General features: G+C 37.5%; 4 protein-coding genes and 1 long non-coding RNA gene across 5 annotated transcripts; 3 read left to right on the plus strand and 2 right to left on the minus strand.

Annotated features, from left to right (window-relative positions):
- Positions 1-2,235: 2,235 nt before the first annotated feature.
- On the minus strand, positions 2,236-4,580 carry LOC116209788 (dynamin-related protein 4C-like). Its single transcript, XM_031543480.1, has one exon. It carries the CDS (start codon positions 4,458-4,460, stop codon positions 2,439-2,441), a length of 2,022 nt encoding a protein of 673 aa, XP_031399340.1. The 5' UTR covers positions 4,461-4,580; the 3' UTR covers positions 2,236-2,438.
- Positions 4,581-23,803: 19,223 nt separating this feature from the next.
- Positions 23,804-25,274, plus strand: LOC116210274 (paired amphipathic helix protein Sin3-like 5). Its single transcript, XM_031544124.1, has one exon. The coding sequence runs from the start codon at positions 23,917-23,919 to the stop codon at positions 24,943-24,945; it is 1,029 nt and encodes a 342-aa protein (XP_031399984.1). The 5' UTR covers positions 23,804-23,916; the 3' UTR covers positions 24,946-25,274.
- A 3,275-nt stretch (positions 25,275-28,549) lies between these two features.
- Positions 28,550-35,722, plus strand: LOC116211205 (ALBINO3-like protein 2, chloroplastic). The gene is made up of 14 exons (XM_031545474.1): positions 28,550-28,987; positions 29,161-29,267; positions 29,569-29,696; positions 30,492-30,563; positions 31,454-31,555; positions 31,635-31,688; positions 31,870-31,935; positions 33,432-33,479; positions 33,960-34,136; positions 34,226-34,281; positions 34,382-34,499; positions 34,741-34,836; positions 35,011-35,120; positions 35,215-35,722. The coding sequence occupies exons 1-14, from the start codon at positions 28,590-28,592 to the stop codon at positions 35,342-35,344; spliced, it is 1,662 nt and encodes a 553-aa protein (XP_031401334.1). The 5' UTR covers positions 28,550-28,589; the 3' UTR covers positions 35,345-35,722.
- Positions 35,723-41,417: 5,695 nt separating this feature from the next.
- Positions 41,418-42,761, minus strand: LOC116211918. Its single transcript, XR_004157778.1, has 3 exons — positions 42,423-42,761; positions 42,242-42,314; positions 41,418-42,155 (listed from the first exon to the last, which is right to left on the minus strand). It is a non-coding gene; the product is annotated as an uncharacterized LOC116211918 (long non-coding RNA).
- Positions 42,762-45,473: 2,712 nt separating this feature from the next.
- Positions 45,474-46,607, plus strand: LOC116212204. The gene is made up of 3 exons (XM_031546774.1): positions 45,474-45,486; positions 45,612-45,790; positions 45,903-46,607. The coding sequence occupies exons 1-3, from the start codon at positions 45,474-45,476 to the stop codon at positions 46,434-46,436; spliced, it is 726 nt and encodes a 241-aa protein (XP_031402634.1). The 3' UTR covers positions 46,437-46,607.
- Positions 46,608-61,323: the final 14,716 nt, after the last annotated feature.

Genomic DNA, 61,323 nt, shown 5'->3' on the forward strand with positions numbered 1-61,323 from the left:
AGTTTAAGATAAAAAAGGGTGGATGTAGAAATTTCCAATGATCAGTAAGATTTGGACAAGATGAAACGATATTATCTTCAGACTCATAAAAAGCGAGAAAATTTTAACCAGTGATCTGTGCATTCAAGTCCATCACGCCGAACCCACCTTGTCCCTGCATTAAATATAATATGGAGAGAAGAGGAGGAATGACAATTCCAGTTAAATAGTCAAACAGAATGCAATCCTATGTTGCACTACTTTGTTTCCAATCCTCAGTTAAATAGAAAGAAGAGGAGAGAAGATCATCCCTGCAGTTAAACCCTTTTGCTCGGATCATGCCTGTTGATGATCGAGCAGTCTACATGAGTGGTGCAGATGATTCTGCCCTGTCTCGTCATTTTCTGATGCTAATATATATTGAGTCTATGAAGAGTTTCCCGAACTTGCAGCATCAGTGCAGGAGGTTCTTTCTAGATTCTTTGATCAAGAGTGCGATGGAGCTCGAGACTAAGTTGAGTGATGCGAGATTTGGTACAGGCTTCTACTGGAGGCCAAGTTTGAGTCAAAACCAAGATCAGAGCTTACAGCTTGGGTCCTGAACCAACCATTTGCTGGTGTTGAAAAGCCGCTTTCCTTCGTCGCATTCTGGCAAAAATTCCGGCAAAAATTCCAGGGAGAATCAACACGCCGATGGGCTGTTCCGCTGTGACGATGATCACTACGAGCTGGACATGGTGATCGAGACCACAAGGTATCCCATCAGACACATCAAGAGTTTCCTCGAACAAGGTGATCCCTCTTGACCTGTGGCAGGCATTCGAGATCACTTGATCGAGAGGATGTATGGAGAGTACTGCCATGATGTGGTGAATGGAGTGCGCAAGAACCACACAAAAGTCCTGCTTCAACTGTTAATTAGGCTCGAGCAGAAGGACCTGATTGGTTATATATCAGTTCAAGATGAATAAGAGGTGGAAGCAGTTACTTCATTCCCGGTCACTTGGCGCTTCAGAGTTGAAACGGGCAAATAGGATCACAGAGAACATAGAAACCCTTAACATCAACTGAGGATTGTATGCGGAAAAACAGAATGAGAAAACAAGTTTTTGCCAGATTAGCATAGGATTTATGTGCTCATGGGCAATTTAACGCTCTTAGCTGGTTAGGTAGTGAATTATTGTGGTTCTTCACTATGCTCGTTGTTTAGTCATTATGACTGAATGCGCATTGGCAGTGAAAATCGCTTCATATCATGTTTGTCTAGCAACTGCAGAAATTGAACGAGTACCATGGCAATGTAGATTCATTCAGACCCAAATCAAGAGCTCGTGGTCGATGATCCTTCATACTTGCCTGGCTGATTTTGATGGGTTCAAAAGCGATCATAGAGAGGCATTCTCGTGAACTGTCTCTCTACATCTTTTGATGCCTTCCTAAGTAACAAATTTGTTTATTAAGCAATTCTGTTTTACGCTCCTTAATTTTACAATGTCATCCGGTCATGTGTAAAAAAACGCACTCATCTTTCTGCAGTACAATACGTAAATCCTTCATATTGCAATACGTTTTCCAATGATTCCTCTAATAACAAGCACTGTAAATTGACTTGTTCTTCTTAATTTGCTCGACATAAGCCACCAGTTCCAGAAGAGTCACACAGAATGCTTGAATGACCCGACCCAGCTGTGATTGCTAAGTGCTTCTATTTGGACTTGCAGGACTTGAATACAAGCAGGGCCACTCAGGCCATACTTCGAAAATGAGGAGTGGGATTGAGACAGAATGAGATTACCGAGTTTACTTTATCGCGTTTCAAAATTGTCACTCCAAATTTTCATATAGGTTTGCTCTTTTTATGGAACAGAACTAGCTCGGTTGACTGCAATTGCAGCAGTCCTCTGGCTCCCTCTGCCTGACCAGAAAGATATAGAAATGTGACTGAAAATTAGTGCTCGAAGATCACTTTTGCTCATTCATCCCGTACAATATTATAAAATCTAACTATTAATTTGGTGCATATTGAGATTAGATATGCAACTCGAAAATTTGTATCACCCTGCATTTGAAGTTCTATGGTTATTCGAATATAGAATTATGTTCCCCATCTCAATTAGTTACTCTGTATTTGCTGATCTTTGCAAGTGAATTTAGACTATTAAACATGTGAAGATGGAAGCACTGACAGAACAGAATAATTATAAGTTGCGGGCAAAGCTTTTCCAGATTAGTGCAGAGTATGTTAATTTTTAAAGATGCTCAAGAAAACACGGGAAATCATGTATTAGAGACGACACGAACATGCACTAGATGCAACATACGAACACAGAAAGATATGTCGAAACATACTGCTAGTCTGCCGACACAAGACAGGAACTAAGACTTGCAGACACATTGCAGGAATTAAAGAAAAGCACATAGAACAAACTTGGACACAACGATGATAAATTATTAAACAATTAATCAAGATCAGCGCTAGTAGCAGCCCTGTGAACAATTGTAGCAACAATTTCAGCTGACTCTCTTAAGAGCTTGATGCTCCCCTGCAGTTTCTCCCGCTTAATTGCCACCGATGGGGACTCCTCTAGCATCCTCTCGATCCCGCCCCCTTGAGGCCCAACAAGATCATTCACGATCTCCACCTCCATCTCCCTGTTCACCAGGACCTGGACGTTGAAAAGCATGAACATTGCCATCGTGTCCACGAGCCGCCTCTGTACAATCTTCCAGTAAGAAGTCATCCTCATTTTCAGATCGAAAGCTTGCTGCAGATGGTGCTTGAATCGCCTCAGGTGGTCAATTTCAACCTCTCCGATCCCTACTAGAGACACAGTGTAAGGCTTTCCGAAACTCTCATTGTTGATAGCTTCCAGGAGCTTCGGCTCCTCCCCCATCAGTTTGTTCCACTCGGAAATATACTCGGGGTCACATGTATAGTCGGTGAGCTTCTCCATCTCGATGATCTCCATCACCCGACTCATCGCCCTTTCCTTCATCTTTGTGATCAGATTTTGTGCAGCCCTCCTCATACTTGCTTGAAGAGGGGGATAATTCTTGGAGTGATCCATTAGGACTGTAATTACCACTCCTTGGATGTAATCCCACAGCTCGATCATTAACTTGGAAGGCTTACTGGAAATATCTTCCACCTTCCTATGGAGAATGGTAAGGAAAGCAGTTCGGGGAAGGAAGTTTTTGAGGCAGATCCCCTTGGCTTCCTCCAACACCGCAATCTCCTCCATCAAGAAGTTACTCTTCTGGTCGCTCTCAGGGTCCCCCTGAAGCTCATTGGCGAACCGGTCCAGCATCTCGATGAATCTTGCAGTGCCGTGCATTTGCTTTTCATGTGGGTACTCATCGTATTCACCTCTCAGCAGAATCTTACTTAGAGAATCCTTGGCCGATCCCATAATCTGCATAAAAGCAGTCATGGCCTCTGCAATAGTAGAAAGAATCTTTGGCATCTTGTTAAGCTCGGCGACATTGATGTTCAGCTTCTCGTTGATCTTTCCCACAATTTCTGGCAGGCACTTTGCTACTATTGTGGCTTGAATCTGTATCAGCTTCTCAGACAGAACAGGGATCCCCACGATCCTCTTATCAATCTTTGACAGCAGGGGATGAGTATCGAACAGCTTCGCCTCCTCCATCCTCGCCTCCTCGTAAGTCTCTTCCCCGATACGGTTCCTCACACAGACGTAACCGAGCCCAATATTCACATCATCGGCAGTGACCTTCTCGAACAGCCCTTCAGGAGCCTTGTCCGCCTTTGTCACAACTCCCAGGGTCCTGTGGCCTGTCTTGTCGACCATCTGAGACATCCTGATGGACTCGCAGGTGGAGAAATCCACCGTGGCTGAAAGCACGTTGAGGATGATGCTCTCCTCGGGCCTTATGTACTCCATGATCATCCCTGATATCTGCTCATAGATATCCTCGGGCTGCCCATGGACAGGGACCCGTGTGATCCCTGGCAAGTCCACCATGGTGAGGTCCGGGACGCCATCCTTCTTAACCACCAGAGTTAAAGGAGTATTCGATATGCCCTTCTGGCGACCAGCAATCTCCTCGGTGGCAGAACCGATGGCGCATGTAACATTCTCCTCATCAGTCTGCACAATCTTCCCATTGAACTCCAGGTAAAGTTCCGGTTCGGGGCTGAGGTAGTTCTGGAGCCGCATGATGAGCGGGACACGGGTGCAGATCCCTTGGCCCCGGGGAAGGCTGATCCCAGCAAGGGACTCGAGCACACTAGATTTTCCAGACGACTGGTCCCCGACGACCACAATTGTTGGGAGCTGGATGCCCTCCTTCATTACCTGTAGGTTCCGGAGTCGGTCCACGGCATCAAGGATAGGCCTGATGTGGTCATTGTAGGAGGAAACAATCGGTGGATGAGTTGCCAAGGGGCGAGGCTCGGGATGGGGAACTACAGCGAGGAAGCCGTTGGAAAGTTGGTTGTCCAGGGGGTTCGGTTCCATCTCCTCCGAGCTCAATGGTTGCGAAAGAAGAGAGTGATGACTGCGACTAAGCTAACCTGCGTCGCCAATATCGTATACGTAAAAGAGGAGGTAGAGGGAAAAGACTGCTGATTGTTCAAAACCACTGACAATATAAATGAGTGAACAGTCATATTGGTCCATAAATTTTCATGCGGCCAACAAATTGGTCCACCAATTTTAAAAGCCAACAAATTGGTCCACAAACATTAATTACGTCATACAAGTTAGTCCAATCGTCAATCCTCAGTGACCGGCTAATGTGGACGCTGAGCTGGATTAATCCACGTAATGTTTTTTTTAAAAAACAAAAAAAGAAATCGTTTCCTTCAAATTAGTACATTAGTAAACAAGTTATAAAATAGACAGAAAATTGAAATACTCACATTAAAAATATTGAAGAGCTCATTTCCACCTTGACAAAATAATCCACATGTTTACCAATTTAAAAGGAGATTATGCATGTGGCTAGAAAGAAAAGTGACTATGCATAAAAAGTTTAATAGGAAACTTCCAACCGTGGTAGGCGGAGATTTTGGTCTTTAACATTAATTGTCAATATTAAAAATTAAAATTTCACCTATCAAAGAAGGAAAATCTAAAAAAATCATTCATCAGACAATATGAAAACGTTCATTCTCAGGACAACAAACGCTCTTTGCTAGAAAGATGGAAGTAGGATTGTGTTAAGGTGTTTGTATTGTTAAAAAAACAAAGACTGAAACATCTACAAATAAATATAGAAACATATTTATAAACGTATACAGAAACGAAGATATAGATGACTTCAAATATATATGGATATGTATATGATTGCGAAAATATATGCATGTGCGTGCAGAATTTTGATAGTCATACAGAATGAGGGAACGTAATAATTATATATAGATATAGAAATAATATAATACATAGATATTGTATTATAAAGATATTATATATATATAGATATATAGATACACAGATATTGTACAACATATTATATCTTTAACCATGATATCTTCTAAAATATCTTTAGAAGTAGAGGATACCGCAGGTAAAGATATATCTTCTAAATATATTTAATTTTAAATTTAATTATGATAATTCGTTAATTTTCTATTTTTTATTCACTAATGACTTAAAATAAAAACAGAAACTCAACAATTTGAGAAAATTCTATTTAGCAATCTGGTCCGGTCCACTGCAATTCCACTTTATATTACATATAGATATATTTTATTAAGGAAAACTAAAAATAAGAAAATAATGATCGGTCATGGAGAAAATCGAATTTGAAAATTGATTATATCATATATCACATATATACTTTTTTAAAGAAATTAAAAATAAGAAAATAATGACAGATCAAGGGGAAAATTTTTATCATATATATTTATAATAATACTATATTTATAATAAAATATTTTCATTTATTTCAAATACATTATGTTATATATGTAAATTATAAAAATTTTAAAAATAAAGAAATCAAATTTTATGATGAGATATCTTTAAAAAATGTTTTTAATTAAAAATAATTCCAAAAAATAAAAATAAATAAATACCTAGAAATTTTGTTTTAGAAAATTCATATTACCTTCAATTAAAGATCATTATAGTATCTAAAAGATTTTATGATATTTTCACCCTTTTTAAATGGAATATTATAATCGAAAATAATTTCGAAAGATTTGTTGCTAATTTTATAATAAAAGATAAATTAAAATTTTAAAAACTCAAAAAATCAAAAGATTTTTATTTAGAAACGGCGCATTCTGAAGTCATCTGACATGCCCACCTCTTACCTTACTTTCATATATATATATATATATATATATATAGACTAGACTCCTGCGAATGAGAGCCCTCCGTTCATTGACGAGAGCTTACTGTTGGCCTTCCCCTAACTCGTGATGTAACGTCCTTTCATGTCCCTTATTCACATATCATATTCTTGATAATGAGTACAATTAATTAAAGTAATGAAAGAAACAAGAAAAAAAGATTTATTGGTAAATTTAAAAAATTAAAAATAACTAATAAAATTTTTAAAAGTATCTCTTATATATAATCACATATTTTCAATGCTTCTAGATTAATCAGATTAAGAGAGGAGAGCTGATGAGGTACACTTACACATAAACTAAGATTAATAACACTGGTGATCCAAAAAATATTTTAATAATGTATCAGGTTGATCCAAAAAGTTTTTTTGATTCCTTAATGGTACAAAATGTTTCAAAATTGTAACATGATAATACAAACCGTCATCTTATCATTGCCACTGTCAAGCCGTCTTTTACAAGATTGTAAATTTTATACCATCATATAACTTACATAAAATATTTTGTACTATTAAGTTACAACTTCAAAACATTTTGCATCATCATGTAACGTCTCACAAAAATCGGTTTTGCACCATCAGCGTCGGCTTGACGGCGTCAATGGCGAGATGATGGTTTGTACTATCAAGTTGCAGTTTTGAAATATTTTGTACCATCAAGTAGCAAAAAAAACTTTTTAGGCCAACCTGATACATTATTAAAACTTTTTGGATCACAAATGTAATTTACCCCATAAATTAATATGTAAAATTCACATAATAATCATACACTCAAAAATTGATGAGATGTACATATATGTACTTACATATACATAATAAAATTCACATAAATATCGTACACACAAAATTCACTCAATACTCTATAATGATCTTCCACCATAAATAATTCACATAAACAATTCACAGAAAAATTCATATAAAAATTTCGAACGCCCACGCGTGTGCGGGCAACATGAATAATATATTTTTTTATATGAATCTTGATATCCGAAAGTTCAATTGAGTTCTGACTAATTTAATCGAGTCGGATTAGCCCATTAAGGAATAAAGCCTTCACAGTGTAAATTTTTCAACATTCACAATGACTGGAATTCGAAATTTTACTTAAACGGAATAATTGTTTACCATTTGAACCAACTCATATTAGTTCACATGACCAGTATATTAAATAATACAAGTCCTAACTTGAACATAAATTTCTAAAATTCTTCATTGTAACCGAAAATATCCCTGCATTTTCTAGAAGATCTGATTTCCATTTTGAAAAATGGGGCCCGGCCCAAGACCAAGACCAAATGGTGCATTAGCATTATTATTACGAGACAAGACAAGATTAGTTGACCTTGACTTGAGGCTGCTTTGAATGACAGCGACTTTCGAGTTTGTCGAAAGGCATATAAGTCTAAAACAGAATGTCTCGATTGTTGGTTTTTCAAATCAAAATTTTACTCCTACACTCTATTTTATTTTTTAAAATCAACAATATAATTATTATTATTTTATATTTTTTAAATTTGATAATAAATATTCTCATAACCATTGTTATAATTAATTTTTTAATATTAAATTCTCCTAACTTCTACTACTTTTTTGTTATTTTTTTAAATTTTATAATAAATTTTCTCACGTACTTTTTTTTAACAATTATTATATTCATTTTTAGTAATAAATTTCCTCATTTATTTTATATTTGTTTTCTTAAATTGAAGTAGAATTAAGTAGAATAACAACTCTACTCTGAAACCAAATTCAAAATATTCTTCCATGTTCAAAGCAATGGAGACATATTCTTACATGTTTTGATTTCAATAAATTAACGGCAAATTAGAAGTAAAAGATTGAATTTTATAATATTATACGACACGATCCATACATAATTTTAAAAAATAATATCATTTCATTACTGAATATTTAAAAGAAAAAATCATGACAAAAAAATTGTCCGATGCTGATGGCATTGGTGACATCTTGTTATTATGTAAATCCGTCTTCAGGACACAATGACTAGGGTGTGTTTCCTCACCCAGGGGACCTACCCTAATATGTTTTTCTACAAAAATATTATTTTTAATTTTTTATTTAAATTAAGTATATTATTTCTTTCGGAATGGACCGCTTTTTTTTCCTTGCTGAGTTAGTGCACCCTTATTATTCAAAAGTCGAACCGGCCCAACTAATCCAGATTCGAGCGATATTGACCTATAAAAGTGGATTTTTTCTGATCACAAGACTCGCACCTAAGATAAAATAGATTCAATTAATCTTGAATTGAGCGATCTAGGCCTACAATTTTCAATTTTCTCCAATTACAGAACTCGCATTTGAGACATTTCTTAAAGGAAATAAATGCTGAATCAACTTATAAGCTGACCCACATTGTAATAAAAGCCTATATCAATTAATCTATAACTAATTTAAATATTTTTTTTGTTCGTGATGTCACAAATGTTATCTTTTTAGTGAAACATACAAGATTAAGTCAGCCTCTTGATCAAAACTAATTTTCGCTTTCATGACCATGAGATGCCTTTAAGAATTTTGAATTCAGAGGGCAAGTAAAATGAACTTAAATTTAGTGGGCAACTTCAGCTATATTTATTATATTGTAATCATGGTTATTATATTAATTTCTTTGGAAAATCTATTATCATTTATTAACCATTGATCACTCATAATTTTTACAGCTAGAACATTTAGTTCTATATTTTTTTTTGGCGGATAAATTTAGTTCTATAATAAATTTCAATTATACTCTATATTAATTGATTATTAACCAACTATTATGATAATTTAAAAAATTGGTGAAATTTTTTGTTTTCAAAGCACCGGTTAATTATACCCCGGTATATGCATAAATGTGATACATCTATAATTGTTTTTTTAATATTTACTCATTGTACTGCCGAGAGTTTCTAATATGCATTATTATCATTAGACGCACGACCCGCACTACTCACAATTTCAGATCAATAAGATGCATGCATTATACTAATTGTATTTCATTAAAACTAATGAACATACATTTGTAAGTAAAATTTGTAGAAAAAATTGTCATGCACAAAATTAATGTATTTGAAAATAAATAGATTGGAAAAATTTGCTACAATTGAGAAAATTGATTGCGCGCGTCTTTACTTTGGGTGGTAGAGGTAAAGGAGAGAGCAGAGGAGAAGTGCAGAGAGGGAGAAAAATATAGGGAGTGAGTGAAAGAGTAAATATAGAAGAAATTGATATTAAAATTTAAATGAAATGTTTTGAGTTTGTATAATATATAAAACGTTGCTTGCTTACTCAGCAAACATCATTCAAGCTCGGTTTACATCTTTGCCCTTTTGCTCGAGTCTACCTCTTCCTAGAGAAGTTAAGTTGAGGGGAAAAGAGTATACTATTGATCATGATCGCCGCTGAAAGCGATTCCTTTGTCCTCGAGACTTGGCTTCATCTAGCGAGCCCCGTGTCGCATTAACACACGCAGCTCCCCCGTGGAGGATGCATGCGGGGCCCACGTTGGACGCATGCATCCTAATCGTAGGATACACGGAATTTCCTTTTTTTGTCCTCTTATAATTTTTTAATTCATTTAACATGATATCCTGTTATTGTAATACATTTATTACTTTTAGTTCAAGTGTTTAGTACTAAATTTTTACTATTTTTATTTCTCATTATTAGGACAATTATTTTTTAGTTCCACTTTTATGTCATAATCAATCATAAATAGCAAAAGCATTTGTAAAAATTTGAATTGAAATATTAAATTCTCTAACTGAAAGATCAAACGTGTCACTGTGATTTGATGTCTTGCTAGAATTTTTTCATATCTTTTAGCTAATTAACTGATTAGGAAGATGGCGCATTAACCTAGTAATCTAAAAATTTCATATTCGATACTCATTTTGAAACTATTCATGTATCATTATTAATTATTAAAATTTTTATTTCATAATATTAAATTTATAAGTCTCCTTAATAGGCGAAACTTAAGTAATCAAGGGTGGTCCCATCCATGTGAAAGGAAAAAAATGCACTCTTCCTTCTGTATGAAAGGATGACTGATATCAATACATTGTACGTAATTAATGCATGTTGGTAAATAGGACAAACAAGTGGTGGCAAACTCCAATGGCGAAGCGACTCCTCTCTAGTTGCTCGATCAAGAGGCGTGACCATCGTCAGGAACAGTACATATATAGTTCAACCGAGGTGAATATTGAGCCCATTATATCTTATCAATATTGAGATAAATATATGATGATAAAAGTAGACAAATAAGGTGAGGACCTATATATGTATGCCATCTGCTACCACAACAACAAAATATACCTTTAGCGACATTTTTTTTGTGACGCTTCAGAAAGCATCGCCAAAATCTATTCAAGAGGGGCATTTTCATGAGCTTTCAAAAGCATTGCCAAAGGTCGATCTACAGTGACGCTTTCCTAAGCTGCTTCTAATGGTCAGCAAAGGATCCCTTTTGGTGACGCTTATAAAAAATGTTTGCAAAGGGGGACCTTAGGCAACGCTTATTTAAGCGGTGGTCTAGGATAACATCAACCGACCATTTTCAAGCGTCGCCTAAGGCTATCTTTTGCCAACGCTACAAAAGCGTCACGAAGGAAACCTTAGGCGACGTTTTTTAGGCGTCGCCTAAGGTAAGGTTTTGTTGAAGCTTAAAAAGCTTCAGCAAAAGTAGGACCTTTGAGCCATATGTCAAAATTTAAAAAAAAAGAATTCGAATCCAAGCGGGAAAATTCTCACTCAACGTGATTTTGAGAGGAAGTTTTAGTTCAAAAGTTCAAACTTTCCCCCTTTCTCATTCTCTAACTCTATCTCACTTTCTCCACTCACTCTAAAACACTTTCTCTTTCCCGCTCTCTATAGACTCTCTCTCCTGAATGTTTGAAGAAAATGAACGTTGAAGAAGAGAACTCGCCACCACCCCGACCCTTGTCAGCCTTTAGAGTACTTGATCGCCGCACCTAAAACGCAATAGGGAGGTTGCTCGCACATACTCATATCCATCTCTTTCTTCTTTCTATTGTTCTTCTTCCTCAACTGAAGGCCTCGAATTTTTGCTATCAAGGTAAAAAAAAATTCTTTGTCCTTTTACTATTTGGCTATGTTATCTTTTTTTGCTTTTGGAATGATGAGATGAAGGTATTAGGGGTGTGTTGCGTCCCCATGCCTTTTCTTCTCTCTTTCTCTCTGACATTAATAGGGGTAGGAAGAGAAACAACAAACAAGAGAACACCGAGAAGCGCAGCAATAGCTGTAATGAGAAGTCAAAAAAGGAAGATGTCGAGGAGGCAAAGAAGGAGGAAAATTAGTAATACCAGTTCTCGATGCCGAGGAGGAGGCCGAGAAGGAAAGAGCAACGACAACAGCGGTTCTTGATTTCGAGAAGGAAGGAGCAACAAACATCACAAGAGAGAATTCAATGAGGTTGTTGATCCTCTTTAATGTTTTATTTGTTCTTGAGTTTTCCTTTTTCTTTATTTGAATGTTAATTAGTTGTCTCTTTGGATATGCTCGAGAATGATTGAGAGAACATTTTGTAAAGATTTTGTTGGTAATGATATAAGTTGTCCTATATTGGTTTGATTTCTTTGAATATTCATTGTTTCGTTTCTTCTTCGTTGTCATGGAGCTGGTTAAGCTAGCAATATGTTGTCAATTCTTGACAATATGATGTCGGCATTTTCCTAAGTAAAAATAAATAGGGCCTATTTTGACGTTTCTTTAGTGTTGGACGAGGCGTGGTTTCTCCCAACGCTTTCAGAGCGTCGGTGAAGGCAAGGCTTTGGCGACGCTTCTAAACATCGGCAAAGACTGGCCTTCTGATGACGCTTTTTTACATCGGCAAAGGCTGTCCCTTTGGTGACACTTGTTTATGTTGGCAAAGGCTGATTTTGGCGACGCAGACAAGGTGTCGCGAGTGATCAAAAATTTGCCGGCGCTTACTAAGCATCACATTATGTCGATCTATTGTGAGGCTTTTCATTAAGTGTCGCTGGACTTATCCCGACTGTACCTAGTGTGACACTTATGTAAGTGTCGTGAGACTTTTGGCGATGCTTGAAAATGTTGCCATAGGTCTAATAAAGCGTCGAAATACGCAGCTTTTCTTGTATTGTACAATAGTTGATGTCGTGAAGAACATGAGAGAATCCAAATTGCCATTCTGAATGTCGATGTTTATTCTTTCTCTCTTACTTTATGTTGTGTGATCAATTGTGTAATCAATTCATTCCTCGATATCCATCCGACCAAAATATATATATATATATATATATGATTTGATTCTATTGCATTATTGAAGAGTAGAGGAGGCCATCGATGCTAAGCATTGAAATAATACAAAAAAAGTTAAATGAACATTTGTAGACAAATTACCTTAGTAGATAAGAAAGTACCTGCAAAGAAAGAAAAACAAAATATTAAATGTGAATTCATAAAAAAACAAAAAAACAAAACAAAACAAAACACTATCGTCAAAATGACAGTTAGAATTTGTGAGGAATCTATCGTGAGAAAAGGGAGGAAGAGAGAATGATGGAGAAAAAATAGGGAAAAGAGAGTCAAAGGACAATAGAGTTAGTGGGTAGTTACATAATAAAATTACCAACATAATCCCAGTCTAATGATTATCATTAGTTAAATTATCTGTAGTAAGGGCAATTTTGGCAATAGAAAGAGATACGAAAGGGGAAGTTTTGGTTTTATAATAGTAATAGCTATTGGATACTCTATTTATAATAGATGAAGGAACGACGAAATTATATGCGATTTAATAAATGTCTTCTTATTCGAAGTTATGCACCGCTTGGTATATTTAGTATGCATCATTATCAACTAAACATTGCTTACTTACTCACCGAGCATCCGGTTTCACATGACCTATTTGTGCACTTTCCTACTAGCTGGGGCAAATAACATATAACATGTATGGGCTGCATGTGGTCGATTAATCCTTGGCCTTTGCTCGAGTCCACCCCTTCAAGCTTCATAGATAGTCGTCTTTGGTAATTCTTCCCAGAGAAGTTAACAGACTTCCATGGTGGAGAGGAAAAGAGTGTACTCTGTCGATCTTTCAGCTAATTAATTAATGAGAAAGATGGTGCATTCATTTATAATAACTTAGAAATTTCGTATTCGATAAATTTGTGGTTTGATCAGTAGCCACCATATAGTTTTGATCTATATATCTCTTCTATACATCATCATATTTTGAATTTTTCCATGGTATGAAAAGGACAATGGGACCTCTTGATGATAAGACGACGAAGAGGATGTTAACGGAATTATGAAGCCAAAAAGCCTCATGCCAATGTCTACCGGCCTCAAGCTGTTCTATGAGACTTCTGAAGGTAATTATTTCTTGACTTCTCAAATCAAGATGCTCAAGTTGATTATTTTGTGATGGTAACTGACCCATGTTAACTCATAGTCATTATCGTCAGGTCAAGAGTTGCTGCCATTGCAAATTTGATAGATGTTGGATTTTGTTTGTGCAAGATAAACATTCGCCACGCTGCATGCTCATCTTGAGGAGGAGCATTATGGTCAGTTAGTTAGTAAATAAAACATTTCGAAATAAAATCGTATCAATTTGTTAGGCATGTTGGAGTTTGTTTGTGCAAGATAAGCATTCGCCGGGGTGCATGTTCATCTTGAGGAGGAGCATTATGGTCAGTTAGGAAATAGATCATTCGAAATAAATCATATCGATCTATTGGGTTTGTTGATATCTTTCAGATTTTCAATAAATGATTATGCAAATATTTTGATGTTATTTGTTTCTAAGTTCGGTCGTTTCTTGAGCCAATAAATAGGCTAGTTATTCCATTTATTAGTTGAGTCGATCAAAAAAAAAAAAACTTCAGTGGCTTAAGCCTATGGCCACACTCTCCTTTACATCTTATAATTAATAATTTCTTCAACTTATCGTACGTGAAAATTCATGTCAATATATTAATTTCTTCAACTTATTGTATGTGACTATTCATGTCAATTATTGTTCTAAACTCATCCATCTCCCGAGTAGCTAAAACAAATCAGGGAGGTGGGTCCCATCTATATGAGAGGAAGTCGGTCCACTTTTCCAATGACAATATAGTCGTCTTCAATGGAAAGTACCTGGCACTGCTCAAAGATGGTGAAAACTCCTAGCCCAGACTTATTGGGGACGCTTTTTGGTGACCCAAATTCAGTTCTTAAACTGAGATCAATACCGATCTCCGAGTCCGAATACAACAGTGTATACTATGCGTGTCATTATATTTCATATCCTAGTCTTTCTACTGTGCTGGAAAAGCGAGTACTCTGGAGGCAAAGCATATCGTCGAGAAGCAAAGGATAAAATTCTTCTGGACCATAACTACCTAGATGACGCACATTCAGAAAATAAAGACTTCAAAATTTTCCAATGATAGAGAGCTTGGTATCAGGCTATGATGATTATGAGATCGGACGATTTAGGAACTCTAATGATGGATTTCAAAGCATAAGAGATAATGAATTATCACAACGAATGAAATCATCATTCATTTTTCATTTATGAGCCCTCTTATGTAGGTCACATACGAGGCTCCACCTCATAAGATATACGCACTTTTACAATTCTTGACTTAGATTATCAGCTTGGCTCGGCACACTTGCCATGACAATACTTACATACAAATGATCTTATGTAAGCCAATTATTATACTTGGGCATTTTGTTTTTGTCTTCCTCCTTCATAGAGAAGTTTGAACAATTCCATGGTGGAATCTGTTGCCATGACCCACAAGCTGAAAGCATTAACTTTGTGTTCTGTAACCTTTAGAACCTAAATGCATTGTAGAATCAATTTCGTACCCCAGTGTCTGCTATGAAATGAAACTACAAGGAATTGCTCCTCTGTAAACCAAACTCTCGTCACAGTAGGGTCATTGACTTTTCCGGTAGGTTTCTCCATCGAAGTCGTTAAGTTTGGAAAACTTCGCTGATCCAACTTCGATTCTTAAACTTCGAATCTTAGAACTCGATCATTTTAATTTAGCGCAACCATGTTGTATGAACCACTTGGTGCCTTCACTTCTAAAACGTGCAGGTTTACCAAGGGAAATTACTGAGCGAAAAAGTCCCTCTAGCAGATCTCTAGCCAAAGCAATGGACCTAATGGTGTTTATGTGATGGTAATTAAGCAGAAAATCCCGGCCAGGGTTATGCTAATTAGTTGGATTGTTCCGCATAACATTGCCCTCCATAATTGACTCATAGATCTTCAGTTGGTGATTGTTGCTTATGCAGTACGGTGTAATTTACCAATCAATGTTTTAACTATAAGTGTTTCTAAGTTTGCCAAAATCTCGGTCAGCTCTGATTTGCTATAGAAATTCACAATTGTCTATAGCGATCACACCCATTCGGAACACAGTTGATTTAACATTTATTGGAACACATTTATAACATATGAACCTGACTGTAATATATGTGAAATTTATCCAAGAATATCAAAATTGTAGCTAGTGATATATACTAGCAGGTTTTTTTTTCCCCTTTATGGGGAATGGATGTAACGTTCGAGTACATACGGAGTGAAGCGGCATCATAAACTTTTCCAGGAAAAGTATCGAGCTGCATACGATGTCAAAAATGAACCGCATACACAAGTGTGCAGTATATTACAGGAGGATGAATACACATGAACAGTTATATGGGTTCATATTCAATTTGAGCCATCAAGTGTGCGAGGTATAGACTTAGAAGGAGCTATATATGTCTCGACTGAAGGACTAATTTATGCGCTTGATAATTCAAGACAGATCGCTGGTAAAACTACAAAATTCATAATGTATTTTTTTTTAGTTTATCATTTTTTTATTGATAATATTCTATTTCACCCTTTACGATTTTACTATTACTTTACCTTATGTTGAATTTCACCACTTGGGTTAAATTCCTAATTCCGTCTAGAGTCCCCAGCCCCACTTTTGAGACCCTAGTGTGTTTTATGGAGAATGTATGAACTGTTCGATGAGATCATATTCAATATGAGATGTGAACCGCACAAAGTGTATGAACTATGGAGATCTTACGGTCATTAATTGATTGACCAAAAAAGAAACTACCATAGTTAGTTATTTATATATCAACGGTTTGATTTAAATAGATAAAATATGGATCGTACTCATGTCTAAACTTTTGTAGTTTGAAGATTCTCTATTCATATTTTTAGTGTTCGTATTTTCGACCACTCATCTTTATGATGATGCTCGGTCAACCCGAGAATAAATCATCCAGTTTGTATCATTTACGGACCGAATTGGCCGCTTCAAGAAAATAAGCATATTATGGGAAAGACCAATTATGGTTTTCAAAATTGGAAAGAAAAAAAGACAAATCAAATTAAAGACTTAACCAATTACAACCCCCATACAACACTCGTTCTTGTGGTTTCAACAACATCCCTCGTTCAGAGTAGGACAGATGCTGGTCAATTGATTCGAAATAGGTTAAGTATGGATCTATTGGCCATAAGACAGTCTTCGAACAAGGACAACAGCTATTATTTCTTACGGGAATATGATCTTTCAAATAAGGATTCGTGTAATTATTTTGGAACAAACTCAATGCAATATATGATCATATCCCTTTCTCAAATCTTCATCCTTCTTATAATTCACTCTCAGCACCGTCAATGGGCAAAAGATTGAGACCAATATGAGGAGTGTGTGCTTCTATTTGGCATGAATGCATCTTTACAGACCGCAAAGTGAAAGTGCCCAATTACGCAACATTAACGAAATCTTTCCATGAAAGTTGCAGTAAAGAATATGTAAATTATGTCTAGTCTTAGGAAAATCTCCCCTCGCTTTGTTTTGCTTTCTGGGCTAGCGATGTACTGTTTCCGATAGCATTGCCGCAATTTTCTTCGGGACAAGCCACACATGTATAGATAGATGTCATGTGCTTTCTGATTCCAATTGCATATGGCCGATGGAATCCGATAACTGCCAACTGTGCGTACCTTCTACAAGTCCTTAGGCCTCCTTTATAATTAAAAAAAAAAAAAAGTTTGTGCGGAGAATTTTGATGTTACAAAAATATGTACATATGTACAGTCCATATTTTATCTATTGTAATCTAACTATCGAAATTAAAACAACTACTGCAGTGGCTTTTTTTTTCCCCCCCAATCAATTACTGGAAAATCACCTTTTAGCCGGATGGACAGTGAGTTAATGTACTTTCTTTGTATAGCTCCTTGTTTAGCAATTATGATTTGATCCTAATTGACGGTGATGATAATCACGTGGTTATCGAGTCATACTCGTGCTTGCCTTGCATTGCAACTGACGTAATTGAACAGGTACAATAATGAAAATGCAGATCTCTTCAGACGACCCAAATATGTGTGTAAAGCAATCATAGACGGCATTCCGGCATCAAAAGCCATCACAGACACAGCATTATCATGAACCGTCTCTCCTGGGCATTCTGTTTTCATCCGTTCATGAATGAAAAATGCAGTCATCTTCATGCAGTACATTGTTTAAGTCCTATTGCGGTCATACCAATTTCCATATCAAGCTTGGAGATCACAGATTGCAGCCTCAGGTTCTGAACCATCAGCTGGTGTTGTAAGAATCCAACTGAGAGTATACGAATTAGGAACTGTTCCTGCAGGACTGTGTATGATATCCTACGAGACGTAACATGAGAGAATTTTCTTGCAGCAACTCACTCGTAAAATCTGACTTCATTGAACTACAGATATATCTGAAGAGGCCGGCATGGAAACTTGTGCTCACATAGCTATCCGTTATGATTCTATTGAAACCGCCATGAAGGTTTTTCTTTCTTTTGGTGACGAATAAAAAGTGAATTTGTTTTTGCACTCCCTTAATTTTACAATATCATCTTTTGGTGAATCTAAAACACAGTCATCTTTCTGCAGTACAAAATGAAAAGCCTGTCGCAGTAAGAAAATGCAGTCCATCTTAATTTTACGATATGCATGTTTTCAAGGCCTTGCGTCACAAGCAGTAGGAATTGTACTTGAATTAAGCAGCAAGTTCCGAAAGCGTGCAGAATGCTTGAACGAGCCGACCTATTGTGACTGCAAAGAACAAAAAGATCCATACTTCTACAAAGTATGCAAAGAACAAAAGGATCCATACTTCTACAAAGCATGCACCACCGGCTTAAGCGACGCAAGGCGATATAGGAAGGAAGTCGACAGTGTTATGTTAGGATTAATGGAAGAGAATATGGCATGCTAATTGCTCCATGCGGACTCGCCATGTCCATTGTCATGGCACCTGCTCATGGCGCCGGTCAATATACCTCAACATCCTTTGTTGAAGATCACTAAAACTAATTTATTTCATGCCTATCCTGTTATGCATGTGCTGGTGCGATGGCCGATTTTCCACAGATAACTGATCAAAATGCGGTAATTTGGAAGTTTCATGATACTCAAAGGTAGTTGTCCGGAGCAACTTGAGATTATTTGACAAACTCCAGGGGTCGTTTTGTAACAAAATTTGGGTGTATTTTTAGACTTCCTAATACTACAGGGAGCATATTTTTTAGAAAATTTTAAAATTCAAAATAAGAAAATCTATTTAAAAAACTCAAAAATTCTCAAGAAAATAATAAATGGTCCCACAAATATATGACTATATATTTTTAAAAATTTATAAATTTGTTTAGTAACAAACTAAAAAATCGCGATACCAAGGGTAAATGTAATTTGCTTTTGTTAATTTTAATATATAAAATACTTTTTATAAAATTTTGAAAATAGTAATTTAAATCAATCATAGTATACTATTGAATATATAATACTATGGTAATTTAATTTCATGAATAAGATATGGAAAAATTATATAAAAAAGAGAGAAAATAAAGAACGGCCCACAAATTTATATTTATATATTTTAAAAGTATTAAATTATTTCAAAAGAAAAACTCATAAAATAGAGAAAATTCTATTTAGAATGGAGCGTTCTTAGGTCATCTAGTCGGGTGCAATCATATTCTTACTTATATAGATAGATATATATATATATATATATATATACAGTAATGTTATTTGAATTTGTAAAAAATTGTTCAAGAGGACAATAAAAATGTAAATTAATATGTTAGTCAATATATATTGGATTTGAACTTTAAAAAAGGAAAAGAATTTACTTATATATATTTAAAAAAATTTCTTTAATTTTTGATTTATCATAATAATTTATGTAATAACTAATATAGACTATAATTGAAATTTAATGAAAAAATTACCTATGAACTCTCTATTGATAATAAATATTTCAAATATACAAAAAATTGTACTAATTAATATCATGCTTTGTAAAAGTCAATATTTCTCCAAGATAATCATAAATTGAATTTTTAGTATTGTCCCAACCAAGTCAATACCCAAGTGAGATTATTCTCAGTCAATAACCTGGCGCAGCCATACGTGAAAAAATAAGGATATTTCTAATTTCATAAATAAAAAGAGATATACCTAAATTGGTGATATATTGAAGTAGAGTTTTTACCAACGTTGTTTGGTATTAGGTGATTAAGCATTTGTTCCCGTTAAGTAAGGTCCGAATGCGAGTCTTGTGCTATAGCTTGATCTCAATGGGTTTATGAAATATCAAGCGATGCACACCGAAAAAAGTGCGCACGATTGAATTAAATAAAAATTAAAAATATTCGAAAATAACTATCTTTTTTTTTTAAGAAAGAGAATTAGATGGTTTCCCCGGGTCGGACCTGTATAGTATTACTATAATTCTAATTCACTTTTGCAAGATGTAACTTGTTTTAGGCAATATTATTATTAATAAGATAAGTCAAGATATGTTAATTTTGAAATTATTTTGGAGAAATATGAGAAGAAATCAAAAGAAGGGATAAAGACCAAAAAAAATCAAAGTTTAGAGAAAAATATTTTAAAAAACAATTCTAATAGACTTTGGTGATGTAACTTGTTTTAGTTAATTTTATATTTTAATAAGATAAGATATGTTAATTTTGAGAATACTTTGGAGGATATGATTATTTTGAATTAATTTAAAGATAATAAGTTTAATGGTAAACTGTACATATTGATAAGATAAGATAAGATACTATGGCCAGAAAAGAAAGAAGAAAAGAATTGATATATTAAGCTTGAACCTGAATTTACTTTGACAGATGTGAGAAGAAATCAAAGTAAGGATGAAAACGAAAAAAGAATCAAAGTTTCGAGAAAAATATTGAATAAAAGGATTGGCAAGGGTAGAAATGAAGAAAAGGAAAGAAGGGACATGTGTCAATTTCTCCTTCAATGAACCCATAAACAAGAGAATTATGCAAACCACCAATCGATGCCGCAGAAAATGAATCAAATTAACGTCATTATTATTATTTATTTTATGTAAATTAAATCTAAAATTTATCATATATGAAAAAAAAATTATTTTGTATATATCCACCTAAATATTATGGTAACTTTTAAATTCTTACTATTTTGCTCATTTAACGATTTTTAATAATCAAAAACTTAAAACTTAAAAAGAAAGCCTTTGAAAATAAAAATTTTATAGCTTGTTTGGTATCCTTTGACTTCACTACAAACTTTTTAAAATTTCAAAATGACCTAAATTTTTAAAAATTGTTCAATTTTGCCTCAAGCCATTCTCTATCCTCCACGTTCACTGTTCATAATTTTTCTCCTTCCCCCCGTGCGCTATTCATCGTCCCTGAACAAGCCATCTCCATCGATCCGGCGAGATCTGCCCCGCTTCGACCACCTACCCTTCACCAAGGCCGCCTTCGTCCCCGACAAGGACTCCTCCTGCCCCGACCTCCTTTCCACCTCCCGCATCGAGCTCCAAAGCCAACAAGAACTCCGAGATTTGCAGGCGCCTCACCTCCTTCGACTAGAATGAGCCTCTTCTCCTCCTTCAACATCGACACCACCTACACCATCGGGTGGATGGCAATGCTCGAACCCATCTCTCTCTCTCTCTCTTCATCGAACCCAGTGGACAACGATGCCCATCATGTCTCCTCCAACTCCTCAGCCATCAATCGGCCACTCCTCCACTGCCTGCCCCTTCCGTCCCATCCTATCTCTGCTTTTTTCTCCCTTGTTGGAGGCTAGGAACAGGGGCTCCTCGTGCCTCGAATCGAAGCACCAAGGCTTCGAAGCCTTGCCGCTGCAGTTTGAGGCATAGAGGCCGATTGTGGGAGAGGCGGAGGAGGCATATTGATGTGCAGTGTCGATTTCAAGATCACAGAGGCAGAGGTGAACTGAACATTTTTTAGGGGGGAAGAGAAAAGAGAGGAAGAATGATGTAAAAGAGTGGTGGATAGAGAAGTGTGGGATGCATTTTGCAAAGAAATGTGGGCTTGTTTGGTTTGTAAATGTGATTTTAAAATCACAACTTTAACCTAATTATATCAACAATAAAACAAAATAACTCATACAAAGTCAAAGAGTGGGCTCTATTTATACCAATTTTTTTTTTACAACAAAACAAAATAACTCGTACAAAGTCAAAAGGTGAGCCCCATTTATACCACTTTTTTTCAAAATCAAAATCTGATTTTAAAATCTTATTTTTAAACCCAAACGCAGCAGAAAGTTTTGGATCATTTTGAAACTTTAAAAAATTCGTAAACAAACGAAATCATATTTCAATCCATTACCCAACGCCACATTATTGTATATATCCACTAAAATTTTATGTTAACAGTTAAATTTCTCACTATTTTGCTCACTTGACAATTTTTAATAACCAAAAGTTTAAAACTTAAAAAGAAAGACTAAAAATTGTAGGCATGGCATGTGGCCTCCTACAGAAAGAGTTTTAGTTTATTTAGTTTATTTATAGTAAAGTGATAGATGCACTTAATAAATCCCATAAATTATATTATTTTATATATAATAAATAATAATAATACATTTATCATAACAAAATAACATTTAAAATTAAAAGTTAAAAAGCAAAATTTTCAAAAATCATCCCAATATTACAAGATTTTATACCAAAAGTATCATAAAATATTATGAAAATATTGCGTGGATTACAAATCTTATTGAACGATACTATTTAAAATTAAGAATTAAAAAATTCATAATTATTAAACAAAAACATTACAAAAATTTAAAAAACTGAAAGATCCTAGGTTTATTTATAAAAACTCAAAAGTCCGAGAATATTTCGTACAACAATCCATTCATTCTAAGGCCATCAGGCTAGAGCTACCATTTACTTTCATATATAGATATACTAGTCGTAGAGTCCGTGCGTTGCACAAGGAAAAACGTTACGAATTTTAATTTTTTAATTGCATAATAATCATAATAATTTACAATTAATAAAAATATAATTTTCAACATACGACTAATGGTAATTTAAAGTGATGAATAACATATGAAAAACTATATTAAAGAAGTGTAAAAAGACATCCTTATGATGAACATATATAGCAGCCCTTTTTATTATAAATTTGACATGATATATACATAAGTTAGATAATATGAAAAACTTCACAAAATTTCATATAGCAATCCAAACATTCTAAAACTATTGATCGTACATAAGTGACAAAAAGAAAAATAAATAATTGAAAAACTCTACTTCATGTCTAATAATAGCAGTACTTTTAGAAAAACTCATCTTCAATTTTAATATATACCAAGAAAAAATTCAAAGCAGCACAAGCTATGTATGTAGGACAAATAATAAAATTTAATAAAAAATAATTCTTTCATAAGAACATAAGTAGACGTACATATAAAAGAAAAGTTGAGATTGATTTATCAAAATTTTAATACTTTCTCTACTTTCGAGATCGAGAATTTGAGAAATATCTAATGCACATTGTGGTAGACATATTTTTGAAAGCTCTAGTGGTAGACGTAATTTTTTAGAGCTGAATTGTTTATGTGAATAGTGCTTCCTATTTATAACTTTTTGTATAGAATCTAGAAAAATATAGGCTGATTAGGTTTTTGAAAATTGAATATGATTCATATATCTATAAAATCATTAAAGATAGGGATATTTTAGAAAATGTCATATATAAAATATTTTAAAATTAAAAAATACTAAAATTTTTGAGAAAATTCAATTCAACAATCCTGATGTTCAGAGACCATCGTGGCAGGCCCACTATAACTTTGCTTTATATTATATATAGATAGATATAGATATAAATATATATATATATATATATATATTTTATGTTGTAATAAGGAATTGGACAAATAATTATTAATTCTAATCATATAAGTGGATTAAAAAAAACAATTAGATTTTTCAGGGGAAATTATTTCTGATTTTGAATTATGACCAAAAGATTTTGTTTCCTGTTTTGTACAAAAAGATTTCAGATATCCCAACGAGATAGAGATCGAGATTTTGGGTCAACCGCCACGCGCTTTTAGCCACTTGATATATATATATATATATATATATATATATAATGGCGAGTTCATATATAATAACATAAATAAACCCAGTCTTTATTCATCAAATGTTCTGTACCATAGGAACCAGGTTTTTTTTTTGCTGAAACATAGGAGCCAAGTTAGCCATTGAGAGAGATCGATCCATCGAGCAATCCCCGACCATGGTGAAGGTGAAACCGTCCCGCTCCGACGCCATTGATTTCTACAACAAGGTCCGAGATGCTTTTGGGGATGAATCGCTGGAGCTGCACTTGTTCATTGAAGCCTTCCGCAAGTACAGGTCGTCCCTCGACTCCGCCGTGTTCTTGGACAAGGTCACCACACTGTTAGGTGCCCGCCCGGACCTGCTCCGCTCATTGAATTTCCTCTTCCTGCCTGATGAAAGAAAGATCAAAATCCGTGGCATCAATGATCCGCGCCGCAATAAAGCCGTGTCCAAACTCATGTTTGAATGCACGATAGACTTCGTCACTAGGGCCAGGAAACAACTCAGGCACCATCCCGGGGTTTACGAGTCGTTTGTCAAGATCGTAAGTACCAACAAGGGCGATCTGGTGGAAGCTTACAGCAAGGTCTCTATACTATTGAAGGATTTTCCGGACTTGCTTTGCGACTGCAGCAGATATTTTCCGAAATCCGTGATCAAGAGAGCCAAGGAGCCCGAGACTAGTTTGAGTTGTGCAAGATTCGGCCCCAGCTACATGCTTCTACCGGAGGCCAAGGTCAAGTCAAGACCAGGATCAGGGCTTGCAGCTCAGGTCCTGAACCACCATGTCGTCTTAAAAAGGAACTTTCCTATGTCGGATTCCAGTGAGAATCAGCGGGAGCGTTGCACACATGTGAATCAACATGATGACGAGCTGTTCTACTCTGAGGATTATCGCTACGAGCTGGACATGTTGATCGAGACCATAAGGTCCGCCATTGCCCGCATAAAAAATTTCCTCGAACAAAGTGATCGCTCTGCAGGACCCATAAAGGGCATTCGAGATCACCTGATCGCGGCAGACCTGAGGTGCATCGAGCAGATATACGGCGAGCATGGCCTTGAAATGGTGGACGGAGTGCACAAGGAACCGAGGAAGGCTTTGCCTGTAGTGCTGGGACGGTTCGAGCAGAAGGAAGCAGAGTGGGTTAAATTTCGGTCGGAGATGAACGAGAGATGGAAGCAGGTTCATCAGTCCCAGTAACTTGGCAGCTCTAAAAGCTCTAGGCCTAACATGATCAGGAAGTCCACGCAAACCCTCCACATCAACTGATGTTTTATGCAAACATACCGAACTAGGAAAACATATTCTCTAGTATTAAGATTGATTTGATCACGGCCAAATGGTCTCTTAGCCGGGTAGACAGTGGATTAATTTACTTTGTATAGCTTCCTTTTTAGTCATTACTCTTATGAATGAATCCTTGTTGGCAATGGTGACAATATGTTTGTCGTGTCGCCCTCATGCTTGTCTTGCAACTGAAGATATTGAACAGGTACAATAATGGAAATGCAGATCTCTTCAGACCCAAATCAAGGGCTTTCGGATAAATGTGTCAAACACAATTATAGACGGCATTCCCATGTTGAAAAGCCATCATAGACAGCAGTACCGTGAACCATCTTTCCAGGCCATTCTATTTTACGATATCTTACATAATCATCTATCCCTGAATGAAAAAGGCACTCATTTTTCTGCCATACAATTGTTAAATCCTATTTCAGTCATTCCAAAATTATCATATCTAGCCATGAGATCACAGCTTGCAGTCTCAGGTTCTGAACCTCAGCTGGTGTTGAAAGCCAGCTTTTCTTCCTCGAATCCCATGAAAATCAGTGCAGGAATCCAAATGAACATATACAATATAGGAACTGTTGCGGAGGTGTGTTCCATATCCTACAAGACATAAACATGAGAGAATATTCTTACAGCAACTCCTAAATTCATCTGTAAAATCTAACTTCATTTAACTGCAGGCATAGCTGAAGAGCGCGGCATGGGACCTTGGGCTCACATAGTATCAGTTATGATTTTATTGAAACCGCCATGAAGTTTTTCTTTCTTTTGATGATGAATAATAAGGAGAGGGAGGGCGACTGGCATAGCATCCCCTATTAACTATAGTGGAATCATGAAGGTAAACCTATATTGGAGGCAACAAGAGATAATAGTTTGGTCTTTTTCTGCATAACGTGCTACATTGAACTGCTTGCTTACGTGACCAGATCCATGGAGAAACTTCACACATAACTGTGCTAAAAGACATTATTTTTGAAGTACTAAGATTAGAAAAGCAGATGTGGGATTCCAATGATCAATAGATTTAAACAAGACGAAACAATATTATCTTTGGACTCATAAAAAGCAAGAAGCATTTAACCAGTGATCCGTTCGTTCATTATAAGTCCATTATGCCGAACGCACCTTGTCATTCAGTATACAAAGAGGAGAGGACGGAAGACCATCGCAGTTAAACAGTTAAATAGAATGCAATCCAATGTTGCCAATTTCTTAGTAGAAGAGGATAGAAGATCATCCTGGCAGCTAAACCCTCCACATCAGATCACGAAACCTATTGTCAATTGAGCAATCTTCCACAACATATCTCACGTACCACGGCATTCCTCCATAAGGTGGAAGATGCTAATGGGGAGAAATCCAACTTTTCTGATGTAGCCTTTCTTGATTTGGCATCAGCCCCAGACTCTTGCTTCTTCGTTGCCAAGGTCATCAAACTACTCCATGGTCGCCTACTCTTTCAATGCCTTCTTGGCTGACGGATACAAGATTGAGGTCAGCGGTGATGACAATCCGTACAGTGAAGAAGTCGTGATCGACCCCGAGTTGATAATGTCAACATTAGGAAACAATTCTAAGGTCTGCAAAATTTATGGTCTCTGAATTAAAGAAAAGCATACTTCAGAGTCACATTGACGTGTTAGTGTTCATGCAGGCAAAGTTTAGACGTGATAAAAAATACTAAAGAAGCACAAAAAGAGGTAAGGATGATGTTGGAGATCATTTTATCTTCTGCTCTTTCGGTAAATTGTTTATTCTTGCCTCTCTCGATAGGCCCTTCTGAGTTCCAAATCATTTTCTGGTGCTAATATATATTGGTCTATGCGAGGGATTTCCCGAACTTGGGCCACAATTGCAAGAGCTTCATTCCAAAATCTTTGATAAAGAGTGAGAAGGAGCTCGAGATGGGGTTTTGGACCCAGTTGCAGACTTCTACCAGCTAACAAAAGTCGAGTCAAGTCCAAGATCAGAGATTTCAGCTCGGGTCCTGAACCATCGGCTTGGTGTTGAAAAGCAGCTTTCCTTTGTTGGGTTCCGGGGAGAATCAGCACGAGAAACAGTACAATGATGGGCTGTTTCCGCCACGAGGATGATCACTATCAGTTGGACATCGTGATCAAGACCGCATGGTCTGCCATCAGATGCATCAAAAGTTTCCTTGAACGATGCGATCGCTCTGGACCTGTGGGAAGGCATTCAAGCTCACCAGGTTGTGGTGGACATGAGGTGCATTGAGCAGATGTATGGCGAGCACAGCCTTGATGCGGGGAACGAAGTGCACAGGAATCACGACCAAAGTCCTGCTGGTAGTGTTGCTTAGGCATGATAAAAAGGAAGGTGATTGGGCTGAATATCGGTCCAAGGTGAACAAGAGGTGGAAGCAGTTTCGTCCGTCCTGATCACTTGCTGGCTCTAAAAGCGACTCCTAGGATCGGACCTGCACGTCAACAGATTATTTTAAATCAGACATACAGAATTAGGAAACATTTTTTTTTCGTGAAATTAGGATTTATTTGCTCACAGGAGAATTATGTCTGCATCAGGAAGTGCCCTTACACGGGTAGACAGTGAATCTATGTAGCTCTTCGCAAACCTCCTTGTTTAGTCATCTTGATGGAATCCTCATTGGCAGTCAAGATCACATTGGAGTCGTACCATGCTTGTCTTGCTATTAAAGAAATTTAACTGGTACAATGGCAATTACGGAGATCTCTTCAGACCCAAATCAAGAAGAGCTTGGCGTTGATGACATTTCATACTTGCCCGGCCGATTTAATTTTTCGAAATCCATTATAGACTGTTCCCATGACTTGTTTTCTACATCTCTTGATCCCCCCATGTTACAAACTCATTTTCCAGGGAATTCTGTTTGACACTCCTTAATTTTACAATATCCTCTGTTTGTCGATCAAAAGCATAGTCATATTTCTGCAGTACAATGTGTAAATCCTATCGCGGTTTAAAACACTATCAGTCTTAAATCCTCACAAGGTCCAAAAGTGTGTAGAGTGCTTGAATGACCCGAATTCGATGAAGGAAAGCTGCAAGTGCTTGCATTGCTGGCTTAAGTGATGCATGACCATACGCAGAAAGTCAACAATGGTACCTTAGATGATGTAAATATGCTGATGCCGTCCTTGGACCAAAATTAGCAGGCAAATATCAAGCTAAATGTTGATCCATACAGACTCATCATATGTCCATTGTCATGGCGTGGATAAGTGTACCTCAGCATCTCGTGTCGAAGATCATTAGAACTTATACATGGACTTGCCTATCCCGTACGCATTTTCCAGTTGATGGCCGATTTTCCACAGATAACTGATCAAAATGCAGTAATTTGGAAGGTTCGTGATACTATAAGCTGGTTGTCCGGGGCTACTTGAGAAGATTTCAGAAAATCCAGGGGTCAAAGTAATCTAAAAGTTTGGATGTATTTCTGGAGATTGTAATACTACAGGGAGCGATTTGAAATTAACCTTAAATATAGCATAAACCGGCTCAGATCCCTTCGCCGGCGTCATTTTTGGGACTTCCTTCGGCCGTCAATGGCGGTAGCCTCCTCAAAGCTTCTGAGCCATCTCCGCCGTCGCTCTCTACTTCGCAGCTCTCCCTCCCTCATACGCACCCGCCATCTGCTGCCACCTCCGACGCCAATCCACAGCCCTCGCTTCCTCGACTCCCTCGACTGTCCGCTCCCCTCAACTCAGTCTCCCTTCCAGTTCAGCCGCTGCTTCTCCGCCAGCTCATGGGGGGACGATTCCGGGCTCTGGCGGCTTGGCGAATCGGCGTCGGCGAGGAGCGAGCTGGATGGTCCCATCAGCTCAGGGCTTAATGAGGCTGCTCACGAAGTCGTGAGCAGTGTCAGCGACGGGGGTTCTATTCTACCGGTGAAATCCCTGATATCGATTCTTGATTACTGCCATGACCTCACCGGCTTCCCCTGGTTCGTTTATCTGTCTCTCCCTTTCTTCATTGGCAGGGTGGCCAGCGAATGTAGTGTGCTTAAAGAACCGCCCCATTTACTGATCTCTGATTCGAAAAACATTCCGACGATGCCGAATTTGAAATGGTGTTCTGTAGGATGGCTTTGATTGTTGTATTTCATTGAATTCGCAGGTGGGCACTGATAGCATCCTCCACAATCGCGATGAGGATTATGTTGCTCCCTATAGTTGTCTTGCAACAGAAGAAATTGAGTAAAATCGCTGAGTTCTTGCCCAAATGTGAGTTTTTTCATCGCTCTTCATTTTCACAGGGCAAAAAGTTTCGTTCTTCAATTGCTTCACTGTCTTTGATTGGTTCTTCGTCTTTACGGTGATAATGGCAGTTTATCGGAACATATATTGTGTCATTGAGTGAGTCTAACTTGACGTGAAGAGAGATTGACATTTGATAACATAATTCAGCTTATTCCTCTTTCATTTTGGTTCTGATGGTGGTGGTGCTTATATGCGAGTTGTCCGCCTTGGTATATAAAGATTATTTGGTGTTTATTCTGAAAGATACTCGCTTGCACTCTTGCAGTGCCTCCGCCTTTGCCCCCACTTTTCTCAGGAAAGAGTTACTCCGACCATATTTCACATTTCAAAAAGGAGCGGCGAGCATCTGGGTGCCCTACATTGTTGTGGATGTTGGCAACCTCCACTGTCCAGGTGGTTTCTATTCCATATATCTTATCTGTATATGATTACTGAGCTCGATCATTCTTTCATTTTAGTCAAGCATTTGATGCCGCTTTATTTGAATCATATAAAGGTTGACTACAAGCACTGTGATCCGAGGATAAATATGAACCTTCCTGGATCAATAACTTGGGGCACTATGATTTGTCTCTCTTGGAGTTTCTTTCAGTTTTTTAATGTCCATTTTGTGTGCAGACTGCTTTTGCAGCTGCAATTTTCCTGCAGAGGTGTTAAACTCCAGTTCTTTTCTTTAGTGTGAATATGATGCTATGATAAGGAACAGAATGCATGGTGAAACATTTTTGCTGGAACTTTCAATGATCCTCGTAGAAAGTCTGTGCACGATTTAGTGATGTATGGCTAAAATTGAAAAGAAACCAGTAGTACTTTAGGACTGATGAAATAGAATTAGTTATCATTTTATGCAGTATTTTTTATTAGATTATTGTATTATTGTATTTTTATTATTTAAACAAGGGAAATGGCAACTCTACTACTTTCATTTGTTCGGATATGAGGAAATGGAGGGAAAGAGAGGGGAGAAGAGGGAAAGTCGTATGGATTTTGAAAAACTCCCTCACAAAATTGCCTCGCCTCCCCTCCCTTTCCCTCCATTTCCCTCGATCTAAACGGAGTGGCAATTGTTCTGCCACAAGTAAAGTACTTAGGGCCTATACCAAAGATCATAAGACCTCTTCTCTGCATTATCTAGTATTGAATGGAAAGAGCTCATACTTTTCTTCCCGGCTTTATGTGCTTTTGCAGATCCCATTCTTTATGTTATGGATGGTTACTACCCGAAGGATGTCTTTGGACAATCACCCAGGATTTGACAGTGTAAAAGCGTTCATGGCCCTGTTTTTTCAGCTTCATTTCTCATTGTCTCTGAAAAGGGAGATTTATCAGCTTAGTTTTTGACCCTAATCCACATAAGTCTGCTAGAACTATTCAATCAAGTATAACATTGAACTGTAGAATGCTCTCCTATCGTTTGACAATTCAAATGTCATTATTTAAAAAGCAAGGAGGAACATAGAATTTGCTTCTCCTAAGGAATTTCATGGGATCAATAGTAAGTTGCAACAAAATTAGGTGATGTTCTACATGGAAAAAATTTAAGCATTTTTTAAAGTAATGGTAATTTTTTCTTTTTATTTCTTACATAATCAAAGCTATAGATGCCCAAAATCAAATTCTGATGTCAGTTGTACTTTATTGAAGGATGGAAAAGAAAAGAGAAAATATCAAGTTAAACCCTCCCTTCTAGTATATCAACAATCTATTTTATCATTTATCCCAGATGTCCACATCTGACTAATATCGAAAACTCTTCCACTATATAGTATTGACTATTGTGCATATAAGACAAATCTAGTATATAAGTCTGAAAGTGCCTCCACAGAATTTGTTAAGCTTAATCTTTTTTTTCTGTTAGGACAAATCAATTTTCTTGACAACCATATGGATGTTTGTTTTTTCACCAAGAGGTTTCACCAATCCTAAATGTCAAAGATTGAATCCTAACAACTACTCTTAGAGATACCATTAGAAGGACTCTTTGACCAAAGGAAGACCATTTTCCGAGCTAAAGTTTATAAGATTTAGCTTGTAATACCATGGATTGCGATTTTGCTGAGGCTGTTCTACTTTATGCACTGCATCTTTGAATGCTGATAGCAGAAGATTGGCGATTGTGAAGTCAAGAATATATACCCAACTTTTTGCAGGGTGGCATATTATGGTTTCAAAATTTAACAGAAGTCCCTCAAGGCACTATAGGTCTTATTCTTCCATTTCTGATTGGTGGTTTACATCTTACGAACGTACAGGTGCTTATTTGGCTCATACATCACTAGTTGCCGTGACTTACTTCACATATTGCTGACATTTCTTTTGCCATAATGACAGGTTGCCTTTTCAAGATTTCGTAAATATCCTAGTACCATTAACGTCATTGCAAGAGTGAGTTGTTGGAACAAAAGCAAGTAATTGTATACGCCTTTTCTGGTTTGTTTTCTAAGATATTAAAGCAACGGTTTTTTGTCAGTTATCCCCAAAATAAAATGGTTCCTTGACATTAAAAAAAAAAAGAAGGATAAATCATAAGGATTCACATGATGATTGTTTGTAATACTTTTTTCAGGGCTACAGGATAATTTTGCAAATACTGACTCTTCCAGTTGTGTATGGCAGCTGTTTATTTCCGCAGGTACTTTTCCTTATGAATTGCAAAAGAGTTGCTTGAAATTCTGAAATGATGAACTCATATTTGGTAACTGAGATAGTAGTTTCATTGATAATTTAGCAGAACATTGTTAAAGAAACTGCACCAAAAGTATTTGGGAATCTGAAAGTACAAACACCCTTTAAAGTTAGGACTGTCAAAAATTCCACAACACCTAAAACTACTATGTGTACTGCATCCAGAGAATTCTTGAACCAAAGACAACCATGTCCAAACGAAAGCTAGTAAAATATCCTGTGCAGGAGGCTACTGCAAATAATGTTCTTTGGAGGTTTCTTCTGCATTGGAAGCTGTGGTCAACGTTTTCCTACTCATGACTAATATAAGTATAGCAACTTAAAAATGGCAGTAGAAGCTAGAAGGGGCTTACTTGGATTGGCATGTAGCAAAGTCTCAGTGGCAATAATTTTAAGGAATAATATCTTTGATAAGAATCAAACATCGAGAAGCATTTGCTTTGAAGGCAACTTTTTAAGTTCCAAAGAAATAAATTTACCTCCAAGGCCATGGAGCATGTTGGCTGGAGCTGGAATGCAGCTAACATTTACATCTTTCCCGGTATATGGTCAGTCAGGCATTACTTAGGTAAGTAATACCTTCAGAAAGTTTGGATTAAGAACAGAGTTCCTCCTATGAACAATTTCACTGGCTCATAGAAGTGCATGGTCGGAGAAAGTAGAGGCTATGAGCTTTTGCGTCCATGACTGAGTACCTATGAAGAGCTGAAATGCAATTTGTAGCCTGACAGGGGTTTGACAGGGTGCTCAATTAGAAGCACGATCAGATTCAATCCTTATTATGATCGGGATTATTAGGCAAATTTTTTAGAAAAACATTAATCTGTATTTGCAGGCAATTGAGGTTCTACTTTCTCAGTCAGTTAAGCAGCCTTCATTTTTAACTTCAAAATAAGCTAAGAGACTAGATTGAATTGTAGACTAACAGATCCAAAGAAATTATCATGGATAGCAGCAATTTTCTGTTGTTCGTAAGAAAATGAGCATTGGGTATCGAAGCTGTCCCCTTCCATTGGAGAGAATCTTCGTTATAGAAACTCCGGAGGAAGAGCGCCCTGGATGGATATTTTTGTGTTCACAATACAGGCATTATGATTTTCAATAGCTTCTTAATCTTTATATTAGGTGAATCAGATGCTTTTTTAGCAGTTTGACCTTTTCATGAGGATACCCAAATTTATGTAACAGAGATTCAAACGAGAGGACTGCACCAAGCCTGACAGTTTAGATGCTTGAGATTCATCTTGCTAGAAATGTTATTTTCTGCTACATGTCAACATCATATTGCCTGGTTCTCTTTCTCAGTTTGCATCCAGCCAGATATGTTGGATTCATCTTTTTTCCACTTCGCATTAATTTTCTTCTGACAATGATAATTCAATTCCTGACAGCTTCTCTTCGCCCTTTTACAATAAACTTGAGCAATTTTACTTTGATTTGCAGGCATCTTTAGTCTATTGGGCAACCAATATAACCTCAAGTATTCTTGTGGTATTAGGCTTGCTCTCCCTCTCCATCTTTCTCCCCTACAGCAGTGGCAAATTAAAGAAGCCTTTCTTTTCCAGAGTTTTTATATGCATTAAGGCTTCATTTGTTTCCCGTAAATAATTTTCCAAATGAAAATCGTTTACATGTAAAACAATTTCTGGGAAAGTAGTTTATTTTTGCATGTTTGGTAGGATACCAAGGAACTCATCTCTATGTGCTTTGAGAGATGTGTCAGATGGGCCTAGATAAGAGAAAGAGTAGTGTAGCCAAGAAAATGAATTCTGAAAATTTTCACATGAATTCGTTTTCCCCACTTTTGCCTTTACTTTGAAGGTTGGCCAAAAACATTTTCCTGTTGACCAAAGTATTTTGTGTTACCAAACATTGGAAAATGAGAACTTCACTTTCCTATAGAACACTCTCTTCTAAACTAATGGAGCCTAAGTAGATATTGACTTGATGGGGGTGCCACAAAATTTGCAGCAAATGGGTCTCCATCATCCTGGCGTTCGAATGATGCTGGGGTTGTCAAAGGAGGAGGAGATTATTCCTAAAAGAGATTCGAATGCTGACATGGCAGTGACATCTAAAACAGCGTCTTCAGATTCAAAAATAGGAAAAACCTCTGTACATGACCTGTCACCTGAGGAATTGCTTGCTGTGAGTGTTGAGAATACAATGATTATATCTCCTATCATTTCGGGATTTGATTTGTGTTTCAGTTCTGTCTTGCTTGATGTTGTCAACAGCTCTCACTCAGTGTGATATCCCAAGGGGAGAACATACAAGGAATTTCATTGCTAGAGTAATTTTTTTCTGTCATTCTCTCTTAACTTTTACTATTATTTTTTTAATTATTTTCCCCTTTTTTTTTTCAATTGATGGTCATAAGCATTTGTTTGCAGACTAGCGCTTGATAAAGATCCTGAGTATATAAGAGCAATGGTTGTCATAGGGCAGACCTTGTTGCATATAGAAGAACCCGATGAGGCTGCTGAATATTTAGAGCGAGCTATTTCCAAGGTCTGGTGCTCCATACTTCGCTCTTTTGATTTGTTATTGTTGAATTTCTCGTGATTCCGGCATTTTTGTTTGGTTGATAAATAGTTTCTGGACCAAAAGGATGCTGTTTCTCTTCTCACTCTGTAGTCAATATTCACATATTTAATTTGGAATTATGACTAAGGATCATTTTTTTTTTTAATACCTATAGCTAACATCTGCTTCTATTCTGAAAGTTATTTTCATGATGTCTGTGGTTCAGCTCTTTGGTGCTGGCAATCCAATGGAAAAGGAAGGTGAGGAGCTTGATTTTCTAATCTTGGCTTCTCAAGGGGCCGGCCTCGCTTATATACAGCAGGTATTCTCCCTCACACCTTGAGATGGCTTCTCAAGGCATCTCGGTTTGAAGCTAAATCATAGAACCCAATTTTAGAATAGCTTTCAGTGAATGAATTCTTTAGAGGAGTTGGTCTCAATTATGTCATGCCATTTGAAAATGTCTAATTTTGCTTTTACTTCTAATAAATGGCAGTCGAAGTTTGCTGAAGGAATAGAGCATCTGGAAAGAATCGCGGCCTTGAAAGAGCCAGAGGAACCGAAGATCAAGGCCCACTATTATGATGGGCTCGTACTGCTCTCAAGGTACGTTACAAGTTTGAATAATCAAACCACGGAACGATCTGGTGATCATAATTTTCTGAGAAAACCATCTCATGAGATTGTCTGTCCTATACAGTGCCTTGTTCAATGAAGGTCGTACAGCTGAAGCTGCAAAGTACCTGCGACTAGCTGCCGCATATGATCCCAAGTTTAACGAATTATTGGAACAATGCGAGAAGGAAAGTCGGGAACTCAATATGCAGTAAGAGGAGATTACTTACTGGTTATTCTTTTTCCCAGCCAAAGCCATAATGACCGGGGAGCAAGGTGTTTCTGGTGTAACAATAAAACCTTGTACCCCGTCCGAGATTGAACAACTCATGCAATGAGGATCCTACAGATTTACCAGGTTTAACAACAAAAGTTCCTTTTGTTTCCTGACCATCAGTTTCAGTTGTGTTTGAAAACAATAGCTATACAAGCAAATTCATGTTTGCAACTTACTGTGTAAACCATATAAAATTTACAGTAGTAAATTCATCCGAGTTGTTTCAAAGTGCGCAAGACGATTTAAGGTCGCATTACGAAGTGCAAGAATCAGGATGGAATTGGAACCAGCTGCTCTTCTGACAGAGTACCCCCAATATTGTATCAGCTGAAGGCCTTATTCCAGCGAAAGCATTTTTACAGTGATTCGCTGCTGTCTCAATATTACACTTCATGCCCGCATTGTTGATTTGCTGGGGAATCCAGAGTTTTAGTTGGAGCAGTTTTATATTGTTAAAAAACCGACTAAGTTCTGTTTGAGGGAAAGAGAAACTAACCAGGAGAATCCGATGACTATTTAACGGTCACGAAGGGAAGACAGATATTGTTATTCAGGTTAACTTGCTTTTACACACACAAAATCTCCTGTCCATCTCCAAGTAAATGGCTACCAAACAGCAGACCGGTATTGTTATTCAGGTAATTGTTTCCTAGCTATCATCATTATCCCTAATACATATATAATACAAAACCGTCCTTTCTCATGTCATCATCGACTGATAAATCTCCAATCCGACCGGAAAATATTGTTTCAAAGACATGATCATTGGCGGTAACTATGCTGGTGTTGTTCTTGTCGGTAGCCGCCGGCAATAATGTTGCGTTTTGAGGTGCAGAGCAAGTTGAAGGGCCGCCAGAAGTCTCTCAAGGCCTTGCATGCCCGCGATTCCCACAGCCGTGGCAGGCTTCTCTCGGCCGTTGACATCTCACGGGATGGCGATGGCAGCCCCCACAGCAGTGACGGGTAAATTTCTAACAAAATACACTAGCAAGGACATAAATTTCTTTAATTTTCTAGTTATTATTTGTCGTGGAAGATGCCGAATTAGAGGAATTTAATTGAGAAGTAAGAATAATTAACGCCGGGATATACACGGTAAAACTCTCGGAGTGAGGGTAACACCGACAGACAAAACAGGAGATTCCATTAGATCGATAAACCGGAAATTACAACCTCAAAATCATACTCGTGTTTCCCGGCCCCCCATTACAAGGCTCAACCCGAGATAACCTCACAATCCTCTAAATTCTTATCACTCTCTCACTCCATGACCCTAGAGATTCCAAGAGAGTAAATCCGAGAACTCTCAAGAAGATTACTCGTGATTCTTGCATAATGTGTTGTCTTGATACAACACCCTCTCCCCTTTTAATAGATGAAATTCCTTCCTGATATCTCAAAGATATCCTAATATAATCATAGATTATTTCTCACTTTGAGATATTCTATAGAAATTCTAAAATTATCTCTAGTATCCCAAAGAGATAATTTCCCTACTTAAAAATTTAAGAGATACAACAAAATTCCTACAAAATAAGAAATATAATCTCAGGAGAATCTGAGATCTCGCCCCTTCCTTTTTCGTCCGATCTTGATACTGATGTTCAGGTCTTCGGGTTCTCCACCAAATACGAGACATATCTTCAACAATCACCACCTCGGCTCGTATTCAAACAAGTCCACATCGATCTAGTCTCAACCTGCTTTGTCATAACCCTTCACAAGCTCCACCTCAGCTTACGAGACATATCTTCGGGTTCTCCACCAAATACGAGACATATCTTCAACAATCACCACCTCGGCTCGTATTCAAACAAGTCCACATCGATCTAGTCTCAACCTGCTTTGTCATAACCCTTCACAAGCTCCACCTTAGCTTACGAGACATATCTTCGGGTTCTCCACCAAATACGAGACATATCTTCAACAATCACTACCTCGGCTCGTATTCAAACAAGTCCACATCGATCTAGTCTCAACCTGCTTTGTCATAACCCTTCACAAGCTCCACCTCAGCTTACGCGATTGCTCAAGTCCAAGCCACCCTTGGACTCGTCCGAGGTGTCGGGCTCCCTCAACTTCACTATGGTGCACCCTTCGAAGCCGACCTTGCGACAAGTCATATTCTTGACTTCAGCATCACATGATACTACCAACTCCGCAAGCCCACAGCATTCCAGCAATCTCAATCGCTCACTCTGCTTGTCTCCCGCTCGAACTTCCACCATAGAGATATCGGCCTCCATTCATATTTACCTTGAAAAATCTCCAAGCTAAGCTGAGTTACTAGAGCTTTCATCCCAAGCTCCACCTTCCTCTTAGGTTTTTCCACTTGTCCTCGACATGTGCTCTCGATCTGCTTGACCAAAACTAGAACATTAAAAGCCACATTATTGATAAGAAATTTTGAGGCTTACCACGAGCGTGCAACTTGTGCTTTTGCACCTTATTAATCCCGAGCAAGTCACCCCCATCCCCAAGTGACTCCAAGTGCTTTTCTTCAAGAGTCGACCAATCGATCGTTGTCGTCGAAGCTTTTCCTTGTAGAACATACAGGCCATTCCGTAACAGTCTCTTCATTACCACGAGAGCGCCCTTCGAGATTCTTACAGCTCCATCTTGGCACCTGTACTTATAGCCAGGCTTGTCAAGAGTACCCAACGAGATCATATTTTCCTTTAATCCCGGGACAATGCTTAACACCAGCCAACAACATCTCACCACCATTAAATAACTTGATTCACATTTCACCCATCCCGACAACATCACACGTGTCACCATTAGCCATAAGGACTTTCCCATCTTCTATGGATCGATAAGTAGAAAATAATCCTCTATCATGAAAAACATGAAAAGTGCATTCCGAATAAAAAAAATCCACATGATACTTGAAATACCAGATATAGTGAGAATCTTGGCACCTACATTCCCGACACCTAATGCTGTCAAAATATCTCCTTCTTCGCAGCCATCTTATGATATTATTGCATTCCCTGAGAACTCACCTTGCTTGCCTCTTCGCCTTGGACAAATCCCTCTTGAGATGCCTTCCTCATTGCAATTCCAACAAATCGGCTTTCTACCCCTTGACTTGCTCCTGCCACGAAACCCATTCTTGCTCGATCTGCCTCTTGCTATTAGGCGTTCACCATTGCCTCCATTATGCTCCATCACCTTCTTCTACAACTCCTTTGAGTTCAACGATGCCTTGACATCTTCTAAGATGATGCTTGTCCTACCATATAGTATGATGATATCCACGAAACCCTCATATGTTTCTGGGAGAGAACACAGTAACAATAGAGTCTGATCCTTGTCTTCAATCTTGACCTCCGCGTTTGTGAGATCCATCACAATCTTATTAAAGATGTCCATATGATCACTTACGGAGGTCCCTAGACTCATCTTCAACTGGTACAATCATTGCTTTAAACACAACCTGCTCGTCGGGGACTTCTGCTGATATAGCGATTACAGCTTTGCGCACACTTTCGATGTCGAGTCCTAGTTGCATACCTCCCATAGAACTTTATTTAAAAGGCTCAATTGAATGACACTCGGAGCCTTCGACATCACCGTCTTTCTTTTCGCTAGTGACAGGTCCATGGGCAGCTTCTTCTCTCCTTTTAGTGCTCCTTCAAGGCCATAGTGCATCAACAAAGCCTTCATCTTGATCTTCCGTAGCCCGAAGTCATTCAATCCGTCAAACTTATCCACCTCGAACTTTGCTCCCGACATCTTCACTCGCTCCAAGATCATAGCTATGATGCCAATTTTTGTGGAAGATGCCGAATTAGAGGAATTTAACTGAAAAGTAAGAACAATGAATATCGGGATATACATGGTAAAACCCTTGGAGTGAGGGAAACATCCACATACAAAGTAGGAGATTCTACTAGATTGATAAACCGGAGATTACAATCTCGAGATCACACTTGTGTTTTCTAGTCCCCATCACATGATCCAATCGAGAATAACCTCAAAATCCTCTAAATTCTCACCACTTTCTAGAGATTCCAAGAGAGTAAATTCGAGAACTCTCAAGAAGATTACCCGTGATTCTTGCACAATGTGCTGTCTTGATACAAGACTATCTCCCCTCTAAATAGATATAATACTTTCCTGATATCTCAAAAATATCCTAATATAATCCAAAGGTATTTTTTCCTTTGAAATATTCTGTAGATATTCTAAAATTATCTTTAATATCCTCAAGAGATAATTTCTCTATTTAAGGATCTAAGAGATACAATAAAATTCCTATAAAATAGGAAATATAATCTCAGAAAAATTTGAGATCTCGCTCCTTCCTTTTTTGTTCGATCTCGATACCGATCTTCGAGTCCTTGAGTTCTCCACCGAATATGAGACATATCTTTTTTTTCCTCTTTTGCTTTTTCCAACCAGTATCTCTATGATCATGGAAATGCTTTATGATATTTTCGAATTTTTTAGTAACTATTCTGAAAATTGTTTAGAGTGCTTTTTAATTAGAGGGGAAAAAAAACGAGAATTCTCAAGTGTGTTTCCCAGTGTATTTAGAACGTTTGTTCTAAATATATATATATATATATATATATATATATCAACAAATAAAATTTTTTCAACATCTTTAGGAGCCAGCTCGACTAGATTAGTTGGGGTCCAATTAGACTTCCGGATAACATAGTTCACATAAAAAAAATTCAAGATCATGTTATTAGATTTAGTGCCTAACAATATTTTTCAGAAGAACTTTCCACAAGTAAACGTTTTAAGCAGCTGCATCCCATATTTCCTTTTAAAATGAGCAAGTATTATTTTCTTTTGGTAGAAACCACGATATCAAGAAGTTTAATTAGACCCCAACTAATTTAGTCGAGCCGGGGTCGGCTCACAAAGGGATAAAGCTCTCCCAAAGTAAATTTTCTACATTCACAAGTACTCGAATCGAACCGCTTGAACCAACCGATGTTGATAGTGAAAAGTTTTTTAACTTGAATATATTTTACCCTCTTCTATGGTCTACGGTTATCCATGGAGTAATTTTAGACTGACCCTTAAAATCATCATGACTGGTTCAGGCTACACTACGCCAAGATTAAAATTGGCAACCCTCCCAAGAATTATTACGTGCAGCTCTAAATTTTGGGTAAACTGTGTTGATTGCATTGGTTGCTCCACCGAAACCGAACTCTTGGTATGATTTCCGAAACTCACACATGTTCTACATATCGGAACTCGGCTACAGTTAATTTCGCTTTTGATACATATAGAATTATATACGCGTTTAGGTAATTAATTGTCAGTGGAGGTTCATGATATTCTGACAAATGATTTGATCAAGAGATCACGGCAAAGCAGCCGGAAGTAAAGTTTTTTTTTACTGATCATGATGGCATCACTTGTTTCAACTATTCTAGAAAGTAAGTATCTGCTAGCATGATAAGATTGCCACGGTTTCAACTTGGCATTCTTCTTTATTCGCCATCCTTTCATCCTTTGCAATTAATGTCAAACAAAGGATGCATATTATTCTCTACGAATCACATCTCCCAACATAATATTGTTTCTCTTGCAGCGTTATAGGGCTGAGTTTTCCCAGCGTGAAGTTTGAGCTCGCTGGTTAGCTTAGTTTGACCGCATATCCTGAGGATTATTTGTTCCGTGAACCTGTAAGTCGAGTCTGAATTACTTGCCTAAATTACGATGCCAATAAAAATATTCCCGTTTGAGTCCAATATCTCCGGTTTCCTTCGAAGATGAAAATTGAAAATTCTCCACTGAAAAGTTTGTCCGTTCCATCTCCAGAATCAAAATGTCATTTTTCCTCCTGGGTGATTGTTGGTATATAATAACAAAGGCCCCTCAATATCCGAAATATTATTCCTAGTGCATGTATTATTGGATATGAGTAATTAACTCTTTATTGTAATTTATAAGCCTTTAGTATATGCATTGATTTTCAGAAAGATAATTAATTATGCAGCCCTTTATATATATGTACTAGTTGGAAGGCCACCTGCGTTTGCGCATGGTGTGATCTCCATTGGGTTTCCGTATCTGCAATTTTCTTTCAAAACAATAAAGTGTCACTATATAACATCTTTCATTTTAGACTTCTTGAGGTACGGAAAGGCTCTAACAGCACAAAAGCTTGTACATGAGACACATACTTTTTTATTTTTTATTTTTTTTTATAAGAAATGAGACATATACGTAGTAAGCTTATTAAAGTGTGGAAAGGCTCAGATAGCAATAATAATAATAATAATAATAATTTATTGACCACAAGGGTTAGTTCAAACAGTTCGGCGATTGTTCGTTTAAGTAAGGTCTCGAATTCGAGTTGTTATTAGCGCAAAAAATCAACGCCGAAAGAGATTTAAACCCTTAATGGGCTAATCCGACTAATTTGGATTGGTCGGGTTCCAATTGGACTTCTAGATACTTGGTTTCACATGGAGAAAAAAATAATTTAGTGATCATCCGATGGTCAAAAAAGTAATTACATCATATAATGACTGCATCATAGAATCCCCGGTTGGGCAAGGTTACGCTCAGTAAGGAGCGTGGAGAAACATGTAAGATGGATGAGACCAGCCTTGTAGAATACTTCGTCTAGCTCTCCATTGAACAATGCACTGAGTTCTGCACTGTATTTGCTCTTTCTCTGCTTGCAAGAACGGCTCTTATCTTGCGCTTCTTCTGTCCAGCTAACATTCTTGAATAATAGTTGTTGGACCAACTGCGCTTCAAGCTTTTCAATGCTTCCAATATACGAAGGAATAGAATATAATAAGTTGAACCATTTAATTAAGTGCCTATTACTCTATAGGAATGTATGTCAGCTTACCTCCATCCATGATAGCATGGACTTTCAAATGCGAATGTGTAGCACAAGTAGGTAATTGCAGAGCTGGCCATATCTTAGCAAGAGCAATCTAAGGGCATTAAAAATCATATATACAGGAATATACAGTAGAGGCATCAAAAGCGGAGGAAGGGAGTTGAGTTGGGTTGAATAAGGCACTTACAAGAGGAGACACATACTGGGAGGACAGCGGAAGCGCTCTTTTGGGGCCTTCCGAAGGGTAGAACAGTGAAGCCGCAGGGAAAGGAGGGGAGCGCGTATCCCTATTGGGGTTTCTCCGAACAATACAACAGTGAAGGCGCAGGGACGGATCGGAGCGCCTATTCGGTATGGGTCTGAAATGCAGCAGCGTTTCGAATCGGCGAGAGAGTTTTGAATCGGCCAGAAGGAGGCAGGGGAAGGGAGGGAAGAAATAAAGCGCCAACGCAAATGTGTGGGTTCTTTTGCTCTGTTAAAGGCGTGAAGGTGTGCGGGAGTTTTCTTATTTCAAAAGGCACTTCTCTCTTGTAAATATTTGGAGGAAGCAAGTGTTGGGAAAAGGCCTCTATACAAATATGAGCAACTGGCAAGGGCATTACGGGAATTAATAAAACTCGAGAAGCAATTGAAAGGGCATTACGGGAATAAATAAAAATTGAGAAATAACACGGTGAACTCCCCACTTTTATAAGGGTTATAGATTATAGATATATTCGCTCATTTTATATAATTTGATTGTTATATCATATATTTTCAGCTTGTTAGTTTTGTTCCTGTTGATTATCTTAAACATGACCAATAACAGAAATGCAAAACCTAATAAGCTTGCAGAATTATAAAAATTCATTTTCTGCTAATAAGCCACTTACTTTAATTTCACATATATAAATCAGTTCTTGTTTATGCTTTTCTTTTGGTTACTTAAATTCAAAACGCTTATAAAAGTTTTGAGAAACCTGAAGATGGACAACCAATTTATATAAATTAAATGGAGATTTTGCAAAGTGATATTGCCTGCATGTAACTTAATCTCATAGCGTCATTAATGTTGTTATATATATTTCCACATTTGTACGAGTTTTATAATTGACATGCTTAAGCATGCATAAGATGATAAATATACAAACATTACAGCACGGTTAAAATAACCACAAAAAGCTATTTTGCTACAAGAAAGTGAAAGTCGGTGCATTGGTTGGATGAAGCAACCACCGGCGCTTGGTCCACATGACATAATAGTTTTGGGAGGTGCGTACATTTGGTGAGATCAACTTGACTTTATGTCTGCGCGAACATCACGCAATCTCATTTTATTATATATTTCTTTACTGGATTGCCCTATTAATTTTTTCGTATTTCGAATGTTTAACGAAGATACTCTAAGAATTTAGTACGATTAGCTAAATAATGATTAACAGCATTATTATAATCCTTTATGCCTTCGACTTGCAGACACAGTACTTTCCAATAAGCTTGTTGTCTATGACCTTAAGAATCAGACAGTTGGATGGGTCGATCATGACTGTAAGTACTGTTACATACAATTTCTTATGTTGTCCTTCCTATATACTGAATATATTTCAAAATTGTTTATTTGGCCGCCCAACTTTTGCTTTTCTTAAAATGCATTCAAAATAACCAATAAGCATTTTTCAAAGTTTCACTTCATAAAATTGCTCTTTTAGAAAAAGAAATTGGAAATTTGTCTTTGTCTTCTAAATTAATTGAAACAACATTGGAGAATTCAGTGTTCACATTCATAAAGTACATTTGCCTCGTTCTTTTCTAAAGGCGCTTTTCCTCGTACGTGAACAGGCCCTTTCAAGCTTATATATAGACAATAACATAAAATGGTGTATGATTGATTATCCTCCTCTATTTACGTACACACAATACATATTTTTTTTATTTTTTTTATTTTTCATTTGCAAAAGTCGCTTATTGGTTTTACGGTGCATTAAGTCTTTTCCTTTTCCCTTATGGAAATTTCAAAACATTGTTTCAAGTTCATTGGCCATCAAAGTCATAGGCGAGAAATCCGGTGCAATACATTCTGTGGATGCCCACAGTCTAAGTCCACGTAGGCATCAATCTAAGAAAGATTGAAAACATTGATGTGGGTCCTCCTTTCAAACTATCGTCCTGCAAAGTTTAACCTTGTTGTCGAATAAAAGGAAGAAGAAAATATATACATTTTATGTATCATATTCTCTGTATAAAATTATGGATTGTGAAATTTCATTCCCAAAAAGAGGAATCTAGAGATCACTCCTTGGCCTATTTAATAGAATGGACGTACGGAACGAAACTGAAATGCAACGGTGACAACGATCCTACAATTAGACTACCCGAATCTCACACAAGTCACTTTATATAACCAGTGGGAGTGCCACGTCCGTTGCACGTGATTTTTTGTCTTCATGATTTTACTATATTAAATTTTTATTGTGAGTGCACAAGTATAAGAAGTCATGAAATTGTGCTACGTTAAGTTTTAAATTTTAACTCCAAAAAGCAAATTTCAATAGTAAAAGACAATTAAGAGTTAGGTTGGTGCAAAATTATATCCGTTTTCTGGCCAGGGCCCCCCCAGCCTTCCTTTCCCTTCTCCATCACATCCCCTGCAACTGTCGCGCCTACCCCTAGCTTCAGGTCTGCCAAAAACTGTGCCAGTTTGCAGAGCCATTCGCCATCAGAGAGTGGAATCGGACTCCTCTTTTGACTTCCGCGCTTCACTCCAGCTTCCCCTCACGGTAAAAGAACGCGAAGGACGCTCCACCGACGCCTCCAGCTCGCATCTTCGATTAGCGACAACGAAGAAGGAGCCAAGGCGTGGGTCAGTAGCACAGTTGGTTTGTACGTTTGTCAGAGAGATTGGCGCCTACTCGATCACTGTTTGTGGGAAATAGCACTCTGCCTCCGTGAAGGGGACCCCAGCGGCATAGCTCTGTCTCCTACTTCCTCTTCTTTAAGAACGCCTCCTACTGACGCTTTTCAGCCACATCTCGACACCAGTGAGGCATTCTTCCGCTCCCCTAGCTCTCTCTCGTGATTCTACTCCGAAGCCCTTGCCCGTCTGCCTGCTGTTGCTGTTTGTATTTTGCTATGTTGACTGAGCACGTCGAAGAATTGTTGCTTGCTTTTAGTCATCTCCTCTTTCATGTGATTCATCCGTTATTTTTGTTTGCGATGTTCATGGTGTTTTCCTGCTTCTGTTTGGAAGTTTGCAACAGATATGGCTCCTAAGGGTGACAATGTCCTTGACTGGAATGAGTCGATGGAGTTGGCTTTCATTCATGTATTGTTGGAGAAGTTCAGAAGGACCCATACGACCTCCTGGAAGCAAAAGGATTGGGAGGAGATGAATGCTGAGATGGAGAGGCAATTCCCCGGAGTTCAACTGGGCATTGTGAAGTTGTCACAAGAGTGCCAGAGACTGAAAACCACGTACAAGCTGTTTTATGCACTAGTCCACCATACTGGAGTCTGTTGGGATATGAGGAAACAAACACTGTCAAAGCGAGTCCCGATATCTGGGGTAAATTTATCAAGGTTAGACAGCTTCCGATCACTATATATCTTCTGTTTGTGTTTATACCGTGTGTGAGATGCCTTTATACGAACTAAGGAAGACTACTGCAATGATCTTTTTGTCAACATGCAGAAGAACGAGAACTACGAGACCTTTCGAAGCAAGGGCTGCAAACACTACAAACTGTTGTGTGAACTTTTCAGTTCGTCCACTGCTACCTGTGCTTTTCGGATCTCCTCTACCGATCCACCAAGGACAGCCAAGCGCTGTGGGAAACAACAGGTCAACCTGGAAGAATGGTCCGATGAGAGTGATGACCCATGGTCCGATGAGAGTGACGACCCAGTCCATGTTGTTGAAGAGCCGATCATATCTGAGTCACGGCGTGGAGTGCATGAAAGGCAGTCGTCCAGAAGCTCACAGCTACAGGAGTGTATGGAGTTGTTCAAAGCCAGTTTCGAATCAAGGAGCGAGTCGGTTTCCAACAAAGAGAGACATAGCATCGAGGCAGCAATGGCGGATTTGAATGAATTGAAATCGACAGTCTCAATGAAGGAGTACCTCGCAGGCAGTTTAGCTCTCAAGGAGGAGACAATGAGGCAGGTGTTCATGTGCTACCCGGAGGACGCACGAAGGGCATGGCTTCAGACCCTTATTCCCAACTGAATGGCCGCGGGATCGTTTACCATCTTATGTTCTTTATGACGCTCTTTATGTTGTCGCCACAGTAAACTCTTCTGTTTATGTTCTTTATGACCCGCTTGATACTACTATGTGGATTACGTGTGTTTGGATATTGGTACCTTGTGGTTTTTACGTGTGTTAGGTTTTTTCGAATTGAATATGTTCTGTTTGTTTTGTGCGGTAGACTATTTTTGCATGCTATATTTACAAATTGCTTTGATTTAGCGTTAACGTGTTCAGGCAATTCCTTCCATTGTCATAGGCGTGATTTCAAAAGCCAACATGCCGAGAAATGCGAGTTCTTCGCGTAATCACTTTGACGCTGTTGACGAGGACGACAATCATAGGAGGGAGCAGTGGTTTATGCTTACATTAATGCAAGTTATGGCCGCCAAAAAACACGGACGAAGGAACATCCCGTGTAGAACTTCCCTACTCCAAGGAAGAGAGTACACGGTTGAAGTGTTAGCTCATGAAGTCAGATGTTTCAAGAATTTCATAATAGAACCTCACATTTTTAGCAACCTTTGTGACACACTTCGAAAGCATTGTATTATACATGACACTAGGAATGATATCACAGCTGAAGAGATGCTAAGAATGTTCTTATTGATTATTTGTCATAGTATTCGATATGCAGTGATAGTGGAACTGTTCCAACATTCTAAGAAAACGGTGTCACGGGCATCCATAACTATCCTCCACGTAATTCATGAATTATCACCAGCCTATATCACCCGAAAGAACGTTGCTATGCAGATCAAATAATCGACCCTGACCACATTGGTCACCCGAATGAATGTATGTGTGGAAAGAATGGGGCCCACCAGTTTGACTCATGGAAAAATAGAATTGTAAACTACACTCTCAAAAAAAAAATCGTAATTTCTTCCAATAATTTTCCCCATGCGGTTGTTTAAGGTATTTTGATCTTGACCCAATTTAATGAGAATTCAGTAAGTTCATTGTAACTACATGGACGTAATTGGTAAAGTTTGTGTCAGTACCTGTTGTGTTGCTTGAATAAGGTCATTAATAGAACACCCAATATTTTTTTCTGCAGCATCAAATATTGTCAACTGAGACTCTGAGCCCACTGCAAACCATCATCCACGACTATTTTTAGCATCTACCTAGAAGTAGTTTGATAAGGAAAATTGTTACATGCATCAGAAGATATATGTATGTGTGACACCTAATTTTGGCCCATGGCACAAAGCGGGATCATATGAACAAAATTGAGCTCATGGGCAAAATGGTCAAAGTCAACCGGAACAACCAGAGCCTAATTAGGAAAATTAGCAAAAAAGGGCTTACGAATGCTTAACAGAGCAAAGCACCAGGAACAAAGCAAGAACAGAGGAAAAATAAACAAAAATCGATCCGGTCAAACTTGTCAATGAAGGATTAATGGTCAAATTCGATCAAAGTCAAAGTCAAAATGGACAACTAATAGACTCGACTATTACTCACAATTGACCGATGCAAGACTGGTAGCATGCACTGTTTCAACAATCGAAAACTGATCGAGTCTGGTCAAGAGCAGTTAAAGCGTCGATTAGAGAAGTCAAATCAATCAAAATCAAATTGGTCAACATTGGTCAACTATTAACCAAAGGTCAACCTTAATGGGCTAATTGAGGGATTCACTCATTGGGATTTTGATTGACTTGAAATTTTTATGGAAGGTAGGGCACATCGAGAGATCCACTCTGAAATTTCGTGGCACCCATACCTTCTTCCGAATCCCGAGATATGACATCTTGAAATTCCTGATTAAGGAAGGACCAAAATCACTGCTTCTCTGTACTTTGAGAAATGGTAAAATTGACCTACATAACAAAGGCAATTCATGCTAAAACTATTTTTCCCTAGAAATTCATCGAGTTCATGACGTCTGGACATAAAAATCACCCCAATAGCTTATCGGACCTAGGAGATAAAATTCTGGGAATTCGGAATGCCACAGTGGTGGATCCGAGACAGCCCAGTCTGAAATGTAATCACACATTTCAGGTTCGATTCAAATCCAAATGGCACAATTCTTGAGCATGCGCAATCGAGTCAGGATCGTTTCGAAAGGTATCCCGACCAGAGACTCTATTCGAGCCGAGAGAACGAGAATTTAAAGTGAATATTGCGCACAGATGTGAACAGTAGACGGGCCTGAGCAGTCGGAGGAAATATCAAGGCCAACTTCTACGGACTCCTGACTTCTTGAACTTTATGCCCATGAAAAAATATTGGGGTGTCACGGAGGGAATTTAGCCCAGAATTGTCGATAATTCTAGACTAGTCCAAAAACGACCTTTATCGAGGCACGAATTTTTTGACATGCTTCCCAAAGTTGAAACGATCTGAAATTTGAATGGCATGTGTTTAACGCATTACACTTTCAAGTAAAAATGCAATCTTGTACAGGGGGAAACTTAGTCTTTTCCCTAAAATTCGCTAAACCTCACTGCCCTAATCTGAAACAGTGACAGCCCTTGGATTTGAGAGTTTGGATGCGTTAATCATGTTTAGGAGTCGATTGGATGATCCCGGTGTTCACATGATTGGTTTGAAAATTGAGATGTTCTTCGTGTTCTTGAGTCCTTCTTGAGGTTGTATGAGTTTTGATATATTTTGGAAGAGGTTGAGATGAGATTTGTTGTTTGTGACTTTTTAATCCAAAAGAAGCATCTATTAGGATAGTTTAAGTGCTTATTAAACTGGAACCATGCAAACCGGCTAACTCACTTAAATCAGGCTCAAAGGACATAAAAAGGAGTAGAACCGGTTTAATGTGTAAGAGTGCTTTATTTTAAGTGAACCGGTTCTATTATGTTGTGTGGTGGGCCCGAGCCCATTAGGATATGAGTGAGAGCGATCAAATCAAAAAAATGGGTCCAACGCCCAAGCCCTTTTCGAAAATAACAATAATTAAGTTGGCTTGAGTGAGCGTGGAAGTCGGATTAGAATAGACTTAAGTTAACTCTTTAAGACCCATATCGGATCGATTAGAGTTGATTTATTTCTATTCTAATTCGATGACTTCCGGTCACAAACTGGATGAATCTATTGAATTCATCATGGGCCCAAGACCTATCATCAACTCTATGAATTCATTTGTACCAGTCTTGGGTCCTTTAAGGGATCCAAGTTGACATTTGTGTAAAGAAATGAAATAGACTCGATGAGCACGAGTGGAAAAATTAAATTGGACCAAGAGAAAGTCATAAATAAAAAAAAAAAAAAGGATTTGCTCGGACATGTTAGGATTTAAATAGAGAAAATTACGTAAAAATTAGGGGTTTTTACCCCAAAAGGCCTATGGTTTAACGATTTTGTCAAATCTATTATATGCTTTAAGAATTGTAAAATATATCTCATAGTTTACATTTTGCTCCAAATCTATCCCGACTTATCTCAATTAATGAAACATTACTTTTTTCAATTATATCCCATGGTTTTAATTTCTTTTCAAATCTATCTCATAGTTTTAAATTTTCTCTCAAATCTATCCTGAATAAAAAAAGGCCACAGTGGCAAGACCGGTAATTGTTGACGGAGATATGACGGCGGGATAGATTTGGAGAAAAATGTAAACCATGAGATATATTTGACAATTTTTAAAGCATATGATAGATTTAACAAAATCTATAAACCATGAGCCTTTTGGAGTAAAAACCCCTAAAAATTATTGGGCTTTAAATGAATAATTGGATGTGAGCTCACTCAAAGACCCACTCCCATCAAAATCAAGTAAATTGGTCATGCACGAAAAATCAATTAAAGAATGTCTATAGGATCATCTATAATGGGCTTAAATTGATCATAGGAAGATAGGTGGGTTTGGACCTACATAAGGCCCAATTTTGGATCATGTATAGAAAATCAATTAAAAAGATGCACATAAGATCATTAATGGGCTCAATTAATCGTAGGAAGATAAGTGCACTTGGGTCTAGGTAAGGCCCAACCTAAATCAATTTGGATCATTATGCATATCCATGTAGGATTTGGTTCATGGAAAGACCATAGTTCATCAAATCCATGATCATGTTCAAGCCCAAGTCGGGCCCATATATGCATTTCATATAGACGCATGTCCAAAAAGAGCCCGAATTGTTCGATTTCAATTAGGGTCGTGTGAGATTGCGGAAGAACTTAATCAACTCGATAAATAATTAAAATATGGTAAGCCTAAGACAAGTAGGGTACCGAAAGGGCATATGATTTGGATATCACGTGTAATAGAACTCCCGAACCCATTCTTGGTTCGTAGACCTACAGTTAGAGACATAGGTGGTAAAGTTGGCTACAAATCTATGTCTTCGGGCGACTAATCGGTCCGGGGTTCTAACAACCCCGAATAGATAGTGGCGACTGCCTCACTTCGATTAATCCGGTTGGATTATGACCCAAGTTTCATTCTATGTGCGAATCCAACGTTCGCACGGTATGAGAGTAGAGATGATCTAGATGATTGAATTTTTTTGGGAATAAGGAATTATCACCTTGTTTGTAGGAGTGTCGTTTTATGTAAGCTCTGTTCTTTTTCTATGGGTCATATATATAATTAGTATTTGTTAATTTTTAATTAATAGTATCATCATTTTATGCTAACTTCATGTTCAAATTTAAAAGTAATATATATGATTACATATTAGATGAGGTTGTTATCTTAATATCTTTTCATTTTTATAGATATATAGATATGGTAAATTTCTTCTTAATATTTTTCAAATTAATTTTTTCATTTTTTGCAAATGGAGCTATAGCAAAATTTTAAGGTGTTTTTCAATTAATTATTGAATTATTAAATGATGACATGGTAGGAACATTATACAACAATGTCGAGAATTAAGTGTATAAATTGACATGAATATGATATTTAAATAGTAAACAGGCAATTTCGTCCATGACTTTCGCAAATTGTATCAATTTCGTCCTTGACTTATTATTTATATCAATTTGGTCCCCGACTTTGCACTTTTGCATCAATTTAGTTCCTGATTTTTTTAGTTACATAAAATTGGTCATCGACTTTACACAGTTACATCAATTTAGTCCATAACTTTGCACGATTACATCAATTTAATTCCTGACTTTCGCAACACAAGTCCCTGAGTTTTGGCATTACATCAGATCGATCCCCTGGTTGCATCAATCTAGTCCGAGTAGCTAAGGGGCAGATGGCGTTACTGTTCCGTTAATTTGTTCATGGACTGAATTGATGTAACGATTGGGCAAATTGAGGTACCCCTAAAATTAAATGATGTTTGTTACATCAGTTACATCCTAATGTTGATTATATCATCCTTTCCCTCTCCCTTTTTCCGCCCGTTTGAAGACGTTTCATCTTCTTCGTTTGCTTTCTCTCTCTCTCTATCTGTCTCTCTCTCTGTGCATTCTCTTTCTTCAAGTGCAAAGCGCATTCTCTCCAAGTTCTAGTGAGGTGATCATCAAGAGAAGCCTCAAACAAGCACTATGGAAGACGATAAGCAAAAGTTTGTCTGCATATCCAGGTAACTTTCATTGTCTCTGTCTCTGTCTCTGTGTTTCGGTGAAATGTGGATTTTAAAATGATTAGATTTTTTGGGAGTTTTGATCATCAGCGCACATCCTATCCATCCTAAAGTGTTGTTGGTCTGTCAGGATTTGGGTTCATGTTTTGATATTGCTGGGTTTGTGAAGTTGATAAATATGATATTTGGGTGGGTCGATCATGATGTAATGTGGTTAAATTTTCATGTCCTGGTGTATGTGTTGGTTATACATGTTAAAAATGATTTCTTTTCACAATGGCTTTATGAAAACACAAGAAAATCTTTGTTTTTTAGGGTTTACAAATTTGAATTTGTTCTATACAGTTTGCACATGTGGAAGACTGTCGATGTTTATCTGCATCATGGAGGGAAGTTTGTTGAGGAACTCAAGGTGGGTTATGAGGGTGGTGATGTTTCAGCTTACCTTGGGATTGTGATTCTCTTCTCTCTCTGATCTTTGACCGTAGTCATTAATTATTTATTGCACAGGACAGTTCATCGACAAAGTTGAAACTCAAAAATTGAAACCATAGTGAAGGCAGACTAGTACATGCCGTTGGGTTTTTCATATGACTGAACTTACCATACAACACATATATGAGAATTAATGTATGTCATCGATATTATTGCTCCCTTAATTTTCTGGCATGAAATAATGCGATGCCGTGTCTGTGTATCGCAGTCGATCTATCGATTCTCTCCAATCTAATCCATTTAATCCTAAAATTAAATGATGTTTGTTACATCAGTTACATCCTAATGTTGATTATATCATCCTTTCCCTCTCCCTTTTTCCGCCCGTTTGAAGACGTTTCATCTTCTTCGTTTGCTTTCTCTCTCTCTCTATCTGTCTCTCTCTCTCTGTGCATTCTCTTTCTTCAAGTGCAAAGCGCATTCTCTCCAAGTTCTAGTGAGGTGATCATCAAGAGAAGCCTCAAACAAGCACTATGGAAGACGATAAGCAAAAGTTTGTCTGCATATCCAGGTAACTTTCATTGTCTCTGTCTCTGTCTCTGTGTTTCGGTGAAATGTGGATTTTAAAATGATTAGATTTTTTGGGAGTTTTGATCATCAGCGCACATCCTATCCATCCTAAAGTGTTGTTGGTCTGTCAGGATTTGGGTTCATGTTTTGATATTGCTGGGTTTGTGAAGTTGATAAATATGATATTTGGGTGGGTCGATCATGATGTAATGTGGTTAAATTTTCATGTCCTGGTGTATGTGTCGGTTATACATGTTAAAAATGATTTCTTTTCACAATGGCTTTATGAAAACACAAGAAAATCTTTGTTTTTTAGGGTTTACAAATTTGAATTTGTTCTATACAGTTTGCACATGTGGAAGACTGTCGATGTTTATCTGCATCATGGAGGGAAGTTTGTTGAGGAACTCAAGGTGGGTTATGAGGATGGTGATGTTTCAGCTTACCTTGGGATTGTGATTCTCTTCTCTCTCTGATCTTTGACCGTAGTCATTAATTATTTACTGCACAGGACAGTTCATCGACAAAGTTGAAACTCAAAAATTGAAACCATAGTGAAGGCAGACTAGTACATGCCGTTGGGTTTTTCATATGACTGAACTTACCATACAACACATATATGAGAATTAATGTATGTCATCGATATTATTGCTCCCTTAATTTTCTGGCATGAAATAATGCGATGCCGTGTCTGTGTATCGCAGTCGATCTATCGATTCTCTCCAATCTAATCCATTTAATCTAAAATTAAATGATGTTTGTTACATCAGTTACATCCTAATGTTGATTATATCATCCTTTCCCTCTCCCTTTTTCCGCCCGTTTGAAGACGTTTCATCTTCTTCGTTTGCTTTCTCTCTCTCTCTATCTGTCTCTCTCTCTGTGCATTCTCTTTCTTCAAGTGCAAAGCGCATTCTCTCCAAGTTCTAGTGAGGTGATCATCACGAGAAGCCTCAAACAAGCACTATGGAAGACGATAAGCAAAAGTTTGTCTGCATATCCAGGTAACTTTCATTGTCTCTGTCTCTGTCTCTGTGTTTCGGTGAAATGTGGATTTTAAAATGATTAGATTTTTTGGGAGTTTTGATCATCAGCGCACATCCTATCCATCCTAAAGTGTTGTTGGTCTGTCAGGATTTGGGTTCATGTTTTGATATTGCTGGGTTTGTGAAGTTGATAAATATGATATTTGGGTGGGTCGATCATGATGTAATGTGGTTAAATTTTCATGTCCTGGTGTATGTGTTGGTTATACATGTTAAAAATGATTTCTTTTCACAATGGCTTTATGAAAACACAAGAAAATCTTTGTTTTTTAGGGTTTACAAATTTGAATTTGTTCTATACAGTTTGCACATGTGGAAGACTGTCGATGTTTATCTGCATCATGGAGGGAAGTTTGTTGAGGAACTCAAGGTGGGTTATGAGGGTGGTGATGTTTCAGCTTACCTTGGGATTGTGATTCTCTTCTCTCTCTGATCTTTGACCGTAGTCATTAATTATTTACTGCACAGGACAGTTCATCGACAAAGTTGAAACTCAAAAATTGAAACCATAGTGAAGGCAGACTAGTACATGCCGTTGGGTTTTTCATATGACTGAACTTACCATACAACACATATATGAGAATTAATGTATGTCATCGATATTATTGCTCCCTTAATTTTCTGGCATGAAATAATGCGATGCCGTGTCTGTGTATCGCAGTCGATCTATCGATTCTCTCCAATCTAATCCATTTAATCCTAAAATTAAATTATGTTTGTTACATCAGTTACATCCTAATGTTGATTATATCATCCTTTCCCTCTCCCTTTTTCCGCCCGTTTGAAGACGTTTCATCTTCTTCGTTTGCTTTCTCTCTCTCTCTATCTGTCTCTCTCTCTGTGCATTCTCTTTCTTCAAGTGCAAAGCGCATTCTCTCCAAGTTCTAGTGAGGTGATCATCAAGAGAAGCCTCAAACAAGCACTATGGAAGACGATAAGCAAAAGTTTGTCTGCATATCCAGGTAACTTTCATTGTCTTGTCTCTGTCTCTGTGTTTCGGTGAAATGTGGATTTTAAAATGATTAGATTTTTTGGGAGTTTTGATCATCAGCGCACATCCTATCCATCCTAAAGTGTTGTTGGTCTGTCAGGATTTGGGTTCATGTTTTGATATTGCTGGGTTTGTGAAGTTGATAAATATGATATTTGGGTGGGTCGATCATGATGTAATGTGGTTAAATTTTCATGTCCTGGTGTATGTGTTGGTTATACATGTTAAAAATGATTTCTTTTCACAATGGCTTTATGAAAACACAAGAAAATCTTTGTTTTTTAGGGTTTACAAATTTGAATTTGTTCTATACAGTTTGCACATGTGGAAGACTGTCGATGTTTATCTGCATCATGGAGGGAAGTTTGTTGAGGAACTCAAGGTGGGTTATGAGGGTGGTGATGTTTCAGCTTACCTTGGGATTGTGATTCTCTTCTCTCTCTGATCTTTGACCGTAGTCATTAATTATTTATTGCACAGGACAGTTCATCGACAAAGTTGAAACTCAAAAATTGAAACCATAGTGAAGGCAGACTAGTACATGCCGTTGGGTTTTTCATATGACTGAACTTACCATACAACACATATATGAGAATTAATGTATGTCATCGATATTATTGCTCCCTTAATTTTCTGGCATGAAATAATGCGATGCCGTGTCTGTGTATCGCAGTCGATCTATCGATTCTCTCCAATCTAATCCATTTAATCCTAAAATTAAATGATGTTTGTTACATCAGTTACATCCTAATGTTGATTATATCATCCTTTCCCTCTCCCTTTTTCCGCCCGTTTGAAGACGTTTCATCTTCTTCGTTTGCTCTCTCTCTCTCTATCTGTCTCTCTCTCTGTGCATTCTCTTTCTTCAAGTGCAAAGCGCATTCTCTCCAAGTTCTAGTGAGGTGATCATCAAGAGAAGCCTCAAACAAGCACTATGGAAGACGATAAGCAAAAGTTTGTCTGCATATCCAGGTAACTTTCATTGTCTCTGTCTCTGTCTCTGTGTTTCGGTGAAATGTGGATTTTAAAATGATTAGATTTTTTGGGAGTTTTGATCATCAGCGCACATCCTATCCATCCTAAAGTGTTGTTGGTCTGTCAGGATTTGGGTTCATGTTTTGATATTGCTGGGTTTGTGAAGTTGATAAATATGATATTTGGGTGGGTCGATCATGATGTAATGTGGTTAAATTTTCATGTCCTGGTGTATGTGTTGGTTATACATGTTAAAAATGATTTCTTTTCACAATGGCTTTATGAAAACACAAGAAAATCTTTGTTTTTTAGGGTTTACAAATTTGAATTTGTTCTATACAGTTTGCACATGTGGAAGACTGTCGATGTTTATCTGCATCATGGAGGGAAGTTTGTTGAGGAACTCAAGGTGGGTTATGAGGGTGGTGATGTTTCAGCTTACCTTGGGATTGTGATTCTCTTCTCTCTCTGATCTTTGACCGTAGTCATTAATTATTTATTGCACAGGACAGTTCATCGACAAAGTTGAAACTCAAAAATTGAAACCATAGTGAAGGCAGACTAGTACATGCCGTTGGGTTTTTCATATGACTGAACTTACCATACAACACATATATGAGAATTAATGTATGTCATCGATATTATTGCTCCCTTAATTTTCTGGCATGAAATAATGCGATGCCGTGTCTGTGTATCGCAGTCGATCTATCGATTCTCTCCAATCTAATCCATTTAATCCTAAAATTAAATGATGTTTGTTACATCAGTTACATCCTAATGTTGATTATATCATCCTTTCCCTCTCCCTTTTTCCGCCCGTTTGAAGACGTTTCATCTTCTTCGTTTGCTTTCTCTCTCTCTCTATCTGTCTCTCTCTCTGTGCATTCTCTTTCTTCAAGTGCAAAGCGCATTCTCTCCAAGTTCTAGTGAGGTGATCATCAAGAGAAGCCTCAAACAAGCACTATGGAAGACGATAAGCAAAAGTTTGTCTGCATATCCAGGTAACTTTCATTGTCTCTGTCTCTGTCTCTGTGTTTCGGTGAAATGTGGATTTTAAAATGATTAGATTTTTTGGGAGTTTTGATCATCAGCGCACATCCTATCCATCCTAAAGTGTTGTTGGTCTGTCAGGATTTGGGTTCATGTTTTGATATTGCTGGGTTTGTGAAGTTGATAAATATGATATTTGGGTGGGTCGATCATGATGTAATGTGGTTAAATTTTCATGTCCTGGTGTATGTGTTGGTTATACATGTTAAAAATGATTTCTTTTCACAATGGCTTTATGAAAACACAAGAAAATCTTTGTTTTTTAGGGTTTACAAATTTGAATTTGTTCTATACAGTTTGCACATGTGGAAGACTGTCGATGTTTATCTGCATCATGGAGGGAAGTTTGTTGAGGAACTCAAGGTGGGTTATGAGGGTGGTGATGTTTCAGCTTACCTTGGGATTGTGATTCTCTTCTCTCTCTGATCTTTGACCGTAGTCATTAATTATTTACTGCACAGGACAGTTCATCGACAAAGTTGAAACTCAAAAATTGAAACCATAGTGAAGGCAGACTAGTACATGCCGTTGGGTTTTTCATATGACTGAACTTACCATACAACACATATATGAGAATTAATGTATGTCATCGATATTATTGCTCCCTTAATTTTCTGGCATGAAATAATGCGATGCCGTGTCTGTGTATCGCAGTCGATCTATCGATTCTCTCCAATCTAATCCATTTAATCTAAAATTAAATGATGTTTGTTACATCAGTTACATCCTAATGTTGATTATATCATCCTTTCCCTCTCCCTTTTTCCGCCCGTTTGAAGACGTTTCATCTTCTTCGTTTGCTTTCTCTCTCTCTCTATCTGTCTCTCTCTCTGTGCATTCTCTTTCTTCAAGTGCAAAGCGCATTCTCTCCAAGTTCTAGTGAGGTGATCATCAAGAGAAGCCTCAAACAAGCACTATGGAAGACGATAAGCAAAAGTTTGTCTGCATATCCAGGTAACTTTCATTGTCTCTGTCTCTGTCTCTGTGTTTCGGTGAAATGTGGATTTTAAAATGATTAGATTTTTTGGGAGTTTTGATCATCAGCGCACATCCTATCCATCCTAAAGTGTTGTTGGTCTGTCAGGATTTGGGTTCATGTTTTGATATTGCTGGGTTTGTGAAGTTGATAAATATGATATTTGGGTGGGTCGATCATGATGTAATGTGGTTAAATTTTCATGTCCTGGTGTATGTGTTGGTTATACATGTTAAAAATGATTTCTTTTCACAATGGCTTTATGAAAACACAAGAAAATCTTTGTTTTTTAGGGTTTACAAATTTGAATTTGTTCTATACAGTTTGCACATGTGGAAGACTGTCGATGTTTATCTGCATCATGGAGGGAAGTTTGTTGAGGAACTCAAGGTGGGTTATGAGGGTGGTGATGTTTCAGCTTACCTTGGGATTGTGATTCTCTTCTCTCTCTGATCTTTGACCGTAGTCATTAATTATTTACTGCACAGGACAGTTCATCGACAAAGTTGAAACTCAAAAATTGAAACCATAGTGAAGGCAGACTAGTACATGCCGTTGGGTTTTTCATATGACTGAACTTACCATACAACACATATATGAGAATTAATGTATGTCATCGATATTATTGCTCCCTTAATTTTCTGGCATGAAATAATGCGATGCCGTGTCTGTGTATCGCAGTCGATCTATCGATTCTCTCCAATCTAATCCATTTAATCCTAAAATTAAATGATGTTTGTTACATCAGTTACATCCTAATGTTGATTATATCATCCTTTCCCTCTCCCTTTTTCCGCCCGTTTGAAGACGTTTCATCTTCTTCGTTTGCTTTCTCTCTCTCTCTATCTGTCTCTCTCTCTGTGCATTCTCTTTCTTCAAGTGCAAAGCGCATTCTCTCCAAGTTCTAGTGAGGTGATCATCAAGAGAAGCCTCAAACAAGCACTATGGAAGACGATAAGCAAAAGTTTGTCTGCATATCCAGGTAACTTTCATTGTCTCTGTCTCTGTCTCTGTGTTTCGGTGAAATGTGGATTTTAAAATGATTAGATTTTTTGGGAGTTTTGATCATCAGCGCACATCCTATCCATCCTAAAGTGTTGTTGGTCTGTCAGGATTTGGGTTCATGTTTTGATATTGCTGGGTTTGTGAAGTTGATAAATATGATATTTGGGTGGGTCGATCATGATGTAATGTGGTTAAATTTTCATGTCCTGGTGTATGTGTTGGTTATACATGTTAAAAATGATTTCTTTTCACAATGGCTTTATGAAAACACAAGAAAATCTTTGTTTTTTAGGGTTTACAAATTTGAATTTGTTCTATACAGTTTGCACATGTGGAAGACTGTCGATGTTTATCTGCATCATGGAGGGAAGTTTGTTGAGGAACTCAAGGTGGGTTATGAGGGTGGTGATGTTTCAGCTTACCTTGGGATTGTGATTCTCTTCTCTCTCTGATCTTTGACCGTAGTCATTAATTATTTATTGCACAGGACAGTTCATCGACAAAGTTGAAACTCAAAAATTGAAACCATAGTGAAGGCAGACTAGTACATGCCGTTGGGTTTTTCATATGACTGAACTTACCATACAACACATATATGAGAATTAATGTATGTCATCGATATTATTGCTCCCTTAATTTTCTGGCATGAAATAATGCGATGCCGTGTCTGTGTATCGCAGTCGATCTATCGATTCTCTCCAATCTAATCCATTTAATCCTAAAATTAAATGATGTTTGTTACATCAGTTACATCCTAATGTTGATTATATCATCCTTTCCCCTCCCTTTTTCCGCCCGTTTGAAGACGTTTCATCTTCTTCGTTTGCTCTCTCTCTCTCTCTATCTGTCTCTCTCTCTGTGCATTCTCTTTCTTCAAGTGCAAAGCGCATTCTCTCCAAGTTCTAGTGAGGTGATCATCAAGAGAAGCCTCAAACAAGCACTATGGAAGACGATAAGCAAAAGTTTGTCTGCATATCCAGGTAACTTTCATTGTCTCTGTCTCTGTCTCTGTGTTTCGGTGAAATGTGGATTTTAAAATGATTAGATTTTTTGGGAGTTTTGATCATCAGCGCACATCCTATCCATCCTAAAGTGTTGTTGGTCTGTCAGGATTTGGGTTCATGTTTTGATATTGCTGGGTTTGTGAAGTTGATAAATATGATATTTGGGTGGGTCGATCATGATGTAATGTGGTTAAATTTTCATGTCCTGGTGTATGTGTTGGTTATACATGTTAAAAATGATTTCTTTTCACAATGGCTTTATGAAAACACAAGAAAATCTTTGTTTTTTAGGGTTTACAAATTTGAATTTGTTCTATACAGTTTGCACATGTGGAAGACTGTCGATGTTTATCTGCATCATGGAGGGAAGTTTGTTGAGGAACTCAAGGTGGGTTATGAGGGTGGTGATGTTTCAGCTTACCTTGGGATTGTGATTCTCTTCTCTCTCTGATCTTTGACCGTAGTCATTAATTATTTATTGCACAGGACAGTTCATCGACAAAGTTGAAACTCAAAAATTGAAACCATAGTGAAGGCAGACTAGTACATGCCGTTGGGTTTTTCATATGACTGAACTTACCATACAACACATATATGAGAATTAATGTATGTCATCGATATTATTGCTCCCTTAATTTTCTGGCATGAAATAATGCGATGCCGTGTCTGTGTATCGCAGTCGATCTATCGATTCTCTCCAATCTAATCCATTTAATCCTAAAATTAAATGATGTTTGTTACATCAGTTACATCCTAATGTTGATTATATCATCCTTTCCCTCTCCCTTTTTCCGCCCGTTTGAAGACGTTTCATCTTCTTCGTTTGCTTTCTCTCTCTCTCTATCTGTCTCTCTCTGTGTGCATTCTCTTTCTTCAAGTGCAAAGCGCATTCTCTCCAAGTTCTAGTGAGGTGATCATCAAGAGAAGCCTCAAACAAGCACTATGGAAGACGATAAGCAAAAGTTTGTCTGCATATCCAGGTAACTTTCATTGTCTCTGTCTCTGTCTCTGTGTTTCGGTGAAATGTGGATTTTAAAATGATTAGATTTTTTGGGAGTTTTGATCATCAGCGCACATCCTATCCATCCTAAAGTGTTGTTGGTCTGTCAGGATTTGGGTTCATGTTTTGATATTGCTGGGTTTGTGAAGTTGATAAATATGATATTTGGGTGGGTCGATCATGATGTAATGTGGTTAAATTTTCATGTCCTGGTGTATGTGTTGGTTATACATGTTAAAAATGATTTCTTTTCACAATGGCTTTATGAAAACACAAGAAAATCTTTGTTTTTTAGGGTTTACAA

The sequence above is a fragment of the Punica granatum genome, chromosome 6, assembly GCF_007655135.1.
Source record: "Punica granatum isolate Tunisia-2019 chromosome 6, ASM765513v2, whole genome shotgun sequence".
NCBI classification, from domain to species: Eukaryota; Viridiplantae; Streptophyta; class Magnoliopsida; order Myrtales; family Lythraceae; genus Punica; species Punica granatum.

Coding starts and splice junctions, on each gene's coding strand:
- LOC116209788 (XM_031543480.1), bottom strand. CDS start 4,460: ATGGAACCGAACCCCCTGGACAACCAACTTTCCAACGGCTTCCTCGCT.
- LOC116210274 (XM_031544124.1), top strand. CDS start 23,917: ATGGTGAAGGTGAAACCGTCCCGCTCCGACGCCATTGATTTCTACAAC.
- LOC116211205 (XM_031545474.1), top strand. CDS start 28,590: ATGGCGGTAGCCTCCTCAAAGCTTCTGAGCCATCTCCGCCGTCGCTCT. Junction 29,268..29,568: donor CGCTGAGTTCTTGCCCAAAT/GTGAGTTTTTTC, acceptor GCACTCTTGCAG/TGCCTCCGCCTTTGCCCCCA. Junction 29,697..30,491: donor TGGCAACCTCCACTGTCCAG/GTGGTTTCTATT, acceptor GTGCTTTTGCAG/ATCCCATTCTTTATGTTATG.
- LOC116212204 (XM_031546774.1), top strand. Junction 45,791..45,902: donor TCTGGGGTAAATTTATCAAG/GTTAGACAGCTT, acceptor GTCAACATGCAG/AAGAACGAGAACTACGAGAC.